Genomic DNA, 72,089 nt, shown 5'->3' with positions numbered 1-72,089 from the left:
TTGTGTTACCATAGCAATTATAGTTACAAGTACAGCATTTGTTATATTACAGTGGTTATTGTGTTACCATAGCAAATATAGAATTACAATGACAGAAATTGTTTATACTATAGTTGTGTTGCCATAGCAGTTAGAGAATTACAGTGACAGCATTTGTTTATATTACTATAGTTGTCATGTTGCCATACCAATTATACAAATACAACAACAGCATTTGTTTATATTACTGTAATTGTGTTACAATAGCAAATATAGATTTACAAGTACAGCATTTGTTTATATTACTATGGTTATTGTGTTACCATAGCAATTATAGAATTACAAGTACAGCATTTGTTTATATTACTATGGTTATTGTGTTACCATAGCAATTATAAAATTACAAGTACAGCATTTGTTTATATTACTATGGTTATTGTGTTACCATAGCAATTATAGAATTACAAGTACAGCATTTGTTTATATTACTATGGTTGTTGTGTTACCATAGCAATTATAGAATTGCAAGTACAGCATTTGTTTATATTAGTATGATTATTGTGTTACCATAGCAATTATAGAAATACAAGGACAGCATTTGTTTATATTACTATGGTTATTGTGTTACCATAGCAATTATAGAATTACAAGTACAGCATTTGTTTATATTACTATGGTTATTGTGTTACCATAGCAATTATAGAATTACAAGGACAGCATTTGTTTATATTACTATGGTTATTGTGTTACCATAGCAATTATAGAATTACAAGTACAGCATTTGTTCATATTACTATAGTCATTTTGTTACCATCGCAATTATAGAATTACAAGGACAGCATTTGTTTATATTACTATGGTTATTGTGTTACCATAGCAATTATAGAATTACAAGGACAGCATTTGTTTATATTACTATGGTTATTGTGTTACCATAGCAATTATAGAATTACAAGTACAGCATTTGTTTATATTACTATGGTTATTGTGTTACCATAGCAATTATAAAATTACAAGTACAGCATTTGTTTATATTACTATGGTTATTGTGTTACCATAGCAATTATAGAATTACAAGTACAGCATTTGTTTATATTACTATGGTTGTTGTGTTACCATAGCAATTATAGAATTGCAAGTACAGCATTTGTTTATATTAGTATGATTATTGTGTTACCATAGCAATTATAGAATTACAAGGACAGCATTTGTTTATATTACTATGGTTATTGTGTTACCATAGCAATTATAGAATTACAAGTACAGCATTTGTTTATATTACTATGGTTATTGTGTTACCATAGCAATTATAGAATTGCAAGTACAGCATTTGTTTATATTAGTATGATTATTGTGTTACCATGATAATTATAGAATTACAAGTACAGCATTTGTTTATATTAGTATGGTTATTTTGTTACCATAGCAATTATAGAATTACAAGTACAGCATTTGTTTATATTACTATGGTTATTTTGTTACCATAGCAATTATAGAATTACAAGGACAGGATTTGTTTATATTACTATAGTTGTTGTGTTACCATAGCAATTATAGAATTACAAGTACAGCATTTGTTTATATTACTATGGTTATTTTGTTACCATAGCAATTATAGAATTACAAGGACAGGATTTGTTTATATTACTATAGTTGTTGTGTTACCATATAACTATTAAAGTTGCTATAGTAACACAAAAACAATATACTGTCCAATACTACTATGTTTCGTTGGTTTCAGTGGTGCCAGTTGTGAAAATCTTGGGCTGCGGACAATGTGAAACATGTATTGACTTTCCCTCATCTGGGAGAGTTGCGTTGTGGAGAAGCCCCAAAGAAGTATAGGGCACAGTTTGTTGCATGCCCAGAGTGAAGCGACAGGATACATTTTTTTATATTACTATAGTTAAAGTAAATAGAAAAGTAGATCTCTAATGTAGTAATTTACTTAGAGAATGCATTTTCATTACATAAAATTAGATTCGTACAAAAAATTCCCTTGAAGTGGCATGTAAATACTGTCGAGCATGAATATGCTAATCATCATTCAGGAAAATGGCAGGCCGATGTGTCAAAGTAACGCGACGCTCACAGTTTCTGATTCATGATTGAGCCTCTGTGCAAACACTGTAACATGTTTTGAATGAAGTAAATGGAAATGCTCTGTCACACAGAACAATGGAGATAATTCATGAAGTGAAGGAGAGGACGTGACCTGAAAAGATGGCTCATTAAGATGCTTGGATGCCGTCTCGGTGGACAGGAGCTCAGAGAGAGAGCTAATGAAGCCCTTGAGAGCCGCAGAACAGATAACAGCACTTTAATATCACACACACCACCAATGCTCTTCAGTTCACCAGGCAGATTTCCTGAAACAAATTCCTTTTGTGAAACTGAAAAGGTGAAGTTTCCTAAATGGTAACAGGGTCTCTTGAGCTTTATAATTGGGTAAAAATAATATTGATATTATTATTATTATACTGCAATATTATTATTATTATTCATGTTTTTATTATGGTTATTAATGTTTTTATTATTATTATAATCATCATCGATTATTGTTTTTATTATTGTTAAGTTGTAATAATGATAATATTAATAGCAATAATAATATTTTTATTATTATTATTATTATTGATGTTATAATTATGGTTATTAAAGTTATTATTATTTAATTGTTTTATTTATGATAATAATAACAATTACACTTATTATTATTATCATTTTAATTATTATTTTAATACTATTGTTATTATTAGGGTTATTATGGTTATTAAATTTATTATTATTATTATTATTATTATTATTATTATTATCATTATTATTGTTTTAATATTAATTTAATAATTATGATTAATATTATTATTGATGTTATTGAAGTTGTTATTATTATTATTATTATTATTAAAGTTAATATTATTGTTTTAACATTATAATTATAATAATAATTATTATTTTGTTATTATTATTATTATTCATTTTATTATAGTTATTATAGTATATTGGATATTTATTTAGAGTAGGGGTACCATGGTACTTTAGGTTTTTAAATGATTTATTTATATAAATGCCAAATGTGAAATGTCAGAAGTCTGTGAGTGTATGTTGCAAATGAAATATTGCAAATGAGATTTGGCTGTATATCAGCACTGGTGGGACGCTAAGCCTCCCACCAGTGCTGATATACAGCCATATCTCACTGCTACTTATGTGATATTGCTCATATATATATATAGTTGAAGTCAGAATAATTAGCCCCCCTGAATTATTTTTTTCCCCAATTTCTGTTTAACAGAGAAGATTTTTTTAATCACAGTTCTAATCATAATAGTTTTAATAACTCATCTCTAATAACTGATTTATTTTATCTTTGCCATGATGACAGTAAATAATATTTGACTAGATGTTTTTCAAGACACTTCTATACAGCTTAAAGTAACCTTAACTAGGTTAATTAGGTTAACTAGGCAGGTTAGGGTTAATTAAAGAGGCTAATAATTTTGACCTTAAAATGGATTTAAAAAAAATTAAAACTGCTTTTATACTAGCCGAAATAAAACAAGTAAGACTTTCTCCAGAAGAAAAAATATTATCAGACATACTGTGAAAATTTCCTTGCTCTGTTAAACATTATTTGGGAAATATTTAAAAAAGAAAAAAAATGTAAAGGGGGCTAATAATTCTGACTATATATATATAGGGGTGTCCAAACTTGCTCCTGGAGGTCTTGTGTCCAGGAGAATTTAGCTTCAACCCTAATCAAACCCCTGAACCAGCTAATCAAGCGCATACTAGATATACTAGAAACTTCTTGGCAGGTGTGATGCAAGTTGGTAATAAACTCTCCAGGACATTGCACATATACATATACATATATATATATATATATATATATATATATATATATATATATATATATATATATATATATATATATGTATATGTATGTATATATATATATATATATATATATATATATATATATATATATATATATATATATATATATATATATATATATATATATATATATATTTAGGTCACACTTATATTTAGGTTTAAGTACAATTCTCACAATTATTGAAGTATTAACTATGACTAGTAGTTGGGTTTAGGTATTGGGATCAGAATGTATTTTAAAATTAAACCAATATAGTCATGAGCAACAAGTTAATAGAAATTGTACCTAAATTGATACTTTTTATACTTTCTATATACTTCTATATTGGGAAAATATACTTTCCCAAGTGTTATATATTTTTCAAAGGTAATTCTAATAATTCTGGAGCTCAATAGACCACACTCATTTCAATGTTATGCAAAAGAGTGACCAGGAAATTATTCAAAAGTGATTTTCTTTTGCTTCACAGGATGTGGGAAATCATGTGGGTTTGTCGCTGTCATTATTTAGTTGAAAAATTACTTTTTTATTAAAATGAATGAGTTTTGGTGAGCTTTCTCTTTAAGATTTATACCGAAACACTCCCCGGAGTCTCTTTAAAAGAGCTCTGTTGTTTTTTTTATAGTAACATTACGCTGCTGTTTACACCAAGCCACAATTTTCCACCCATCCCACTTCTGACAATGCAGAAACACACAGCCGGCTGCTATTTACACAGAACAATCACACACAGTGATTTTAAGCTCAAATTTCGCTTGAAAGCTCGGATTTAACGCTGAATGAAAAATGAGCCTTTCACGGCGACATGCTAAAGGATATGTACAAACACCAATTCAATCACCAGACACTTTGAATGTGTCCGGACGGATAAAGGAAACACTTTCAAACACAGGCCGAGCGACATCTGTGATGGTCAAATGCTGAATGAACAATAACTTCAAATTAACTAACCAGGTCATCCAGCAAAATATGTTGAGTCCTTTGTGAAAATGTGAATATGATGTAATGTGTTTCATAATCGCATAAAGAGATAGTTCACCCAAAAGTGAAGATTTAATCATGCTCAATCTGTGATGTTGTTCTGTTAAACACAAAAGAAGACATTTTAAAGAAAGCTGAAAACCTGTAACCGACCTCTGTTGGAAAAACAGATGCTATAGAAGTCAATGGTTACAGATTTCCGACATTTTTCTAAATATCTTCTTTTTTGTTTAACAGCATAAAGAAACTTATAAAAGTTTTAAAACAAGTAAAAGTTGAGTAAATTGACAGAATTTACATTTTTAAGTGAGCTCTTTCTTTCCTTTTCATTGTTTTTGTTTTTAAAATAAATTGTGAATACATCAGAAATCCTTATTTTTCATCATTAGAGCCATTTGTATTAACGTGAATATGATGTAAAGTGTTTCAACATCCCATTGCTTGCCCTATTATATTTAATACAGTAATAAATAATTTTTAAAGGGATATTTCTCGCAAAACAAGCTTATCATCTTTTGTGCATACACCTATGAACCACTGTGCTTTGACAGTATGTGGAATCCATTAAAAATTCAATCACAGTTCAGGAAAAGCTCACGGCAGTAAAACTGTGACACTTTAAAACAGAGGTAGGGAACCTAAGACATGTGGCTCTTTGACCGAAAATATGTGTCTCTCCAGCTGTCTCCCTTCAATAATATTGTAAAGTTTTAAAAATTAAAAAAACTGTCACTAGAAATCAGTTTCCTATTGAAAATCAGTTACAGTTACCTTTTTATTGTATTTTTCTTACAGCAAAATGGGTAACAACTTTACAATAAAGTAACGTTTCAACCAATGGTCATGTGCAGCGCTGTGGATCCACTTAAATCGCAACAGTATAAAGGTCATGCAACTTACATTTCAATGGTAAACACACACATGTAAATTCAAACAACATTTAAGAGTGGTGATGGCGAAAAGAAAAAAAATCTATAAATTGTAACACATTTTATCTGCTTTTATTCTTATTTATTTTATTTTTATTATTATTATTATTATTTTTTTTTTTACAATTTTTATTATTTGTTTTTATTTCTCTTATACTTGTTTCTTTTATTCCTTATGTAAAGCACTTTGAATTGCCACTGTGTATGAAATGTGCTGTATAAATAAACTTGCCTTGCCTTGCCTTAAATTGTCTTTTCTTCATACATGGACTTGCTCTACATGTGATGCTTCATTTTTGTATTTCTGAGTTGTGCATGGACATAAATAAAGATTTTGTTGAAACCTGTATTGTGTATATATACAGTTGAAGTTAGAATTATTAGCCCCCCTGTTTGTTTTTTTTTTCCTCAATTTCTGTTTCCCCATTTCTAATAACTGATTTATTTTATCTTTGCCATGATGACAGCACATAATATTTTATTAGATATTTTTCAAGACACTTCTAAACAGCTTAAAGTGACATTTAAAGGCTTAACTAGGTTAATTAGGTTAACTAGGCAGGTTAGGGTAATTAGGCAAGTTATTGTATAATGATGGTTTGTTCTGTAGACTATCGAAAAAAAATAGCTTAAAGGGGCTAATAATTTTGTCCTTAAAATGGCTTTTAAAAAATTAAAAACTGCTTTTATTCTAGCCGAAATAAAACATATAAGACTTTCTCCAGAAGAAAAAATATTATCAGACATACTGTGAAAATTTCCTTGCTCTGTTAAACATAATTTGGGAAATATATAAAAAAGAAAAAAAAAATCAAAGGGGGCGAATAATTCTGAAGTCAGAATTATTAGACCCCCTTTTAATTTTTTTTCTTTTCATTTCAGATGGCATTTAGAGGTTTTTGAATATATATATATATATATATATATATATATATATATATATATATATATATATATATAAAATGTACACCTTCAATGGCTCTTTAAAAAAATGCCAAAAAATCAGAAATGGCTCTTTGCTAAAAAAAGGCTCCCGACCCCTGCTCTAAAAACATAAAGACTGAAATAAACACACACTTTAGAGAGCTATACAGGCATCTAGTGGTTACACTTTGACATTACACAGGTTTTTATTTCTTTTTTCAACCAGACGACGCTAATCTGCCTCCTCAAAATTGCATTTGAAGAGTCTCTATTCTAATTAGAAATACTGCTCTATTTAAAAATAAACAAATAAACAAAAATAAATAATTGCACATAATATATATATGGTTAATTTTACAAAATCATATTGTTTTTAATGGTGACAAAAAGGATATTAATTATTGCATGAATATTATTTTTTTAACAAAATCTTCTCAAATTGCGAAATCAAAAGACAAAAATATTATTAAACAAAATAAATAAATAAATATGAACATAAATAATATGTTCATTGCTATTAATAACATTGTTAACTGACTGACGTATATGACTTAAATATTTAATGATTTTACATAAAACAACACAGACAAAACTTGCCCTTATTAAGATATATGTATAGTTACATGTTTTATGTGGTTTTGTGGCTTGTTTCACTGGTATTTGATTAGTTCCAAGATGCTGTAACACAGAGATATTTAGACTTGGGATCAGGAACCTAAATTAGTATGTGATGGGACGCAAGAGGAACACACAACCCTGTCAGTAATCAGATTAGACAGGATTATGTCTGTAGGCTTGAAGACATCAGACGAGCACCTGAAGAGAAACAAACCAACCGATATATTATTGTCCACTAAAGAAGATCAACAAGAGGCTTTGTGCAGCTGCTGATCATATCAACCAGATATTATATCAAGGTATTTACCTGCTTCAGTGTTTTAAGGATTTCTGTTTCTCTGAAAACCACAGAGGCTACTCGACCACTGTAATGCTAATTCTTAAAGGGATAGTACACCCAAAAATGTTATTTTCCCTTACGATTGGTTGTAGTAGGGACAAAAAACACTATTGAAGACACTGTCTGCTTTGTTACTGAGGTAAAATTGGTTTTATATTCGCACGTCATTCGTTCAGGGTTAACTTGTGACATTCTCCCTATATTGTTTCCCATGGTACTTCAGGCCCGCAGCCAGCCTGGTGAAAGGGGTGGTTCTTTTTTCTCAAAAAGTGGACCTTGTTGCAGTTATACGTCCCCCTTTTTCTATTTAATTATGAGAATTAAATACTGCATTTTAGTGATGTTTTAAGCATAATTTTTTAACTGAATTAGCTTGTCGAATGGTCATCATAACCACACTTTTTGATGTACCAAAATATTTCCTTAAGATTTACAATAAAGAAGTTTAAAATATATATTTATTTTTTAAATACAAATGTATTGCTTCATATTTTATTAGAAAAAAGTAATAGGTTAAAGTTTTAAATTAAAAACTGTAGTCGATAGTCATTTATTACACTGTAAAACCCAAAAGTTAAGGTAACTCAAACCATTTGAGGAAACCGATTGCAACAAACCATTTAAGTTCAAAAACTAATCCTAATGAGTACTGTGAACGTAATCCATTTGAGTAAACGAGGCAATTTGAGCACAGTTAAACCCAATAAATGAAGAGAACTCAAACTAACTGAGTACTGTAAAACCCAATAAGTTAAGGCAACTCAAACTCTTTGAGGAAACCGATTGCAACAAACCATTTGAGTTAAAAAACGAATCTATATGAGTACTGTGAACTTACCCCATTTAAGCTGAAATAATGAGGTATTTAATTAACTCATTACCTTTAACACTGAGATCAAAACTCTTTTCAAATGAGTAGAATTAACTTTCAGTCAATTTTGAGTTAACTACACTCATTTTATTTGATAAAGTTGACTGTTGGGTTTTATAGTGCAGGCAAATTACAAACTGGTCAGCATGTTCAATATTCCTAAGTCAGATTTTGGTCATTTGAATAAAAAATATTAAAACATAATAATAATGATGTAGAGCTTCACAATTTTTATAGTCTTTCTTGTAAAAAAGTACATTTGAAAATTCATGGATAACAACAATAGCCCAAATAGTGTTCAAATAAATGTTAAAATGGGCCACTTTTGGTGCTTCACACCTTTTTTTCTGTCATTTTTTTGTTTCAAGAATAAGATTTAAAATAAAATTTACTTATAAAATGTTTTCTCTATTTAAAAACAACACAGTAGTGAAAGACGACTTCTCTTATGTCAGATTCCTATGTTTTCTAGCACAGCTGGATGTTGGACTCATGAAAAATAATTGTTAGGATTGACCAAAACTGATTAGCTGAAGTTAAACGAAGCGACAGCCAAGAGGATTCCGCTTGGTCTCAAAGACTATTTCGATGGCTTATTTTCACTATTTATGATAGACACATTCTGGACCTATGTCAGAAGTGGTGAGTCTTCCAAACCACCTGAATCCCCCCTGGCTACGGGCCTGTACTTTGAGTATTCGGTCTGAAATCACATCCAATTAACTTCAAAACAACATTAGCACTATTTGATTGACTGTGGACACGATGTACTTTGATAGTCATTGGCTGCTAATACTTTTCTGAAATTATATTATTAAGGAGAAGTTCAGAATGTGTGAATATATAAAACCAACTTTACTATTACCGCAGCTTTTTTAGTATATTGTTATTTTGTGATCAGCAGAAGAAAGATACTCAAAGAGGTTTGGAATAAGTGAGAATGAGAAATGGGGAAACTTCTAAAATGTTGATGAAACGCACATGTTTAGATGTTTACTCATATTTTAACATTTTATTTATTACACTTGACATTTTGATGTTCTATATTTAATTATACACATTTACCGGCCACTTTATTAGGTATATCTTACTAGTACCGGGTTTTTTGCATTCAGAACTGCCCTAATCCTTCGTGGCATAGATTCAATAAGATACTAGAAATATTCCTCAGAGATTTTGGTCCATATTGACTTGATAGCATCATGCAGTTGATGCAGATTTGTCGGCTGCACATCCATGATGTGAATCTCCACCACATCCCAAAGGTGCTCTATTGGATTGAGAGATGGTGACTGTGGAGGCCATTCGAGTACATTGAACTCATTGTCATGTTCAAGAAACCAGTCTGAGATGATTCACGCTTTATGACATGGTACGTTATCCTGCTGATTAACCATCAGAAGTTGTGTACACTGTGGTCATAAATGGATGGATGGACATGGTCAGCAACGATACTCAGGTAGGCTGTGGCATTGACATGCCTAAATGCATTGAGTTGCTGCCCTGTGATTGGCTGATTAGAAATTTGCGTTAATGAGCAATTGCACAGGTGTACCTAATAAAGTGGCCAGTGAGTGTATTTCATCTTTGACCATACAGTTTATTTTCCTGTCTATATTTTGCGGACAGCAGAGCACCATGTGAAATTTCTGTAAAATGGCGACGTATGTCCTGTGGTCAGCAGTAGTCTGGACTTTCAAGAGCCTGTTGTTCACATGGAGGTTTTTCTGGGTGATTATTGTCTTCTTCCATTAATGCCAGTGTTAATATATTTAGTACTTTTACACAAACACTCTGCTAATCAACTGAAATGTTATTCATTTGTACTGCAGGTCAGCCCATATTGTGCTTTAAAGTCTGCACCGCAGCAAAGACTTGACACTGACCATAAACCCCAGCCAAAACTGACCACAGGTAAGAGAAAAACAAAACACAATCATCAATCAGTGAAAGCCTCATGAGTGCAAATATAAATGTCAAACACATTGAAGACATACCCCTTTTCACAAGATGTAATTGTGGCATTTTGGTAATTGTCGCTTTAAATTCAAATGCGATTAAGCTCTTTTAGAGGGCGGAGCTATAAATGCATGTGTATCGGCGTAGTGGCAGATTCACAAACAAGACTATCGTCCTATGCTAATGATGAGGAGATGCTCGCTAATGGGCGGGGCTTTCCCCCTCTGATGACACGTACAAAGGGAGAATGTCAATCAAAGTGTTTCTAGACTGCTGCCACACAACTGTGTTTAAACCCCTTATAAAAGTAATTTTTGCACAGTAGGTCCCCTTTAGGTCAAACATCATCAATTTAACATTGCTAATTAGTGGATGTTATACATGGAAAATGCTTATTAAAGGGTCAGTTCACCCCAAAATAAAAATTCTGTAATCATTTACTCTCCTTATACTCACAAGTTTTCTGCTGAACAAAAAAAGAAAATATTTAGAAGCATGTTAAATTGTGTTATGGAAGTCAGTGGTTACCAGTTTAGGAGTTTGGAGTAAACTTTTAATAGGTGACACAGTGGCTAAGTGGATAGCAGTGTCGCCTCACAGCAAGAAGGTCGCTGGTTCGAGTCCCAGCTGGGTCAGTTGACATTTCTGTGTGGAGTTTGCATATTCTCCCCATGTTGGCGTGGGTTTCCTCCGGGTGCTCTGGTTTCCCCCACAGTCCAAATGCATGCGCTATAGGCGAATTGAATAAGCTAAATTGGCCATGATGTATGTGTGTGAATGAGTGTCTATGGATGTTTCCCAGTACTGGGTTGCAGCTGGAAGGGCGTACGCTGTGTAAAACATATGCTGGATAAGTTGGCTCATTCCACTGTGACGACCCAAATGACTAAAGGGACTAAGCTGAAAGAAAATGAATGAATGAATAAACTTTTCATTTGTGGGTGAACTATCCCTTTAATAAATTATTGCTAGAAAAATGTTATGCCTGTACCTGTACAGTAGATGGCAGGCTTGTTTTGCATTATAACTAGAATGACTGTGAAACATTACAGCACTCTTATCTAAAAAATCTAGAAATTTATGAAGGATATTTGTGTTTGTTATTGATTCGAAAGGGAAAGTTTATCCAAAAACACCAGAATCACAGCCTGAAACAATTTTATTAGCCGTCTTGTGAAATTTGAATTCTTTCTCAAATATCTTTAAATAAGTGCTGTTTAACAGATTTGTAAACATTCATTTATTTTCTTTTCGGCTTAGTCTCTTTATTAATCAGGGGTCACCACAGTGGAATGAACCGGCAACCCAACACTGAGAAACACCCATACATTCTTGCATTCATAAAATATAGCCAATTTAGCTTATTCAATTCCCATAGTGCATGTGTTTGGACTGTGGGGGAGACCGGACGAAACCCACACGAACACGAGGAGAACATGCAAACTCCACACATGATGCCTAATTTGTAAACATGATAGATGTAAAAACTCATTTCTATTTTAATATCTAATTTACTTTAGTTCAATTCATCTTTATTTCTATAGCGCTTTTACAATGTAGATTGTGTCAAAGCGGCTTAACATAGAAGATTATAGTAAATTGAATCTGTGTAAGTCCAGTTTTCAGAGTTAAAGTTCAGTTCAGTTCAGTCTGTTTAATTTTTTATAGCTGAAAGTCCAAACACTGAAGAGCAAATCAATCGTTGCACAGCTCCACAAGTCCCAAACCAAACATATAGTGCAAAAACCTAACTAGGTAATTAGGTTACCAAGTTAGGTTGAATAGGAAAGTCATTGGGCAACAATGATTCCTTCACGATACCAGCCACTTTATTAGGAATAACTTACTAGTACCGGGTTGAACGCCCTTTTGCCAAAAAGGTACTGGAAATATTCCTCAGAGATTTTGCTCCATATTGACATGATAGCATCACGCAGTTGCAGCAGATTTGTCGGCTGCACATCCATGATGCAAATCTCCCGTTCCACCACATGCTAAAGGTGCTCTATTGGGTTGAGATATGGTGACTGTGGGGGCCATTTTGAGTACAGTGAACTCATTGTCATGTTCAAGAAACCAGTCTGAGATGTTTCGCGCTTTATTAAATGACAAGATAATTCTGCTGGAAGTGGCCATCGGAAGATGGGTACACTGTGGTCATAAAGGGATGGACATGGTCAGCAACAATACTCAGGTAGGCTGTGGCGATGACACAATGCTCAATTGGTACTAATGGGCCCAAAATTTGCCAAGAAAATATCCCCCACACCATTACACCACCACCACTAGCCTGAACTGTTGATACAAGGCAGGATGGATCCATGCTTTCATGTTGTTGACGCCAAATTCTGATCCTACCATCCAAATGTCGCAACAGAAATCGAGACTCATCAGACCAGGCAACATTTCTCCAATCTTCTATTGTCCAGTTTTGGTGAGCCTGTGTGAATTGTAGCCTCAGTTTCCTGTTCTTCGCTGACAGGAGTGGCATCCGGTGTGGTTTTCTGCTGCTGTAGCCCATCCGCCTCAAGGTTGGACGTGTTGTGCGTTCAGAGATGCTCTTCTGCAGACCTTGGTTTAATGAGTGGTTATTTGAGTTACTGATCCTTTCTATCAGCTGGAACCAGTCTGGCCATTTTCCTTTGACCTCCGGCATCAACAAGGCATTTGCGCCCACAGAACTGCCGCTCACTGGATATTTTTCTTTTTTTCGGACCATTCTCTGTAAATCCTAGAGATGGTTGTGCGTGAAAATCCCAGAAGAGCAGTAGTTTCTATAATATTCAGAACAGCCCGTCTGGCACCAATAATCATGCCACGTTCAAAGTTACTTAAATCTCCTTTCTTCCCCATTCTGATGCTCGGTTTGAACTGAAGCAGTTCGTCTTGACCATGTCTAATCGCAATAAATTGCTGATAAGAAATTTGCGTTAACAAGCAGTTGGACAGGTGTACCTAATAAAGTGGCCGGTGATATATATATATATATATATATATATATATATATATATATATATATATATATATATATATATATATATATATATATATATATATATATTATGATTATTATTATTATTATTATTAAAGAAAAACATTCTTTTTCTGTGTTCCCCAAACCATTGAGGTTTTCAGGTGAACTATCCTGATAAGTGTTTAACTCCATTATTAGTATAATCAGAGTTAGCACAACAGAATGTGCATTTGCCAAAACTTTAAAACCAAATGCTTTTATAAATCCCTAGTAGTTCAAGAGGTCAAGCGTCCCACAGAGACGGATTCGATGAAGGACAAACCTGAAAACTGTGTTCAGCGCGATCGCAAAACCGGCCTGTACAGGAGACTGCTGACGGCTGAAGGGGAGATCCGGGAACTGAAAATAGAGATTGCAAATCAGAGAGCATCATGGGATATGCGGTTCGTGGAACTGCAAAGGAGACAACATGATCTGAGAGACCAGGTATGTACAATCAAACCAAGAATACAGCATTAAATGGACTCTATGCACAGCTAGAGTTTTAAAGCCAATGATAATCTCCCGGTGAAAGCTTAATGGGATTATTTTCAATTTCACAAGGTTTTTTTTACAGCATCGATGCTGTAATGTAATTACAATACATTCAGTTAAATAGACTTCAGCATTCATTTAGTTGTTTAAGTGTAAAACAAGATAAAAGACTGTTGTAACCACTAGCGCAGTCAGTAGCAACAGGCTAGCGCAGAATTTCCATTGAAAATACTGGGGTAAAATACAGGAAAAGGTAAAATGTCATGTTTTAAAGACATGGCGGGGGGAAATGGAATTTAATACAGTGTTTCTTGTCCGATCTGAGACCCATTTCATATCGTATATCTAACAGGCAGTGAAAATCGCTGATTTTTAAAGAAATCAGATCTTAAGCGTGACAATTTTGTAATGGAAAGAAAGTTCACCAGAAGTTGCCTGGCTGAAAATGAAAAGTCCCTTTGCATATAGCCCATTGCTCCTTGTCCCAAGCTTTTTGTGTGTGTGTGTGTGTGTGTGTGTGTGTGTGTGTACAACAATGCTTTTATAACTGTTATGTGATGTGATGTTTTTAGCTGACCTCAGAGATTCTGGTCCGGACGGGAATGCTGTACAGAGACAATGATTCCGAAGAAACAAATGAGGTCTTTGTAGAGTCTGGCCTGGAAAATGGAGTTTATACAGAGGAGTGTATTAGTACGTCTTTTCTTTTTACAGCCTTGAATATTTAAAAATATCTTCAAATGAATGAACTTTCTACATTTAATTTCAGAATAATGGACCCTTTTCACAACCCTTTTATGACACGTTTAATGGTCATCAGCATCTGAATTCCTTGAAAGTTTTTAATGTTTTGATTTTTTTTTAAATGTATGAACATTTATATTATAGGTGGGCATAGGTTAATTTTTTTAATCTAGATTAATCTCACTGTAATCTCGGAGTTAATCTAGATTAAAATGGCTCATTTGAATTCTGCCAAAGGCATTCAGAATATGTGTGCTACCCAAATAATGACTAAAAGTAAGTCTTTAAGAACGGGTTTTTCAAGCCAGGTGGCGCATTAGACCAGGGGCTCATCTCCTGTTTCCAAAATGCATCACAAACTGCTTGAGAAACTGTTCTGCTATGATAATCGGTGATAAAAATAAATGATGTTCAATAAGATGTACTTGTGTTTACTAACTGTTTATTCAGTTAAACATGAATTGTGAACTGTAGGCCTACATAAGCCCCAAACAGCGATTTTTGATGACCTTAATCCGACTGAAGTCATAACTGAACTAAACAGAAATGGAGTTAAGACGTGGAGTATGCATATATTAGTGGAATTACTGAAGTAAACACCCAATCAAACTGTTACCGTCATGTAGGACATATTTTCCGACAAGATCCACACACGCGGTTGTCAGTAAAGGACTGAACACACACACACACACGCACACGCACACGCACACACACACACACCGCAGAATGCGGAAGTTTTTTCTTTCCATTCGGCGTGCGTTATTAAATTCCATAATACTCTCACCAATCCTTACTTATTTGCATCTAATACCCCAGTTTGTCATGGGGGCATGAATGAAATGTTTATGAGTGAAAGTGAAACTGCCAAAATGCAGTTAAAGAAACCCAAAATTACAGGTAACTCCTACTTGAAAGCAGTTCACGTAAACACCTTAATTATATTATTGTCTATTAAGGCAAATAACTAGATTACAGATGTCCATGTAAGTGTAACCTCGCCGGTCCTACACCACCCAACGCGTTCCGAGCTGGTATCGAACCGGCGACCTTCCGCATTGCTCTAACAAGGAGGCTAGAGACCATGGCCTCTAGCATCTGTCACTAGAGCACCTTTAGAGGTCAGAGGAGTGAGGTTTACCTGCACAGCACTTACTAGCTGGCCTTCGTTACATAAGCGTAGTCAGTAGTGTCTTCAAAGTAAGTGAAAGATCCAAAAGGGCATCCTGCTGATTTGATTCAGAAGGGCACTTTTTCTGTCAGACGGCTCACCGGTTTGACTTCCATTCACCGTCATTCATTTTCAAAAGCACCCGCTCCATTTTATTTGTATATGTTTAACTCAAACGCATAAACTCTACGGGTTCCTGACTGTTAGATGTGGAGCTAACATTAATCAGATTCACTCTAGTGAACTGCATCCATGTTAGCACGTCACGTTTGATGTGGTAATTTCACAGTAGGAATACACTTAGGTTCGAAGACTCGCTCTCGCTCCCTACAGTGCAATTCAGCCAGGTATACATCCGCACTGAAATATCAAGGTGAAAGTCATCATAGCTTGCGTAGAATAGACCCAGCTACCTACTCAACTTTGAGAATAGATTAACGGAGATATTTTTTTAATCACCCGATAAGAGTTTCGCATTAACGCCGATAACGACCCACCACTAATTTATATATATTTCCGTATATATTATATCATCTTTACTTTAAATTGCAAAAAACGAATTACCGCTTGTGCAAGGCGTTTCTAATGCAGCTTCTATGTGGCAAGACAGTAAATATGACATTATTCTCTCCTCTGGCTGCCATCATCAGTCTCACACAATTTTTTTTCCTGAAAGTCGTGATAACATCATCGTGGAGTTATTATTTCAGCAAATAAAATTGTAAAAAAATTATTTGTTGTACTCTCCTATTCACTGTGCTCGAAGTTTTCACAACTATGACGACTTCCGCTACTGAGAAACCCGGAAATGTGAAAAGGGTCTATATAGTTTAATTATTGTGTTATTGTGAAACTCAATGGTTACAATCAAACACAATTAAATTAAAATGATTAATAATTAATAATAAGGCCATTAAAAAGTATTAAAGGGACAGTTTACACAAAAATGATAATCTTGTCATCATTTACTCACCATTTATACTTGTTTTTATCTTTTATAAGTTTCTGTTGAACATAAAAAAGTGAAACCTGTAATCATTGATTTCCAAAGAACACTACCTGACAAAAGTCTTGTGGCCTATTCAAGTTTTAGGAACAACAAATAATAACTTGACTTCTAGTTGATCATTTGGTATCAGAAGTGGCTTATATGAAAGGCAAAGGCCTCTAGATTACGAAAATTAATTTGATTTGTAAATATTTAATTAAGACAGTAAGGTCTGACCTCACTTAACAGAAATGATGTCCAGTATAGAATATAAAGTCATGCTGCAGTGGAAACAGAATGAATATTGTGTCTGACTCCATCATGAGCTTGGAGGACTGCATCCATACATCTCTGCAATGACTCAAATCACTTATTAATAAAGTCATCTGGAATGACAAAGAAAGCATTCTAGCAGGACTCCCAGAGTTCATCAAGACTCTTTAGATTCATCTTCAATGCCTTCTCCTTCATCTTACCCCAAACATGCTCAATAATGTTCATGCCTGGTGACTGGGCTGGCCAATCCTAGAGGATCTTGACCCTCTTTGCTTTTAGGAACTTTGATGTGAGGCAGAAGTATGAGAAGCAGCGCTATCCTGCTGAAGAATTTGCCCTCTCCTGTGGTTTGTAATGTAATGGGCAGCACAAATGTCTTGATACCTCAGGCTGTTGATGTTGCCATCCACTCTGCAGATCTTTCACACGCCCCCATACTAAATGTAACCCCAAACCATGATTTTTCCTCAACCAAACTTGACTGATTTCTCTGAGAATCTTAGGTCCATGCGGGTTTCAGTAGGTTTTCTGCAGTATTTGTGATGACTGGGATGATTCACACATGATTCTGAAAAATCTACCTTCTGCCATTTTTCCAAATGATCAACTAGAAGTCAAGTTAATATTTGTTATTTGTTATTCTGACCTGCAGTCAGAAACCCTGTTGAAATGATTGGGAAAAATGAGTCTCTTCTTACCTTCCATAGGTGGTCTCAGACAGACACACCAGCAAAAGAGGCTTGATATGGATCTGTTTAGAGACGGTGTTGAGCAAAAGAGTTTGTATGGAAGTCAAACCTCCTGCCAATCCAGAGCCACTTCTGCCATGTCTAACATCAGGTATTTATGTTCGTTCATGCCCAGCTCCTGTCACTTGAAAACCGCTGTCACAGTCAAGTGTTCCTCAGAACTGTGGAATAAACATGAACAGTTCACTCTGGAATTTCCCAGAGATGGGTTGCAGCTGAAAGGTCATCCGCTGCGTAAAAAACATGCTGGATAAGTTGGCAGTTCATTCCGCTGTGGCGACCCCAGATCAATAAAGGGACTAAGCCGACAAGAAAAGGAATAAATGAGTTCACTCTAGAATGCAGTCAATGACGAATCAGAAACACCAACACAATCTCACGGCAATTCGTAACTTTTTCATTTAGTGGCTAATTTGTATGAAATCGTACGATCTAATTCGTACAATTTAGTACGATTTGCTCATCCCCCAATGACGGTTGGTTCTAGGGGTGGGGTTAGGTGCCACGCCTTCTTTTTAAAATCATACAATTTCGTATGAATGAACTCGTACGAATTCGTACGAATTAGCCACTAAACTGACAAAACATAAAATACTTACGTTTTCTCGTGAGATCAGGCTGGAAGCACATATTCCCATGCATTAGTGACCGCCTATTTATTTAAAGCATATATTTCTGTTCTTATGTCCCCATATAATGTCGTCATTACAAACCAATTATAAGGTGAATCACAACATTATTAACTCTGAATTGAAGAAAAAAATTGATTAAAATATCAGATACAAAGAGGACAAGTATAAATGAAAAATATAAACTATGTTTTAAAGAGCCCCTATTATGGGTTTTTGAAAATGAGCTTCTATGCAGTGTGTAACACAGCTCTGAGTGAATGAAAACGTCCAGCTGAGGTTTAAATCTAAAAGAGCACCATGTTTAAAACTATTGATTATTTAACGAAATAGTCGACTCGATGAATCGAGATGGGTTGAATCTTTTGCTTGAACGCGTTGACGTTGGCTGCGTCCGAAACAACATACTTCCACACTTTATAGTACACTAAAATCAGTATACGAGCCGAGTAGTATGTCTGAACTCATAGAATTCGTAAATCAGTATGTGAGAAGTACCTGGATGACTTACTTCCGGCAAGATTCTAAACGCACATCCCATGCACGCTGCCCTATCCCATGATGCCCCATGAGAGAATTCATGAATGGTAGTGAAGCGACGCAACTAACGCAGGTAGGTCACGTGACCATGACACAATGGTGGATGTAGTACCCCCGAATTCCATTCATATGTCTCACTTTCTTAAGCCCCATTTACACAGGGCTTCAGCGTCAACGCTTTACCGAGGGCGTGTCTAAAGTTGGGGCTGACGCAGTCGTCATAGCAGCGTCAGCCAATAAAATTAGTCAGGAATAGGCCACTGTCTGAGCTGGTGTATTTCCATACAGTGATCTAATTGGCTGACGCTTCTGTCGAAGCTTGAAAGGTTGAGCAAGTACCAACTTCTGCAGCAAGCAATGCCTCTGAAGTGGTGCTGACGCATCCACAATGGGAAGCGTTGAAGTTGACGTCCCGTATGAAGGGGGCGTTACTGTGTAGAACGTATTTTTCTAATGGCTGAGTAGTAAGTTTAAATTCAAATGCAGTACCTACTGAGTAGTAGGTGGTTTCAGACGCAGCCGTTGATATAGTACATCACCAAATATGTACATTTACATTTACATTTAGTCATTTAGCAGACACTTTAATCCAAAGCGACTTACAAATGAGGACAAGGAAGCAATTTACACAACTATAAGAGCAGCAGTGAACAAGTGCTATAGACAAGTTTCAGGTGTGTCCGGTAAAATGTGAACGCGCTTTCCCTTCAGACACCAGTGGAGCGTGGGGGATCATGGGACTGATCATGACGTGAAGATGACGATCACTGACAGATGGAAATTCGGCTGCGGGGAATAAAGGGTTAAAGTTCATTTTCACAACAACACCACAGTATAGTCAACCGTGTGCTGTGTTTGCTCCTGTCATTTCTTCCTATTAAAGGAAGGAGCAGCAGAGATTATGTATGGGACTTTGTCAGACTTTGACAGGGACTGTTACAGTTCATATGGACCAGTTTCTTCTTCCTCCGGGTCATAACATGTAAGTGTCATTAAAATTGTTGCCTGGTTTTGTGTAGATGTGTGAGGTAAATTGTGTGAGGTAAGTTGTAATCGCTCCACGAGGCTTGTAATCACATATCTATTATAGATCAGGTTATCTCTGTTATCTCTCAGGTTAAATGTTTATGGGGCTGTTCACATATTGTGTCCAAAGCCATATTAAAACACAACACGGGCTTCTTCCTTTACCAATTTAAATGCATTTCTGAACTCACGATCCTCTGCCGTGACCTGTTTGTCTTTGCTATAGCCACCATCAGCTGTTCCTACACACACACGGCGCAGCCAATTTTCAAAATAGTTCAACTTTTGCCACTGTGGATTAACACTGAATGTGCGTCCTTATTATTACTTGGGTTAGGGTTAAGAGTAGAGTAATATACTGTTGATTAACTGCATTGCTTCATTGCATTCCTCCATTGGGCTCCCACATACTTTGTGCTACTTCATAGCCATGGTGGACATTTCTCTGTCTCGCGCTGAACGCAGTCGACCAATCACAACAGACTGGGTCATCAGACCAATCAGTGCAGATTAGCTTAATGCTTAAGCTGCGGTCACATTGGGCTTTGTGTGTGCGAAATTCTGTCGTACGGCGCTGCGAAAAGGGGCGGGATTAAACATGATGATTAGACATTTAAAAAAGCCAGTCATCGGTCCATGTTTTAAATTTCTGTCCAGAGAGGTGCTGTTTTGATCCTCGATTGGTCTCACGCAGTCAAGTGGCGAGATTTCGCAGGTCAGAGTTCACCAAGCTTGAACTTTGCACTGCTGCAACCTGCGAAACTCGACGCATGACCCTGCGTTTCCGGTCTGACGCATTCGCGTGCGTATGAATGGAAGTCTATGGAAGGAAAAGTCAAGTGTGACCGCACCTTAAGGAGGGGTTTGGGAACAAATGAATCGCTGAACAAATCGTATAGGAGTCGTCTGGATAACTAGGTAAAAATAAATGCATATTATAAGACAATGAAAGTGTTTTTTGACCTTGCATTCTTATCAGACTGTTGTTGGAAACCCCCAAAACCAAAATATAACCTTTTATAATGCAAAATAGGGGCTCTTTAAAGACGGGTTTATTATCCACAACTAATAACACATTGTTTGCATGGGTCAAAATAGTCAAAACTTAAGCCTTTAAATGTCACTTTAAGCTGAATACTAGATCTTGAAAAATATCTAGTCAAATATTATGTATTGTCATTATGGCCAGGATAAAATAAATCAGTTATTAGAAATGAGTTATTAAAATTATTATGATTAGAAATGTGTTGAAAAAAACACACATATCTACACAGCCAGACGCTCTCTTTTTTTCTCAGTGTAAGGTCTTGGAGGAGTGGAGGTGGACTTCATCGAGTGTTTGTGCCCCATTCCCCCATGGACCTGAAAACTGGACACAGGGTTCGAATTATGTTACCGTCTGGACGGATCTGCACCGGGACCTTACGTTACCTTGGCAACATGCACAACTCCCCTGACCACTATCTCGGTGTAGAACTGGAGATGGCTGATAATGGACTGCATGACGGCACCTATGAAGGGCAGCACTACTTTGACTGGTATGACAATGTATTTCTATACTACACTCAAAAAATGAGTTGTGCTTTTGGTTAAAGCTACTCATTTAAAACGAGTTGAAATAACACAATTCTTGAGATTTATTTGGGACAGCTTAATTGTTTATGTTAAATTTCAGGGTGTCCACAAGCTCTTAAAATGTCTTTCAAAAACTATTTTTTTAGGCCTTAAAAAGTCTTAAATTCACTAAAATATATGTTGTAGGTCTTAAATACTTTTAAACAGGTCTTCCTTTTCCTTTGTCTATGTAAAGCTACCCAATCAGTACAACCAACAATCGTTCAAAAAAAAAAGCTTAACAAAAGTAAAATTGATTTACTCTGTTTTCCAATATGGTTTAATGATCTTACTTACATGCTTACAATAACATTTGTTTAAAAGTTCTCCATCAATTTATGCATAAATGTATGTTGTGCATAAATTTAGTTTATTAGTCTTATAGCATACCTGGCAACATTTGTTTCAGAAATTCCAAGAGACTGGGTGGGATGGGGGTTGTGAGGTTTCGGCGGTGTGTGTTTGTTGAGAATCAGTGGGTTAGTAACTGTACTGTGGTGTTAGTAACTGTACTATGGACAACCATCGTCGTCTGAAATCACTGGGGTTTTCCGGGAGAAATAACAAAACACGAGGGTGGCGGGAGATGGGTCTGAAATACGGGAAACGGCAGGTATGTCTTATAGTCGTTTATAGTCTTTTTTATATACATATATAAAAAAAATACATACAGTGCTCAGCATATATGAGTACACCCCCCACAAATGTCTCATTTAAATGAATATTTTCTATAGGAAGCTTTACAATATTATATTTGTACATATACATTAGTTTAGTCACTATTGTGGCCAAATCTGAAGCTTATCTAACAAAATAACTTACAATAATGGTTTAAAATTTAGTAGGCCAAATTTATGTTAGGGAAAAATGTTAAATAAAATTTCCAAAAATTGCAAGAATCTAGAGAAACAAAAAATATATGCAATTTTGTTGAAATGCTGTAGGTTGTCATTTTTTTTTGCAATATTTTGCTTGAATTTAATTATATTATCTTTCCATTTCTAAAGATGTTCTGTGACTACAATATTATTTTAATAAATATATTTATAAGTTTGTTTTGTTTAAATGCATCAATAATTTTACCTATATTCACTGAGAAATGGATAAAAATAATAATTTTCAAAATGGGGTGTACTCAATTATGCTGAGCACTGTATATATGTATGTAACTAGAGTCTGCTTGTTCCAACACATTATTTAAAATATGCAGCTAAGAAATAACTAAATTTTAATTTTAATGGGGCTTGTTAAATTAAATTTCCACAGGCCATTAAACAAATCCTTAGCGTTTTGTCCTGTATAAGTCTCAAAATTTCATTAATAATAGTCTTAAAAGTCTTAAATTTGACTTGTGGAACCTGCAGAAACTTTGTAGAACAAGATTAAGTTACCTTAACTAATTTTGTGTTAGACAACATGAAGGAATTGTGTGGAACGCAGCATTTTTTACAATCTACTATTCAGATAAAGGAAATCTCTCAATGAAAACTTACTGCAAAAGAAGACCGTGGCAGTCTTTCAAATCCAATAAGCCTTCGATATAACATGCCAGCATTAAAAAAACTGTTTTGGAGAGAGAGCAAACATCAAACACACTGTTGACAGTTGTCACGTGACCATCAATTCTCTTTAGCATTGAATATTCATGATGGGAAACTTTGTTATACTCTGGATTCGCATGGCTATGTGGCTCACTATAGCAACACTTGGTGAAGGTAGTTGAACATTGATCTTTTAACCAGGGTTTTGGGTCTTTAAAATCATAAAATACCTTACTGGAACTCAGCTTTTGAGACTAAACTTTAAATAACCTTTAAAATATTACCTATTATGCCTATTATACCTATTTTATAAGGGGTTTAAACACAGTTGTGTGACTGCAGTGTGTGAAAACCAACCAATAATGATAAAAATAATGAATTCTATTTATTATAATCACACTTGATAAAAACAGTCTGCAGAAACACTTTGATTGACATTCTCCCTTTGTATGTGTTATCAGAGTGAAAAAGCCCTGCCCATTAGTAACGATTTCTCCCTCAATAGCAGAAACAGCCCTGAGTAAGAAGCAGCCTCCACCATTAGAGTTTTAAATCTGCTGATTTAGTGACACATAGGTGTTTAAAGCTCCACCCTGTTTTGAAAAGAGAGCTGGTAACATAATCTCATTTGAATTTAAAGACACAGTCAGCAGATTTGGATCAAAGCCTAAAAGGGGCAGATTCAAGGAGTTGTATAAAAAATTTTTTGGGGTACTTTGACATCACATACACATTATAGGGACATCAGAGATGTATTTTATAATATTAAATTAAGAAATTAAACATAATATGTTCCCTTTAAATTTCTGACAACATAATTACCTTTTTATGTATTTTAGTCCCATTGATATGATACATTTTAAATTAGCTTAAAAATTCCAATTTACTTATTAGAACAAACTTGTGCTCTTATTTAATAAATAAAAAGCTTTTGTTTTAATTCAAACTCAGTTTTAGTTATTTTAGTTTATCAGGGTGAACTACAGTAGTCATTAAAAATGAATTAAACATTTTTTCAAAATGGCCCTTCAAATCTTATCTACTGAGGCAGAAGAGTGGCTCAGTGGTTAGCACTGTCACCTCACAGCAAGAAAGTCGATGGTTCGAGTCCTGGCTGGGCCAGTTGGCATTTCTGTTTTGAATTTGCATGTCCTCCTCGTGTTGGTGTGGGTTTCCTCCGGGAGCTCCGGTTTCCCCCACAGTCCAAACACATGCGCTATAGGTGAATTGAATAAACTAAATTGTCGGTAGTGTATGAGTGTGTGTGTGTGTGTGTGTGTGTGTGTGTGTGAGAATGTAAGAGTGTATGGGTGTTTCCCTGTACTGGGTACTGGGCATCCGCTGCATAAAACATATGCCGGAGGAGTTGGTGGGTCATTCCGCTGTGGTGACCCCTGATAAATAAGAGACTAAGCTGAAGAAAAATTGATGTTGACTAATGTATATGCAAATGAGAGGAATTTGTTATTTTATAAATGCAAGTTAACTACTATAAACCAAAACAAATATTTTTAGTTGTTTATATTATTTTATTTTATTATCTGTTTATTATTAATATTATAATTAATATTAATTAATATTATTAATATTATTCAAATGCAAATGATCAGTAGTTTCATATGGAGCAAAATAAATTCCAAACATTGCTGCTAAACACTATAAAACATTATATATGTAACTTATCACATACAGCAGTCATGAAGCAAACAAGAAGCACTTAATATTATTATTTCATTGGAAAATAAGACATTTTATCAGAAATATCTTGTTTGTTTAGCGATGTCATTTTTGATATTGTGTCTGGATTTGGAGGTTTGGACTACATAGACCTAACAGAAACAAACACTAAAATAAAACTGAATTAAAAAGGCGTTGCCTTCTTGTCTGGACACACTAAAGGCCAGACAATTTCTACTCCATTTACTCACCCTTGACTTAAAGGTTATTGAGTCCAATAACCAAGGAAAAACAAACACTAAGGAATTTGGCAATGGTTACAAATTTCTGGCATTCTTCAAAATATTAACAGAACAAAAAACAAAAACAAACTCAAACCAGTTTGGAACGAGTGAAGGGTGAATAAATGATGACAGACTTTTCATGTTTGGGTGACAGATTGACAGATTGTACAGCTTGTCTACACCAAATACACAAGGCATGACTTGCTGCATCAAAAATCAAATAAAGCTCATTATTTTCAGTCTCGTTGCCAAAAGTAAACAGATGTCCAATTCCATTTCAGACGGATTTGTAATACACACTACCAACTACAAATTATGAAATATTCAGCCCAGGCTCATTGGAAATATATGCATCATGTATGTAAAATAGGTTGCTCCAGGTATTTCATTGCACGTTTTGCATAACAAATCCACTAGAGGGTGCTGTTTACGTTAGCTAATCTGAAATACATTACATAGGACATATTTTGTTGTACATTGTGTATCAAATCCACTAGAGGGCGCTGTCTACGTTAGAAATACGTTATTTAGGGTACATTTTAACAGGTGGGAAAGAAAAGTGCACTACAAACACGTAGTTTTAGCTTGATTTTGAATTGCCTTTTTCTATTTTGTTGAAGCGCGCTTCACCCGGACTCGAATCCAAGCACTCTGCAGCACATGCACAACACCGTACAAAAATAGCAGAAAAGTACACATGAAGATAGATCGGTGACGCAAACGTATTCATAACAAATCATAGACAGTGTTAAATAATTATGTGTGGTTTTTTTGGTGTTGTGCAAAAAGCTGCATGGAAATAATACCTTATTTGTCAATAATAAGGGATTATTAATATCATTAGTGTTAAAAGGAACACTGTTACCATCATACTGCACCCTAGTGTTCATTTTACCTTTAAACTTCAGACAAATGTAAGTTTAAGTAAGTATATTTTGTGGTTTCACAAAAAAAGTAAGCTGAAGCACGTGTTTCCAATCAGCCTGTGTTGGGTTTGGAACATTTTAAAAAATAATACAAGTGGTTTCAGCTCATCTTATTGTAAATAACTCAACTTTAGCAACCTATTACTAAAATGTTGATTTAAAAATGATGTTATATTGAGTGTTCTGCTTTCTCTCCTGATATTTTTTATTTATTTTTCTCTTTCTTTTCAGTGACCCTGGACATGGTGCGTTTGTACCGTTCAGTAAATTGTTAATGGCTTGGGAGTAAACTCTAAACGAAGACTCAACACACGTCATGATTTTGCAGAGTACGATACGATCCTGGATTAAGCTATGTTGATCCTGGAACATATTTTTTTTGGCCTTTTTTGGCTTTTATTAGATAGGACAGCAGTGAGACAGGAAGCAAATTTGGAGAGAGAGAGAGGGGGTAGGGAAATGTCCTCAAGCCAGGATTCGAACTCAGGACGCCCTGACATGCTACTGCACCATATGTCGACATGCTAACAACTAGGCTATTGCGCCGACCTGGAACATAATTTTTGTTCAAAAATGTAATCTATACCTAATCCCTACCCAACCATAACTGTAAATTATTCCCAAAATCAGAGGGGAGTAATAGTTGGATAGCAATTTTAATTTAAACAGATTAACCGTAAACTTAACGGTACACAAATCCCTAATTCTGATTGGCTGATTGGAATGTTGTTCCAGGATCAACGTAGATGCTGTTCCAGGATCATGTCCTACCTGGTGAAATCAGGTTAGGAAAGATGAAGACTCAACAGCACTTTCACAACAGCTGTAAGAATCACAACAACTGCTTCTATTCTCACAGCACTGTACGGCTGCAGTGGTGACTCCCTCAACAAAACCCCAATATTATTTAGGTTAATTGAAGAAAAATAAGCTTCAAGGTTAGAATTCTAACAACTTTTATGCATTATAATAATCTTTAAAAATGAACTTTGACAAATTCTGAAGCCTAATTGCAGTTGGCACAGGAAACAGTGCAATGCCAAGTGCTGCTAGTGGTTTAAAAAGTCGAATGATAGCTTAAAGAATTAGCAGCAGAATCAAACATTCCCTATATCACATTTAAGCATTATTTTACTTTGAAACAATGGATTGTTTACATTCAAAAATAAAGGTACGAGTGCTGTCACTGGAGTGGAACCATTTTAAAAGGTACAGGTTTGTAACTAAAAGTCCTTATTAATATCTGGGTACGTACTAGTACCTTCAAAGTACAAATGTGTACCTCTTGGAAATTTTAGGTACTAATATATACCTTGGTGGCACGGTGGCTCAGTGGTTAGCACTGTCGCCTCACAGCAAGAAAGTCGCTGCTTCGAGTTCTGACTGTGCCAGTCGGTATTTCTGTGTGGAGTTTGCATGTTCTCCCCGTGTTGGTGTGGGTTTCCTTCGGGTGCTTCGGTTTCCCCCACAGTCCAAACACATGCGCTATAGATGAATTGGGTAAACAAAATTGGCCATAGTGTATGAGTGTGTGTGTGAAAGAGTGTGTATGGGTGCTTTCCAGTACTGGGTTGCGTTTGGAAGGGCATCTGCGTAAAACATATGCTGGAATAGTTGGTGGTTCACTCCGCTGTGGCGACCCCTGATAAATAAGGGACTAAGCTGAAGGAAAATGAATGAATTTACACCTTTGAGGTACCAATATGGACCCTTTAAGTACAAATGTATACCTTTTGAAAAGGTACCACCCCAGTGACAGCTCTCATAGCTTTATTTCTGAGAACGTACTGTAAATTATACATGTTTTGTATGCTTTAACAGTTTATGAAAGGAAAATGCTTGCAATGTATGCACAGTTCTAAAACAAGTCACTCGTTTGTATACTGATTACGGTGTGTGTACGATGTATGGTATTTGTATGAAAATGTTCAAGGTTTTAAAGACAGTTAAGCATGAAACCTACAGTAAGGTAAAGTTGGTTTTATATTTGCACATTCGTTCATTTTTGAACAGGCAACATTTGACATGGACTCTATGTTGAAATAGGATCTGAAATAGCATATAAGTTTGACTTCAAAACAACATTCAAACTATTTAATTGACTCTGAACAATGGTGCACTTTGATAGTCACTGGCTGCTAATACGATTTCACAATTTAGAATTTGCAAAGAATACTTCTCTGAAATTATATTAATAAAGTCCGAATGTGGGAATATAAAACCTTACCTCAGTATAACATTCTGTGGACGTGAGGAGATTATATATAAACAAATGAATGAGACTGTACAGAAATGCATATGAATTACCAACTTGTTCTTTGCAATAAAATTGTGTTTTACTCTGCATTATTTTACTGACTGTTCTCTGAAATACCAGAGTTAAGATAAGCACGTTCTTATCAGTTAGTTTTGAAATAAGCCAAATATAGCCAATACACAAGAAGCGGTGTTGAAATTCCATAGAATTTTATACACACACACGCCATGTATTGTATGGCAAGCCAATTTGACATTTAATTTATAAACTGTACTAGTGTCTATTTTCATGGTACTAGTACTTATTTTTTAGGTACTAGTATTTTTTCCATTACATACTTGTTCTCATTCATTACATATTAGTGCTTATTCTTTAAATACTAGTGCTTACTCATTGGACACTAGTTCTTTTTTATTAGATACTAGTACTCATTCATTAGATACTAATACCTATTAAATAGATCCTAGTACTTATGTATTAGATACTAGTACTTATTCATTAGTTACTAGTGCTTATATATTAGACACTAGTTCTTTTTTTTACTAATACTTATTATTTACTACTACCTATTAAATAGATCCTAGTACTTATGTATTAGATACTAGTACTTATGCATTAGGTATTAGTACTTCTTCATTAGATACTAGTATCTATATAACAGGTACTAGTACTTAGGATACTAGTAATTATTCATAAAGTACTAGTACATATTCATTAGATAAAAGTACTCATTCATTAGATACTTGTACCTATTAAAAAGATACTAATAATTATGTATTAGATACTAGTATTTATCCATTAGCTATTAGTACTTCTTCATTAGATACTAGTATCTATATAACAGGTACTAGTACTTATTATTCACTTATTCTATTTAATAGATACTAGTCGTTATTAAATAGATACTGGTCCAAATTAGATACTAGTAACTATTAAAAAGATACTAGTAGTTAGTTATTAGTACTAGTATTTTTTTTAGACACATGTTTGGGCTGCATCCCAAATCGCATACTTCAATACTATATTGTATGCTAAAAATAGTATGTGAACCAAGTTGACCAGCTACTTCTGGTGAGATTCTAACGTACGCATCCAATGGACGCTACGATATCCCATGATGCACTGCGAGAGAATTCATGAATGGGAGTGAAGCTACGCAACTGACGTGGGTATCATGACAAAATGGTGGATGTAGTACGTCCAAGTTTCATTCATACCGCTCACATTCACACTGTACAGAATGAACTAATGGCCGAGTAATGATGCCAAGGTATCCATAATCCTGGACCAGGCCATATCTTGAGCAGACGCTGTCACAGTCATGGAGCAGTGGAGAGCATGAGACTGATTCCTAAAAGACCCCAGTGACAGACGAGTCTTCGCATTGATCCCGTGGGCCAGCCTGATCACCCGATGGTGACCTACTCACACCTGCAGTTCTCCACGATGGACGTTCAGCATTCTCCAGCCTCCGGCGCCTAGACTGCAGCTCTGCACAAGAAGTTTGGCCAGAGGAGAAATGGTCTTGCCCAACTGAGCCTGGTTTCTCTCAAGGTATTTTTTCCTTCACTTCCGTCAATTGGTGAAGTTGTTTGGCTGAGACTTGTGGAGCTACGCATCGATGGATTTGCTCTACAGTGTTTGGACTTTCAGCAGTGAGAATTAAAGCACACTGAACTGATCTAAACTGAACTTCAACTCTGAAAACTGGACTGACACAGTTTCAATTTACTATTTCAATTCAAATGCAGTACCTACTGAGTAGTAGGCAATTTCGGATACAGCCATGATCTTTTAAAGTTACTACTAGTAGCAATGGTAGTAGCAACACCCCACACCCACGCTCTTCACTTTTGTCTGTGAAACCCTTCCCCCCACTCTTCAACTTTCCACCGCGACACCCTCCCCAACCCGCTCTTCACTTTCGTCCACGACACTCCTTCCCCCCACTCGAATGCAGGGTTTGATGTGTTAATTAGGATGATTATAAGGTCCCACACCCACACAGATACTATTAGGGGCCCACCGGACGACAACAACCACCGACCCCCTTCCCCACACAAACATAACCTCCCACCCCCCGCTCTTCCTTTACATCCGCTATCCACTACCCCCCACGCTTTTTGCTTTCGTCCACCACACAAAACCACTTCCTTCGAAATGTTACCATAGGGCCTGTAAACACTGGTATCCAATGAATGACTACTAATATAGAAGTACTAGTATCTATTTAATAGGTACCAGTATCTAACAAGTACTAGTAAAAAAGAACTAGTGTCTAATAAGTAAGCATATTTTAAAAAGCACTAGTACCTAATAAATACGTCAGATTATCTAATGCATAAGTACTAGTATCTATTGAATGATTACTAGTCTCTAATACATAAGTAGCTGTATTTAAAAGGTAATAGCAGGGGCGCAGGGCCCCCAGAGATACTAGATGCTCACCAGTATCCAACGAATCACTACTAGTACTTAATGGAAAAGATAGTAAGTTGGTATCTAAAAAATAAGTACAAGTAACATGAAAATAGATACCAGTATAGGTTATAAATTAAACGTGAAAACGGCTTGCCATATGTATTGCCAATATCCGCTAATGCAAATCATAGAAACGCTCAACTGAACGCAGACAATACTGACGTTCAAACAGTGAGTCACATGAGGAAAATATCAATCTCTTCTAGCGTTTTCCTCTGTCGTGTTCACATTAGCCCATATTTACTGTAAATCATGAGGTTGACTGAGATCAGCAGTTTTCCAATCATTTTCCCAGTATTATCTTTCAGGAAAGATATCATTGATTTCGACTGATAAACGACAGCATTATACCTCAATATGTAAGTTATTTAGCTTATAACGTATTCGTTTGTATGTACATACACAGTATCATGCTTACCTCACAGATTTTCTCCTCACATTACAAAGTGTTTGCGATAGGATTTAACAAGGCATTTGCTTTGGCTTTTGGCCTTTTATTTTTTCGTGCTTAACTTCCTTTTACAAAGAAAGGAAATCACATTCCTTTGGATTAGGACAAGGAAATAAACAATACTCACATGGCTTACCGAGAGCTGATTTGCATTTTCACAACACTTTTTTAGGGCGCGAACTTCCTTCTTCCTCGTAGAGGTAGCCTAGATAAATAAATATATTGTCAAAAATGAAGGAAAGGACACATCATACAGTATGTGACTGACGGAAGACCTCTTTTCAGCTTTCATTATTCAAATGAAATAAACTGTCACTACAGCTTTTTGACATCACACGTTGTTCAGCTTTTAAAGGGATAGCGCATAAGATGGCTACTGTGCATAATAATCTCCGCTAACAACTTTTAATAAGCCAACATTGCAGCAAACGTTTTACAAACGTTTTACAGCAAACGTTTTTTACATAATACACATTTAGCCAATGTTTGAAATATGTGATTATACCCACTGTGGCCACCCTTGCTGAAAAATCCAGCTTAAACCAGCCTAGGCTGGTTGGCTGGTTTCAGCTGGTTAACCAGCCTGGTTTTAGAGGGGTTTTGGCCATTTTCAGGCTGGTTTCCAGCCTTTTCCAGGCTGGTCTAGCTGGTCAGACTGGAAAATGACCAGCTAAAACTATCTAAAACCAGCTTGACCAGCCTGGTTTAAGCTGGACATAGCTGGAAATGGCTGGAAACCAGCCTGGAAATGGCCAAAACCCCTCTAAAACCAGGCTGGTTGACCAGCTAAAACCAGCTAACCAGCCTAGGCTGGTTTAAGCTGTTTTTTTCAGTAGGGACTTTATTCGGTACATCGACTATAGCAGGCATGGGATCAGATTAGGACAAAGAAATAAAAATAAATGAGCTGTAAATGACAAATGGTCTCTAATGTTCGTAATAAAATGTTAAATCAATGTCAAAAGTCAACATTAAGAACTGAAGTCCAACGAGCAACTGCATTTTAAACAATGTAAAATGTTTGAGCTGAGGATGCTAAATAAACTTTCTGTGAGATCTTCTTCAGCTTTTTTTTTTTTTTTTTTTTCAAACATTAGGCTAAATATTTTCTAAACCCTGGTGAAAAAAACTGCTTAAACAGCTTTGGCTGGTTTTAGCTAGTCAACCAGCCTGGTTTTAGATGGGTTTTGGCCATTATGGAGATGGTAGATGACCATTATGGGGGATGACTAGCCAATTAAAATCAGACTAGCCATGTCCAGCTTAAACCAGGCTGGTCAAGCTGGTTTTAGCTGATCATTTTCCAGCCTGAACAGCCAAAACCAGGCTGGAAATGGCTCGAAAATAGCCTGGAAATGGCCAAAACCCCTCTAAAACCAGCCTGGTTTAAGCTCTTTTTTTTCAGCTGGGAAATCAGACATGTTGTTGTTGTTGTTGTTGTGGTTGTTGCTGCAAGCATCTCTAATTAAGAGTGTGTTGAGTGTATTTATAGTGAAACTGCTTGCCAATGAACACTTTAAGTAACTAATTTACTACTGGCTTATTTCCAGCTTTAAGATATGAACTGTTTATTAGCACTTACAAGGTATAATCATATTCTACAACATTAATCCTACTCAATACCTTAACCCAACCACTACCATACGAACTATTAATAAGCAGTTAACTAGTAGATTATTGAGATAAAAGTCTTATAAGATAAAAATGGTTTGTTAATAGAGTGAATTGTACATTAAAAAGAGGTTCCCAAACTTTTCAGCTGCCCAAAAAAAGAAAATTCAGGGCTCAACAATAAGGACTGCCCGAGAAAGAGTTTGTGCTTTGTAGCCTTTAAATACTACATTCTCTGTGAGGTCGTAAACACCATATTGCTTTGATTGAATAATCCTATATCCTATAAAAATATCCTATGATTGGATATTTTGAGCACGTTATGTTTTTCCGTAACGAGGTAACAACGAAGAGACGGCAACATGGCGGAAACATCAAATTATGAGACTAAAAGAAAACATCTGTTTCTAATGCCTTGGAAGCAGACATTTAGGTGGGTACAATACAGGCCCGGATTAAGAATTCAGAGGCCCCTGGGCACATTGTTTTGTATGGCCCCCTACCCAGCTGCACCCCTATATTTGAATTAAAAAAATAAGAATAATATAATTTCTTTAAATAAAATGAATCTATAATGTATTGCCCGCATTTTTAAAATAAGTGATGTAGAGTACTTATATTTATAGTCTTCAGAGTTTACTTAAAGCATTATAGCACACATTGATAAAAACACTAATAAAACTAATAATAGGGAAAATTTATGGTTTTTAGTATACTTGTTCAAGTTCACTGAAGCAATATTTAAAATAAATATTTTAAAGGGTATTCATTGTAAATACAAATTAGTTATATTAAGATGTCGCTAACATTTAACACCAGGTGGGAAGTAACTGTTTATAGAATATTTAAAATAACTATTTAGATGCTGTTTATACACATATAAAATAGGCTAAATCTTACTGAATACCCTTGAGCCACTTGTGACTATCACATTTTCATTATTTTAATTTTTAAACAAAAATATTTCCTGTCTATTAAATATATTAATGTATTTCCAATCTGACATGTCATGGGGAAAAAAAAAAAAGTTCATCTGACGCTGGGTCCGAACTGGTGATTGATCGATCGTGTCAAAACATGTTGCCATGCGCTTTACGAGCTACGCTCAAATAGCTCGAACGAGGTGCGTTATTTGCACTTAGCCTGAATAGACACTCCAAAATCTGCATTTCCCCCCCCCTTGCAGGGGCCCCAAGTGCACATGGGCCCCTGGGCCTGTGCCCAAAATGCCGATTGGTTAATCTGGCCCTGGTATAAAACGACAAAATAAATGAAGTGATGTTTTGCGCAGTTTTCCAACAAGTTTGGCAAGTCAGCCATCTTTTTTTTTTTTTTTTTTTTTAATTTAGAACTATAAAACTGCTTTTTTGTTTGCATAAAACATTGAATTTTGCTCATTACACATTTATTAACATTTTAAATATATTTTGGACACATTATTTAAAGTGCAGCTAAGAAATAACTTTTTTTTGTTGTTGTTGGGGCCAGTGAAAATTTTGGCAGGACAAGTAAAAATCTGAACCACTAACCCAATATCTATTAAAAGATCCTTAGTGTTGAACTCTGCAATTCCAGTGACTCACAATCCCCACTATTTTTGGAGGTGGTTATAAGCACAAACATTGCACACACACACCTGTAGGAACTATATAAACGAGCTAATTGACAACACAAAAAAGTGCAACAGTCTAACAACCATATCATTTTTATAGTCGTTATTCATTTGTTTAGTTTAATATTAACCTGACTTAATAAGAATGGTGGGCACAATTGTTACAGTACAGGACTATTGGAGCCCGCCACTTTGAGATCGTCCTCTGTTCAGCTGTCGCCTTTATTTTTAATGCACGTGAGTGCCGTAAAGGTGTCAAAGTTTAACATTGTGCCGTAAAATAAATCTGCTGCAACTAACACTATTGCATGTCATTAATGTAGCGTAATAACCTCAGAGGTCGCAATCCAATAGAAAAACTATTGAAAGGCTGATTGCTTTTTATCTGCATGTTGTTTTTTTTATGTAACTAATAAATATGATTTTTAGCTTATGCAGGTTCTGTATAAAACACAGTAATTCTAATAGTTTAATAACATGCATAATAACCTTATGGTCTTGTGACCCCCCAGGGGGTCCCAACCTTTACTTTGGGAACCACTGCATTTAAATAAAGTGTGGAAGTCAATGGCTTCCAGCATTCTTCAAAATATCTTCCTTCGCGTTCAACAGAAGAAAGAAAGTTGAACAGGTTTGGAACAAGTAGAGAATGGATTAATAATGGCATATTTTTGGGTGAACTGTCAATTTAAGGATCTAGTAGTATTTGTAAACTTGTGTGAGATGTTGTGCATTAAAAAGCCACAGCTACATTTTAATAGCTTTTTTTTATTATTGCATTTGCCAATAAAACACTGAGAACTCTTTTTCCTGTTCACATTAATGATTATAAGGCACTGGCAGGTTATAAACATTCATGTACATACAGAAGAGTAGATCTATGTAAAGATATATAAAAAAAACACTCATGCAAATGGCACATCTTTGCAAACAGATGCAATAATTAACAAAAATAAAACGTAGGCCGTCTTCTCATAAAAGAAAACAGGAACAAAATGAAAAACCGCTGTCAGTGTCTTTAAATATGAACAACAGACTTTCAAAAACACACGACAGTGTTATAGCAACACAAAAGCCAACTCTATTGAAAATGGATGATAAAATATTAGTGTCGTATCACAAAACGTCAAGCATTATAATAATATCAGCACATTTAAACATCATAATTTATTATAATGATGACAATTTTCATTCTGCTGAACTGTGATCTAAAATTTATTTCATCATTTTATATTAAGACTCTGACGTCTTCTGACACGTAAAAGTAAAGCCTGTATAATTAGTGCAAAGAGTTGAAAAGAAAGTACATTTTGCATAGCAGGAAAGATCTCCTTTATACATTGAAATTGCTAAAATCCACTTGCTCGGAGTTACAAAACAGGACCATGTAACGTTAAAGCACAATTAAAATGTAGTGTCTAGTACTCTGTGACTCATTGCATTTTTTTTTTTATCTTACCGGAGTCAAATAGGTTGACGTAATGTCTGTAATAAAGTAATAAGTATGGTCATAAATCATTTTAGGGGATTTCCATATCTAATAACTGAAACAGAATATGCAAAATGCCTATAGCAGACAAGGAAGCACATCTTTTCCTTTTTAAAATGACTCTAAGGTGGAGATGATTCGAATGAATAATTAGCAGCTAGACTTATTAACTACAAAATAACCCTGAACATTAAAAAAAACAGGACTGGTCGTTATTAATAACTGCAATTACTTACAACTATTTTTAAGTTACACATCAGCTTCGGTTCGAACTAAATCTGTATCCTTTACGTCAAGGTACAGTTTGCTACACATTAGGAGCAACAATTGACGCAATGTGCATCAACCCCTATAAAAAAACAACATCTAGACAAAGATTTGACATTGTAGTCATACATAGTTACCACACGTACTGTGTGATAAGTCATTTAGGTTTGTGAGAGTTCTCAGAAACCTCCAAAACACAGAAAAGAGGAACACGTCAAAAGCTACACTCTCAGAAGTCATGTGCTAAACTTGTATTTGATTATTGGGACAAGATAGTGACATTTCCTTCCTTGATAATGTTCATCAAGTACCAGCTAGTGGATTCCTAATGGCAAGAACTTCCATGTCCACTGTATTATGCAGACTAACTATCTGGCTTGTTTCCACAGACCAAATTGTACAGTAGGGTTTGGTACAGTCCGATTTTAATTTCCGCTTCCGCTTGTCGGAGATACCAAAATAGCTAATTGTACCGTACCACTTATTTGGAACATTTTCGTACGAGTATCTAGCACAGGGGTGTCCAAACTCGGTCCTGGAGGGCCGGTGTCCTGCAGATTTTAGCTCCAACTTGCCTCAACACACCTGCACGGGTGTTTCTGGAAAGACTAGTAAGTGCTTGATTAGCTAGCCCAGGTGTGTCTAATCGGGGTTGGAACTAAACTTTGCAGGACACCGGCCCTCCGGGACCGAGCTTATACATGCCTGATCTCGCACAACAGAGGTTGTACCCAGGGGCGTCACTAGCAATTTTGGGCCCTACAGTATACACAAATATTTGATGGGGGCCCCCTCGAGAAAAGGTGATGACCGAAGGCGGAGGGATAGGTGGCGGTTGACGTTAGCGATCTCGTCAGTACCGGGAGGGAAGGGGGAGGAGACGTTAACGATCTTGTAACTGATAAGCTGGGGGTACATTAACGATGTCATAAGTGAATAGGGGGATGAGGCTGGGTGTTGGAGGGAGCAACCCCATCACTGGGCCCCTAAATTGGGTATTGTAGGGGTGGGTGTTGGGGGGAGCAACCCGTCGCTGGGCTTGTGTGGAAAGCTCATGGCTTACTGCTTCGTCTATCTATTTGCATACACTTGCCATGCAACTACATTTGAAACTTTTGTGAAGTTGAGTGTTATGTGAACGGCCTATGCAGCTTTCTTTTTTGAGTAAGAATTACATCAATTGCAACTTTCTGGCATACACCTTGCCTGCCAAGTAAGGGTAGAGCTGGCAGTGGAAACAAGCCTGATCAGGGTGATCCATACTCTACTACACTGTACTGTACTACTGGGTTGTCTGAAGACCAAACATTACATGATTTCCACAGTGAACTCACTGACTGTTTCGTAATGCAGATGGCCAAAGTATGTTTTAGGCAACTATGAACCCTTTTGAGAATAAAATGCAAGGCTGTTTCTTTAAGGGAATTTCCTCAGGCTCAAGCTGTTATACCCCTTAAGGTAAATATTTTCATGCATTCCTCTAGAGAGTGCGCTCTTTTTAAGAGATCTGCCATGCAGTCTTTTTCCGTGATCCTCAAGTTTCAAACAATCAGAAGAACTCTCCGCTGGATTTGAGTTTGAGAACTTCTGCAGCCAGCTGCTGTGCATCTTTCAGCTGAGGGAACATATCCATAACTTTATTTACATGACGTGGGTTAAAAATGGCATAAAGCTTCTTCCTGACCTCCTCCCTTTCCTCTTGGAAAGCGTTGGACTGTGTCATGGCTGAATGCTGCTGGCTTCTGTAGTCACCGGCGGATCCTTGTGAACGATGACTTGTTAAAGGCTCTGCTAAACCGGTTACCTGTGGTAAGTAGTATGGGTAAGACCAGCCACCACAAGCAGGAAGACTGTAATTCTGGACAGGGTTAGGCAGAGGTAGAGAGTTGTAAGCAGTGTAATTTGGCTGAAGGCTGGAGAAATGACTAATGTTGTTATAATAGTGCTGGCCACCAGCAGGTACCGCAGGATTATCAGGCATTGGGGGATGACAAGATCTAATCCTGTGCAACTCATCAAAACTCTGGGGTTGCTCTGAAAATTGGCTTTCGAAGGATCCAAGCCCAGAGTCGGAACTGAAAATGGATGGGTTTTTTGAATATGGTGCATGCAGACTGGTTCTGTCTTCCAAAGCACTGTGTGGTCCGACCGGTGCTCTATTTGAGGGCTTTTTTATGGACATGATGTCATCCCAGTAGTGGAGCAAGACATCCCTGCTGTTAGAGCTCTCGGGCTCCAAGCTCAGCTTCTTTTCCAGTTCTTGCTCCAGGGAGGGAGAGCAGGATCCAGGGTCGTTTCTTGGGTATACGCCTCTTAGAGATTCGGAAACTCTGCAGTCCTCCTTAGAACCAGACAGTCTGGCATTTTCCCGAAGCTCATCGGCCAGAGAACGTTGGGATTGATTAGTGCGCTCTGGGTGGTAGAACTTGCACTTGATCCCATATGTGCACTTTTTTCCTAAGGAGAAAAAAACAAATGTTTGCTTCAGAGTTCCCACAGAATTTATTGTCAACCCTAATCATAGGTACCTAAGAAAGATAACCAAGGTTTCTAAAAATTACACATATGATTCCCATCCTTAAAGGGATAGATTACCTCAAAATCATTTACTCATCCTCAACTTGTTTCAAACCAGTTTGAGTTTCTTTACTCTGTTGAACACAATGGAAGGTACTCTTATACATAATATTTTTTGTTTTTACTATGGATGTCAACGGCGGTTTTTACCAACACTGAATAAGGTTGTCAAAAGTATCAAGTTCAGTACCAACTGTTACTCATTCATTCATTCATTCATTCATTCATTTTTAACTGATTTTCCGGGGCCGGGTCGAGGGGCAGCAGCCTTAGGAGAGAACTCCAGAATTCCCTCTCCCCAGACACTTCCTCCAGCTTCTCCGGTGGGATCCCGCAGCGTTCCCAGGCCAGCCGAGAGACATAGTCCCTCCAGCGTGTCATGGGTCTTCCCTGAGGTCTCCTCCCGGTGGGACATGCCTGTAACACCTCCCTAGGTAGGCGTCCAGGAGGCATCTGAAACAAGTGCCACCTCAGCTGACTTCTCTCAATGCGGAGGAGCAGCGGCTCTACTCAGAGCTCCTTCCGGGTGACAGAACTCCTCACCCTATCTATAAGGGTGCGCCCTGCCACCCTGCGAGAGAAAACTAATTTCGGCTACTTGTATCAGAGATCTTGTCCTTTGGGTCATGACCCAAAGCTCATGACCATAGGTGAGAGTAGGAACATGGATTGACTGGTAAATCGAGAGCTTTGTCTTTTGGCTCAATCAGTACTAAAATTTTAAAAGCATCCATTTCCCGCTAACATTTAAGCGCTGTTTAGCACTTAAACACTGCTGATTAGCTATTGTATTCACACACTCAACAGAAATGACTGTGATTGGCTGTGAAGGTCATTAGCTTACCACTCTTTACCAAGTGCAAACACAGATACACAGACAAAAGTCTTGTAGATCAGTCGGTCCATCAGCAGATCCTGAGTACGTCATCCCATTGACAGATCAGCTGATCTATGCAGCTTTTCTTTTTCTGTTTTCCAATCAGCAGTATTTAAATAGACACACAAATGTTAGTGCAAAATGGGCGTTTTAAAAAATACCAAAAAGTATCAAACTCGATACTTTTGACAACCCCAGACAGGATATCTTGTATTGGGTTCAACCGAAGAAAATAAATACAGAAAATTTCAAACCACTTGATGTTGAGTAAATGGTGATTTTTTTTTTCTATCCCTTTAATAACAGTCCCAAAGAATGTCGGCAGAAACAGATTCTGTTGTGTAGTTGTCCAAATAAATAATTAGCAGCTGACAGACCAACTACAAAATGACTTTGAATGCTAAAAACAGGGCGAGTACCTAAATGCCTGCAATTACAGTGACAGTGTGAAGATTCTGCAAGACATAGAGGATTTTACTCAAGAAATGGCTTAACAGTTGTAGATCAGGTAACCACACAAATTACCAAAACGTGTTCACAGGCTTTTGGAGGGAGTTATTTGAATAGCTTCAGCTATGTTTTTGTTTTGTTAGTCATGTCACATGTTATTTATTAGCATAATGACAGTCTACTTGTTGCTTTGGCACACCCTCAAAGAACAGTTGAGTAAGTGATTTCGCCATCATGAGAATTTACTGGAAGGGCTTAAAAATAATAGACACGGACACCCTTAAAACCACTATAATTAGCATATATGTAGTAATTTTTACAGCTGCATAAGGTCTTGGTGATTTAATCCACAGCATCTCCATTTAAGTTTTGGTGCAGCATTATCATAGATGGCACGATGGGGCACAGCAGTGTATTAGTGCCGTAATTTAATAACTTAACACTACTTATAATCTATAAAACTCTCAATGGGTAATGGAAACGACACCCATTCCATTCTTTAGATTTGAGTCAAACATGGCCTTTTAGATGTTTTGTAAAATTATACTCGGGCATTATTATAACAAACATAACATTATATAGTTAAAGAATTACTCTGCTTTGAAACATTTCATATTTTAGTATGTTTAACTTTTGTGCAAAGACCCCATATCATATAATTTCCTTATCACTGAATGGTAGCTCATCACTGGCCTACAAGATTGTAAATCTGGCTTAACGGTCTGTGATGGGGAAAACCCATAACATGAAAAAAAAAAAGAAAAAAAGGAAAAAAGTTGGGACTGTACGAAAAAGGCAAATAAAAAAAAAAGTTGTGATTTTTTAAATTTAATTTGACTTGTATTTCATTGCAGATAATATAAACACAAAAAATTTCATGTTATTTACTTCATTTCATTTGTTAATATACACCTTTTCCGGTCATTCAGACCCACTGTTAGTTCCCCTCAACTCTGTCTAGGGGGACACAAGAATGCAACAGAATATTAGTGGAGTTTTGTGTGTGTGTGTCAGCAGTGAGGTCCCATTAGCAACTTCTCAAAGGACTAAACAAAGAAAATGCAACTTGAAAAAAGATGAACAATATTTATTAAAGGAATAAGGGAGGGTTCCAAAAACAAACAAAAAAAACCTTCAAGAGGGGCTTCAAGCCAAAACAACAAACAAACGTTCTTCAACTGAGAAAGGGAAGAACTGAATAATCTATCAAAGAAAATAAAATAAAAATACATCAAAAATACTCCCTTACTCACTCCCTTACTAACTTAAACAGGAGAAAATGGTTACAAAAAGGAAAATGGCACGTCCCCCCCCTACTAACCCAATCCCAGACAGAATAAAGAGTGGACAACAAAGTAGTATTGAAAACAAAAATTAACTTACAATCAAAAAGAGTTTGAGGCAAAAGCTATATCAGATGCTCAACAGCATCAACAGAACTTAAACAAATTAAAGCTCCTAATCAACAAGTAATGCTTAAAGGATCAATCTAAATATGTATATAGATATATAAAGCCTCACAAAAACAAAGCCTCCACACACACACAGAAAAACACACTGTTCTAGTGGAGAACTGCTACTTAAATGCCCACTGCTTTTCTCGTCCTCCAATCACGGAGCGGTTCATAAGTGGCAGCAGGTGACGGTCATTACCTCCAGAGAAAGCAGAGAGAAAAAAAAAAGAAAAAAATACAAAACAGAAACAAATACGTCCTGGGACGCAACACCCACAACACATTACAAAAAAGTTGGGACAGGAGCAATTTAGGGCTAGTAGTCAGGTAAACTGGTTAAAAAAATAATGCAATTTGAAACAGGTGATGATTGTCAACAGGTGTTTGTTATTATGATTTGGTACAAAAGCAGCATCCAAGAAAAGTCTAGTCTTTTAGTAGCAAAGATGGGCCAAAGATCACTATTTTGCCAACAAATATGTGAGAAAATTATTGAAATGTTTATAAACAATGTTCCTCAAAGAAAGAGAGGAAGACATTTGGATATTTCACCTTCAACGGTGCATAACATCATTAAAAGATTCAAGGAATCTGAAGGAATTTCAGGGTGTAAAGCACAATGGAGCAAGCCTAAACTGGAGTATCATGATCTCAGATCCCTCACTACATCATGAATCATCATTCATCTATAAGCGATATCACCACATGGGCTCAGGATCACTTTGGCAAACCCTTGCCAAGTACCACAATACGTAGTTACATCCACAAATGCCAGATAAAACTGTACTGTGCCAAAAGGAGGCCCTATGTTAACAGTGTCCAGAAGCGCCATTGACTTCTCTGAGCTATGAGCCTACTGGGATGGATCATCACACAGTGGAAACAAAGACAACATGACCCACGAATAAAAATCATGAGGAACACATTAAATAATGTTTGATGTATTGTCTGCAGTGAAATACAAGTCAAAGTAAATTGGATTCATAATATCCTTGACTTAAATTAACAACCCTAGAAATTAAGCTTAATAAGTGGTTTATAGTGTATAGTAGAACGTAAGATATATTCCAGAATATACATTTAAAATACTCAATGATAGACGCTGATAAACTAACTGCTTACCATACGGACAGAGTTGCCGCTTGTGGTCAATCAACATTGTTTTTTTCCGAAGAAAATTATCCAAGTTGGGACCATGACGGCCGAGAGGGTCATCAGGTGGCATGAACCTGCACAAGATAAAGTAATTAGGAGTAGATCATACAGTACAATAAGATGATTGATTACTAAAAGCGTCTTGAAGAATAGTAGGGCAGTATGATGATATAAATCATCGTCAACTGCAATAGATTTTTTTATTCCGTGTATACTATGACATGTAAATAAGTGGGTGTGGCTAAATAATGAGCAACAGATGCTAATTCTGAAGTATTTCAGTTTATTTATCATTGATATTGTTACCATCAAATAACATTAATCATACCATGAAATATATGTTTTTAGTCATACCGCCCAGCCCTAGTTTGCTATAATAATGGAAAAAGGATAGTAAGAAAGAGAACAAAATAAAGAACATGAATATAAACTTGAGGGTAAAAAGTTTAAAATACATTAAAATAGTATTTAAATAATGACTAAATTCTTGCAGAAAAGCAGGAAAATATGTTATGGTATTAGTAAATTTATGGATATAGATTTACAACGAAATTAATTAAATTTATAACAAAACAAGCATTTCTTTAAGTAGAGACAGACCATAATAACCAAAGATCAAATCAGTAATGGATATATCTTATTGTATAACTAATAAATGAGCCAATGTGTTTCCATTGAACAACATAATGACAATCCCAAAGCATAATAACCTACTTGTCATTGACAAAGGAGTACATGAGCAGTCTCTCCTCGATGAAACGCTTCCACTCCGGACGCTCACTTTGCAGGTCACGGTATGTGTCATTAGACACGATAATGCCGTCCAGGTCATGAGCGAGCTTGACGATAAAACGGTCATCGTAGCAGACCACACGCTTTCCTCCGACCCGTCGTGAAGGTGTAAACACAAGAAACTTCTTTCTTTCCAGCTCTCCCAAAATATGCTGATCTGGAAGAAAAGACAAATCCTTTTCATCGTCTTGAAAGGACCATCAAAATCATGATTGAAATTGGTTTTATGATCAGTTAAATGCAAGTTATAGCAATATTGTGATTTTTTTTAAACCACAGTGTAAAGGTGAAAGGATTTTATGATCATTCTCAGCTTAAATATTGCAGTAATGTGATTTTTTTAACTACTGTGTAAAGCTGAAATTTATTTTCGTTCTCATTTTATGATCGTTCACGACTTTACAAAACAGTACATGATTACAACATTGTGATTTTTTTAACCACTGTGTAAAGCTGAAATGATTTTATGATTATTCTCAACTTTATAAACAGTTCATTAATTAAAATAGTGTGATTTTTCCACAATGTAAAGCTGAAATGATTTTATGATCGTCAATGTTTTAAACAGTAAAATAATTACAAGATTGCGTTTTTTAACCACTGTGTGAAGCTGAAATGATTTCATGATTAATCTTAACTTTTTAAACAGTAAAATAATTACAATATTGCCTTTTTTAACCACTGTGTAAAGTTGAAATGATTTTATGATTATTCTCAACTTTATAAAAAGTTAAATAATTACAAAATTGTGATTCTTTTTAACAACTTTGTGTAGTTGAAATGATTTTATAACCATTCTAAACTTTATAAACAGCAAAAAAAGGCTATATATATATATATATATATATATATATATATATATATATATATATATATATATATATATATATATATATATATATATATATATAGAGTTTATTTTTTTAAAATTTCAAACTGTAAAATAATTGCAGTAATGTGATTTTTTAATAACCACCGTGTAAAGTTTAAATGATTTTATGATTTATTTTATTTTTTAACCACTGTGTAAAGTTGCAATGATTTTATGATCATTTTCAACTATTTATACAGTAAAATAATTGCAATATTGTGTTTTTTTCCCCACTGTGTAAAGTTCATTGTGTTGTGTTTTTGATATTCTACTTGTGTGGCAACTAAACTGACAACATAAGTGCTGTGTTGGACAAGAGATGTAATAATTCCTGTAATAGGCCTCGGGCCTTATTTATTTTTTAAACTCAGACAATATTGTGAGGCTGTGTTGACATCCACAGATAGCTAATCTCATTCACAATGTCTCTTACATGGAATTTTGGACAAAGACTTAGTTCAGCCAAAAATTAACGTACACACCATTTACTGAGCCTCAAGTGGTTCCAAACGTGTTTAAGTTTCTTTCTTCTGTTATGCACAAAAGATGATATTTCGAAGACTATTGGAAGCTAGCAGTCATCGACATCCATAATAAAAAATAGAAATACACTGTGAAAAATCAATGTGTTCAAGGGCTGCACAGTATTAAAAAAACGTACATTGCGAGATTTCAATTTTCAGCAGATGACTTGAATAGCTCTTTTTGGAAAGAGTGAATTCGTTTATACAGACTATGATAATTTTGAAGAATAGTGCATCATAAAAATGTCCAGTATTCAGGTACAGAAATCAAATAATCAAATGTACAATACAGCTGTATATTCTTAATTTTATATATAAAAAAAATGTATACAATTCATCTTTGTTAAAGCTATAAACAGAACATATGCTTTAAACTCACTTAAAATGCGTACAGCAATACTGTTTTGTACCATCGTTATAGTTGCCATGAGATTGCCGCTTTAAGAAAAAAAATTGAATTTTAATATTAAATGTACATCGACTCGCCAGTAACTGTATTTTAATGTATGTCCCTGTAAGAAAACATCGTAAATAATTGGAAATCCAGTGACTGCAATAAATCAAACCCTTGGGAACAACTGTAGTCCTAAAGTCGCCTTTCCACTGCACATGATATTTGGACACGACCGTCGGAATACGCCCCCTTGTGGCTGTCACACAGAATTTTCAGTTTTGTTGTGCACCATGGGAGAGAAGCTGATTCTCGCAGTGTCCGAAATAAAGGAGTGCAAAAGCAAGAGCCATTATTCTCCGTGTGTTCACTGTGGTTGAATTAAAAAATATTAGAAACAGACCACAAAAACATTAAGGGAATGTGGAGAGCGTAAAAAATAATATTTTTTATTACTCATTTATGATTAGAAATGTTTTTTTTTTAATCTTTTTTCTGATAAAAAAAAAAAATTATGAAAAAAAAACCCTACTATTTTCCATTTTGCACGCACGAACCTGCTTGGAGAACACTGGAGTACATCACATCTGGTCGGCCAGTCGCATACAGTCTAGTTGCAGGAGTTCAAATATTTAAACGGCTCTGCAGCTCAAATCGGATCCGAATTGTCCGCATACGGAGATGATCGGAACTCCACGCAACTCCCAGGATGCTCTCAATTCTAAATGAATGACTTCCAGTCTGTCGTTTGTCGTGTGCAGTGGAAAGGCGGCTTGAGAACCAAAGTTCATAAGACTATATTCTCTGGAATCCTCTCAAGCGGTGGACTTGAACATTTTGATTGGTTGCCGCCGAACCGCGTCATAGCTCATTACCATAAAGTTGACTTGATTTCAACTCTCCTCGACCCACACACTGGTGAAGACGCACTGCACCCCTCCTTGCCGCTTAACGTCGCCATCCTCCATTGAAAATGAATGACTTCCGGCTACTTTGACGCTCTCCCTGCCTTCGGTGTGAACGCACAGTAAAACAGCAGGAATAATGGTGTTACAGTGGTAAACAAAGCAGCGTGACGTCAAATCCAGCAGGAGTTTATCGATTTCAGAAACTACACAGCATCCCGATATTCGCAGATTAAATTCAGGCAAACTTTAGAATACAACTATAGTAAGATTGAATACCTTGTAACTCAGCAGTTAAAACTTTTAAAATAGGGCCTTCAATTTATCTAATTAAATTTACTCTTAAACTTTTAATAATTTAGGACCCTGTAGACACCCTGCCAGATACAAATGCTCCTGAAAACAAGCTCTTATCTGCACTTGAGTGTTATAACACCAGTAAAACTTTACAAAAAGGATGTATTATCATTTACTCATTTTCCTTCAGCCTAGTCCTTTATTTATCAGGGGTCACCACAGCGGAATGAACCACCAACTATTCCGGCATATGTTTTATGCAGCGAATGCCCTTCCAGCTGCAACCCAGAACTGGGAAACAAGGTTGTATTAGTTAATGTTATTTAATGCATTTACTAACATAAACAATGACACATTTATTACAGTATTTGTTCACATTAGTAAATGAAAATACAGTAGTTCATGTTAACTCACGGTGTATTAACTTATGTTAACAAGTATGAATTTGGAAGCTAATAATGCATTAATAAATGTTGAATTATAATTAATGAATGCTGTACAAGTAAAGTTCTTAATTAGCTGATGTTAGGAAATATTTTAACAATTGAAACCTTATTGTAAGGTGTGATTACATTACTGATAAAAGAGAGAAAGGTCATCCCCCCCAGCCATATATTACATAACATGGTAAATGACTTTATTTAGTTAATGAACAGCAGGACATGATTTGCGAAACAGGAAAGGGTCAATGATAATCCTTCACACAGCGCTACTGTAGACTCCATTAAAGATTCACAGCTAATCTGGAGGCGATAAAGCTCTGGAACTTCCTGGTGGGGAATTCCCAGTAAAACCTGCAGGAAACGCAACTCTTCCTTATTAGTCTTGTTTTGGTTTTTGCGCGAATTGATTTGAGGAATCCGAGCAGGGGGCATTCACAAAGAAGACAGACACTCTGGGTAGAAACAAGTAAGATTATCTTCAACACCTCAGGGCCGACAGACTGAACACTGATGTTTATTTCGTCCTAAAAACAAAGGTCCTAATGTTTGTTCTTGTACAAAAATCTCTTGAGGAACAAATAATCTATCTATCTATCTATCTATCTATCTATCTATCTATCTATCTATCTATCTATCTATCTATCTATCTATCTATCTATCTATCTATCTATCTATCTATCTATCTATCTATCTATCTATCTATCTATCTATCTATCTATCTATCTATCTATCTATCTATCTATCTATCTATCTATCTATCTATCTATCTATCTATCTATCTATCTATCTATCTATCTATCTATCTATCTATCTATCTATCCATGGCTGCATTTATTTGATAAACTACTGTAAAACCATAATTATTAAATTCTATTACATTGTTTTACCTGCTACTATTTATTTGGAAGTTTTATTCATTCATATGATGCAAATCTGAATTTCCAGCATCGTTACTCCAGTCTTCAGTGTCACATGACCATTGAGAAACCATTCTAATATGCTGAACTCATGTATACATAATATATAAGGAACTACGATATAAATTTCATTATTAGATGAACAGTTTGATTGAACAGGAACTATTTTATAACACTGTCTTTCCATTAATTAAATGCATCCCTGACAGCATTGGGTGTAAATAGTTAATGCTATTAGACTACTACAGAATTTTGGGTAATTTTATTACAGTTGCTTCTACTTGCTTCAGTAGTTCTGTAAAAATCACGAATCAAATCAAACTATATTTTTCAAATAAAGCAGACTACATTCATCAACACAAGTGTATATTTTTAGGAAAAACAAGTTAGCTAAGATAGAATTATAAAGTATAAATTCAGAGAACCACCATATATTACAGCTGTACAATATATAGTATATATATATATATATATAGTATATATATATATATATATATATATACACACACACACACACACACACATACACACATATACATACACACACACACACACAATTTATGCACAGAAAATAAGTTTTTCTAACTTAGAAATTTTGGCTTGTTTTAGTTCAAATTTTAAAGCAAAACTTAGATTATTTTACTGGCAGATAATTTAGCTTGTTTTAAGGAAAAAACTCTTAATTTTGACATTTCTTATGAAGTTGAAAACAAAACAATATTTTTAATTGATTTAAGACTTTTTAGATATTTGGACTAGAAACGAGACAAAGCAAAGTAAGAAACGTATTTATTGCATTGTGATACCTGAATTTATGTACCTGAACACTGTAGACTCCTAAGAAATTCCAACGGTCTTGTGAAACCCTATTCATATCACAACAACTATAGCAGAAAAATAAATTATTGCAATATTAGATTTTTCCAATATCCTGCAGCCACTATTTCCAATATTCTGTGCACGGGAGTCGGTTGCTCTAAAAGGAGGCTCAAGACCATGGCCTCTAGTGTCTGTTGCTAAAGCACCTTTTGAGGTCCCCCTCTTAAACCTCACTCCCGTCCCGGACGAGCCCCCACATATAATCCAGCATTCCTATTGCACCCAACCCGCGCTGAGCTGGAACTGAACGCAACACAAACAGCATGCAGAAGTATAAATGCATGACTATCCGCAAGGCATGCACCGTGAGTCACGCCGATCACTCAACGTAGCAGTATAAACCAGCCCTAACAAGGAGGCTAAAGATCATGGCCTCTAGCGCCTGTCGCTAGGGCGCCCTTTGATGTCAGAGGAGTAAGGTTTACCTGCAATAGCTAGCTGGCCTAATAAATAAATAAATAAATAAATAAATAAATAAATAAATAAATAAATATTTACATGACATGTTGTTTAATTTAAGTGTTTAAAAACAAAGTAAAATGTTCTGTTTGACTTGAAAATTGAAAGAATTAGAGGAGTTTAATTTCTTTTGTCTATGCAGATTGTTCATGTTTAAGTGCTTAAATTACTTGAGTAACTACATTACTTTTCAGAGTAAGCTATTAGAAAAGTAATTTGAATACAAATTGTATCCATCATTTGATTTAGGATGTATTTAGTAATTAGCAATGAATTACTCTTTTGAAGTACATCTTTCCCAAGACTGATCCCCAACTAATAAAATCCTTCTGAACTGTATATGTGACTACGTGCACGTATGCTCACGTAAAATGTTACAAAAATACCTTTGTTTTGTTTTATTTTTTTTACAGTATTTAAGTCAGAGTAGACAGACGGGCGTTTTCTTCTCTCAGATCTCAGAACCGGTCTCTGATGACTCATTTTTTTTTTTACCAATAGTGTTAAGGGAGTGTCTACCTGAAATAGGTACATCAGGCCGGGGCTGCTCTTTTCTCCAGGAAGGCACAAACACGGTGATACTTCTGTGCCCTCGGTCAAGGAAGTAGCCGACTGCCAGCTCAATCCCTCTGCACGAAAACACTTCCTTGTTTCCATGACTAAAGAACAAGAGGGACAGTAAAAGAGGGTTTACATTAGTGTGGTAAATGTGAATGCTTAAATACTGCTAATCTGTACCGACATGTTGGAGGCCTTTGGTGGTCAAATATTTTTGCTGCTTGTTCAAAACTGCCTATTCAAAATGAGCTGAACCAACCCAAGTTTTTTGTTAAAAGTTTTTAGAAAAAACTTGAGGGTTTGTTAAAACCAAAAGGAGGGTCCATGGCAAAAGTGGAGACCCAGGTGGTTTTATTACAGGATTAAAGATCACGTTTTTTCACCATTCATAGGTTTTACACTAATGTATATTACAATTTTGAATTTAAAACTATTTAATAGTTGCAAAACTATAATAAAAGGAACAAATTATTCAGGGTGTCTGCAGGGTCTTCAGTTTTAAAAGTTGATAAATCAATGTAGAGATAATGAAGGCCCTTAAAAAGTCTTAAATGCTTTTTTACAAGGTATTAAATGTTACATCATTTTTGATAATGCAATGTATGGTTGTATGCTAATGTCGAATCGCAATCACGATTTGAAAGGTTGTGATTAGCTAAATCGCAAAAGGCTGCGATAGGAAATTTACATGCATTATATGATTTCCCCCACCCAGAGCAAATGCTTCACAGCCGTCTGTGTGTGACAGTCTTACTAGCCAATTGAGTGAGCACACTTTCGTTTTGCCCAATCAGAATTGTGCAACCGAACTATGCGGAACACTCACAATAAAAACAGGAAGCAACAGCAAAAGTACAATTTCAGAGTTGTTTGCAGCCATTACACCATATGAAAAAACATCAGTAAGGCACCAGAAGATAACTAAAGCCATAACTCAAATTTGAATAAAAGTTAATATAATATAAAATAAATTAATGTTTTCAGTTTCTGAAACAACAACACTCACTGCTTTTTATAGAATATTGAGCTGAAGCTTGACTACGAATTAAAATCGCAAATCAAATCGAAATCGCAATATCCGTTTAAAAGAAATTTGATATTTTCCCCAAATTGCACAGCCCTAAGCAGAAGTCTAAATCAGCCTTTGAAGACCACTTTGCAGCCGCATCTGATCCCTGGTCCAGAAGGATGATGGACCCATTCTTGAGCCTTACTTTGCACTACATTGACGATGATTGAAAGTTGCGTCAGAGATGTCTTGAGATGGCATATTTTCCATTATATTAAAATTATTATTTACATTAAAATATTTGTTTACAGAAGATGCGAGAAATGCACCGTTTAAAATATTATTTACAGGATATGCAAGAGTTATATTATTTAGAAGAGATGCTGCTTATTTTCTACTTTTAATATGAAAAACGTTGAAAATAATTTATTTTGTTTCCAGAAGCGAAAGTTATTCATTTTCACTTTTTTAGGCAATGTGCGTTTTAATTTCAGTTGTTCAACGTTGATGTTCAATGAATAATCATAAATAGTAGATAATTGAAGGAAACATGCACTCTTAAAATCAAGTAATTCACCCTTCAATTATAAATCTCTCACTTGTAATATGGGAGCATATTTACTGTACAAAACCTGTCAGGGAACTCAGGTAGGGCTGTGCGATTAATCGAAATCGAATTGCAATTGCGATTTGAAATGTTGCGATTAGCTAATTGCAAGTGGCTGCGATATGTAATATATATTATTTAACTTCCCCCACCCCAAACAACTGCACAACTGCTGTCTGTGTGTGACGGTCTTACTAGCAAATTGAGTGAGCACACTTTCGTTCTACCCAATCAGATTTGCGCAACAGGAAAGCGCGAACGAATGGGATGATGGCATCTGCTGCTTAAGAAGCCTTAATAGACTAATTAATATCGAAGAAAAACAGCACGTCGGTAATATGGGAATATCTTGGTTTCAAAGTCACAGACACCAAACGAAACCAGGTCATTTGAAAGAGCTGTTGCAGAATTGTTGCCTTAATAATTGTTGAGATAATACAATGACAGCACCCAAAAAAGCACCACAGGGGCTATATGAGGAGCGTCTTTCTAAAAAGTCAACTAAAAGTATTGCCAGTGACACTCAATCTAGTAACAAGCAACAGCAGAGTACAATTTTAGAGTTGTTTGCTAATATAAGTTATGTATAATATAACTAACACTCACAGTATTTCAGCAGTAGGAAGCTACAATACAGATTGAGCTGAAGCTTGACAACAAAATTAAATCACAAATCAAAATCGCAATATCTGTCCAAAAAATAAATAAAATAAATAAATAAATAAATAAATTAATTAATTAATTATTTAAATTTCGCAATTAGATGTTTTCCCCAAATCGCACAGCCCTACTATGAGGGCAAAAAAATTAAATAAATGTAAATTAATTGTAATCTGGCTAAAACTAATCGAGATTTTGATTTTAGGCCAAGTCGCTCAACCATAATTCTTCATTTGAATAAATGGAATAAACCAAACTTACATTGATGAAACCAACTGATAACCATGTCGATGAAAAGTACTGATAACAGATTCTTAGACCTTTACGAATTCTCTCAAATTAATAATCAAAACTAAACCGTTTAATCCATCAGAGATGTCTAAACATTGTAACTGCTCACAGCAATAACGCTAAAACACGACCTGATTTGCACAATCACAAATTGCGATAACCACAAGACAGCTGGAATGCACACTTCAGCTGCTGAAGGATGCCTGTCAAGAGATTTATGGTACAACAGGTAGAAAAAAAAAACCAAACTGAAAGTTAAGAGCGACAGAAATGAGGAAAGACTTCATCCAAATAAACACGGCAATTTCCATTACACCATTATATGTTGTCGCACATACCAAAACATCAAAAGTCCGTCAAACACAAATGTTGATCTCTGTCCAATATTTGATTGGATCTACTAAAAAAAAAAAAAAGATAAGAAAGTCTTTGGCAGAATTTCCCTGTGTGACCTTTGCAGAAAGAATGCATGACCAAAAATGTTGCTAGGTGTGTTGAGCATTGAGCAACTAGAGGCGTAAGGGTTAAAACACTACATATGATTTGCATACTGGTGAACGGAGACGCATACTGACAAAGGGGGAAGTACAAACCCTTTCAGAAGAAGCAGGTTTACGCATAAAGCCCAAAGGCAATGTGAGCAACTCAATATGGGAAGTGATAACTCATTGATGTCATGCTACTTAGTACTTTCTAAACTGAATTATTTAACAACCGGTGTGTCAAGACATTTGGGACATTCAAATCATCGTTTAGATATTTAATTTTAACATGCTTATTGTTAAAGGCTACAGTATGTGATTTTCATTTTGGGAAAGGTTTGTTTGGTTTCCAGAATTCCTCTTTTGTATCCAAACTTGTTGATACTTGTTAGTCTGACTTGCCATTTCCTAATAATTGGATTCAAAAATAGATTTTCAGGTCTCAGTTTTTATGAGGTGGCCTTAAAGAGACGGTTCACACAATAATGAAAATTCGGTCATCGATAGTTTCTTCATCCTCCATTAGTCCAAAACTATTTTTGACTAGTAGTATAGATTGCTGGCAGTTTAATTTATGCAACTTCCTTTGTTGTGATATTTATAAATGTTTAGAGTAAATGCTGAGGAAAATGTTCATTACTGAGAAAACAGTCCCTTTAAGAAGTAGGTACTAGCATTAAATACAAGACTATATACTTAATGTGTACTACATACTATACTAGAAAATGTGTTAGAGTTTGAGGGATATGGTTCAATGTTAGGGTGAGGGCTCTGCTATGCTTAGGGGTAAAGTTAAGAGTATAACTAGAAATGTTAATTCAGGGTTTCTGCAAGCTTCATCAAGTCAATTTTAATACTTTTTAAGACCCCTTTAAGACCATTATGAATGAGATTTAAGACTTATATGGAGCTAAACACTAAGGATGTTTGTAATGGCCTGGTTGGACCAATGGACTTGGAAAAAACAAATGTAGTTATTTCTTAACCACATATTTTAATGTGTCAAAACAAGAAAACTCTAGTTTTTTTAAACATTACGTCTATTAAAATAAGTATTCATGGTTAAAACTTCATATTGAATCAAAGTGAAAGTCTTTAAATTCAATAAACATATTATCCATCAACACACAGCTCATCTATTCAGCTTTCAAATCCCAATTACAAAAAAAAAACTGGTCATTATGACTGGTTTCATGGTCCAGGGTTGCATTTAATCCATTATATGGATGTCATATTCATGTATAAAAATTCATATTGTCTAACATTGACCAACGTGGGGACCAAAGTAAAAGTCTCTAAATACAATAGTCAAATATTATCATCAATGCAAGCTCATTTATTCAGCTTCAGATGATGTAAAAATCCCAATTACAAATAAACTGATCATTATGAGTGGTTTTGTGGTGTTGGGTTACATTTAATAATGTATTATGATGTCATATTGTTGTTTAAAATTCATATTGTCTGACATGGTCCAACCGGGGATTAAAGTGAAAGTCTTTAAATACAATAGTCAAATATTATCCATCAACACAAAGCTCATTTATTCAGCTTCAGATGATGTATAAATCCCAAATCACAAAAAACCTGATCATTACGACTAGTTTTGTGGCCCAGTGTTGCATTTAATCAATTATTTGGATTCCATATTCATGTTTAAAATTCATATTGTCTGACATGAACCAACAGGGACCAAAGTGAAAGTGAAAGTCTTTAAATTCAACAGTCAAATATTATCCAAAGCTCATTTATTCAACTTTCAGATGCATAAATCCTAATTTCAGAAAACGGACCATTATGACTGGTTTTGTAATGTTGGGCTGCATTTATATGGATGCCATATTTAAGATTAAAACTTAATATTGTCTTTAAATTCAATTGTTTTTTAATTCAATAGGCAAATATTATCCATCAACTTTCAGATACATAAATAACAATTTCAGAAAACTGACCATTATGACTAGTTTTTTGATACAGGGTTGCATTTATTCATTTATTTATTGTCATATTCATGTTTAAAACTTCTTATCGTCTAACATTGTCCAACAGTGGACCAAAGTGAAAGTCTTTACATTCAATTCACAACCAGAGCTTATTGTCCCGAATTTCCCTTTGTAACTTGTTCATACTTGTTAAACCAACAGGCATGATTATGCAAAAACTCTTTCTGAGAATCCTCTTTCTAAGAAAAGGAAGAGAAAAAAAAACAAAACAAACAAAACAAACAGTCCTTACCTCATAGCCACATTGCTGCCATCTATAACTATAGGTTTCAGGTCGCTTTCGGCTTCAGTGGTGTCATCCAGCTTAGATCCCTGTCCTCTAGAGGAGCCCCCTCCCCTATGGGACAATCCTGAGCCCCCATCATCACTATCGGAAACAGAAGAGGGCACAGCCTTCGCCCCTGAACGGACCAGCTCCCCCAGAACCGCATTAGTGTCCGTCCCAAGGCCGAGCTTCCTCAAAGCAGCTTTTACCTCTTGCGGCGAGTACCCCAGCTTTCGGAAGAAGTCCACCTTCATCTGCAGGTTAAGGAGGTCGTGTGGGTCCTGGCCCAGGCCTGTGGGTTGATGAAAACACCTCGACTGCATATTGATGGATGTGTGAAGGTTTAGGGGTTTTCAGTGCATGAGCTTCTGCGTGGTCCATATGCTGCGCTGACATGCTGTTCTCGTCTCTGAAAAAGGCTGAAACACAAACGCATTATTCAAATGTGCACCACATCACAGAATCATTTTCAATCCTGAACTTGGCCTGGTAATATCAGAACTTGTACAGCCTCTTAACTCTTTGTGTGTTACCCTGCACACATAGTGTGACAGCAGGGCTTGACATGAACTTTTTTGACCGCCAGCCACTGTAGCTAGTAGTTTTCCAACATCACTATCCATTGATTTTCACTAGCCACAATTTTGTTGTTGGTAAAATATATATTATATATGCATACAGTGTTTCCTCTAGGATTTTTTCCTGCTGTGGCGGCAGACTATGTTGGGCCTTTTACATAGATCTACCAACTACCTGTGGCATTTTTTAATGACAAATGTTGCGAGCGCAGTATTACAAGTCGAGATCGCATTTACGAAAAACAAGCATGAGAATCACTTAGCTTGCGCGCAGATTTCCTCTGTTCGAGCACAAAACTTCTTGCAAGTCCTCAAATATACGCTGCTCAAGTGCAGGTTTTCTTGTGCGCTCATATAAACGCTGCTGAGGTGCGATTTATTTATTAGGTTTACTATGAATATTTATGAATGCATCTAATAGACCTACCGAGCGGCAATAACAGCGTCCTGAAGTAAAGTGAAACAGCCAAGATAAAGTCATCTATAAATTTTAAAGTATTATCTATAAATAGGCATGTGCCGGTATCACATTTTCATGCTGCGATTAATTGATTGAGCTTTTATCACGGTATACGGTATTATCACGATATTGTAATTTTACTAGAGAAACAGGTAAAAAAAACACAAAAAACTTCAGTTTCGTCAACTTAGTAACTTTAATAACTTTTTAATTAACTAAAAGTACTTTAAACATTTAAATACAAATAAATATAAATAAAACAATACACAATATAAAAGTAAACTTGAGCAATTATATCAAAGTGAATGTGCAAAGAGAAACAGTCTTCGATCAGCAATCCCTCTGCATTTTTTTGGAACCCAAAATATTTCCAAACCTCTGACTTTTTTTTTGAAGGAGGATAAATTGTCGGCAGCGTTCCTCCTTCCGCCATGCTTCTTCTTCGTGTGAGGATTAGAGAGCGGTGGCGGCGGCGGCGTGCCACAGTGCTTCTACATGCGGGGATTGTTTACACCAGAGTGCGCATCAGTTCTGCGCAGCATATACGCAGTGTTTCTTCAAGCGGTTGATGGAAAATAAGCTAAGGCGCGTTCTAAGAATATAAATTTGGATCTATTATTTTTCACGGTATTTTAAAGTGCCCGCGATAACAATATCGTGCATATTCATTACCGTGATTTATCGCATTACCGAATACCGGCACAAGCCTATCTATAAAGTATAATTATGGAAACTGTGTTCATCTCAACTGAAAGCTACGTCATGTTTGCTGGCCTCGCGCATCACACAGCCCTGTTAGTCAGTCAGTCAGCATGTCACCTTAAAGGGTTAAACAAATGACGCACAGCAGTGCTACGATTCCAGAAAAATTTGCGCTGTTATAATTCACTTACTATTTAACACGTTTTGGTGGGATTATAACCCGCAGTTAAAAAAACAAACAAAGACAATGTTTTGAATGAGTAGTAATGCAGCAGTGGCGAGGTGAATTTTGGTGTAGCGCCCTGCCATGGAAGAATGAATGTAGTGGAAACCATGGCATACAATTGAATTTGGCATGCTTAAATAGTTGATTTAGAAGTTATGTCAACATGCCTCCTCATTCATTTAACTTTTTGTGTGTTATGTATGACCTTGCTTAATGAGCAAATGGATTGTGGCTTCATAATGTTGTATTGAAATTAGTTGTCATTTCACTTGACTTTTCAGGGCTCAACTTTTCTCTAGCCACACCAAAATTAAATAAATATTTCTTATAATGGTAGCGTGAAATACATTTTTAGATTTTTTTTTAAATTATCATTTAGCGTAAACGTTCAAGCGTGAGCAATTCCAGCATTATGGATGTGACATTCGCAGTAAAAACTCAAAACATAAATTCACAGATAAAGTGTGTGTTAACATTACATTGAAAAATCGCTTTATATTTTTCAAAACAACTAACCATAGAATTATGGGATCAGAAAATATCAATCTGTAAACATTTTTTAGATTTTAAATGAGGGAAATAAACACGCGTTATGGATGTGACAACAACAACAACAAAAAAAAAAGTCTGTGAGTTTACAGTATACAACATACTTTGTAGAAATTCTGTGTATTAAACTGGACCAACCCAAAAGAAATAATGCTAATCAAAAGGATAAAAGTCGGCTCTTTGTAGAACAAAAATTATTCATTTTATTTTATTTACATTTTTTTGTATTTATGAGGAAAAATCTTCGTTATGGATGTGACATCTCTCTGTTGTGCATGTGACAGATGTGAAATTGGCACTTGTGTGACTTCGGTAAATTAAAAATAATAGTTTGAAAAATACTTGCTAAGGCAAAAAATGTAGAAACGGTTTCACTATTTTGCTGAAAACTAACATTTTTTTTTTCATGGCAAGGTTTTTTCATGGAATTGCTCGCATACTTATTCTGACCTAAGTGATCGCAGAAAAATATGATGCATTAAATCATAAAAAGCTCACTCAAAATGAGTAAATCTGTAGTTTAAAGGACTGTGCCAAATGATAGGCCTTTAAGATCACTTAAATTAAGACTTAAAGTGACAATTCTAAGTGTTTTAGGACTACACAGAGCCTGTTAATATCAGTAATCAATTGCAATTTGTTAAGTATCATTAAAGAATTCCATCAAAATACGCTATGCATTGGTTCTTCTACAAACCATGTTAATCTGCTTTTATTATTATTATTATTTTGCACAAAAGAAAAACCCACATGCAATTAATCAACCAGGACACATTATAAAGTATAGAGAAAAACTAAATCTGCATTACAGATTTAGTCTGAAACACCTGTTGATCTTCGACCCCTATTTATTTTTGACTTTACATAAGTTAATTATCCACTCCACAATTTCATTCATTTATTTTTCTTTTACTTCCTCCAACAACAAGGAACAATTTGAGCAATGACATGCAAGTTTCCTTGTAAACGTCCTTCTGCAACTTGTTTTTATTTAGAATTAATATTAGAATAAAGCCATAAAGCATCTTAAAGACCTCTTCAGAGGTTACATACATAATGAGTGGTTTCCCCTTTGATTTTGATAATGATTTGCAATTTAACCAGAATTGTGAACTGCATATTTAGGAGCGTGTCATGTGTACGCCAGTGAAAATGCTCCAGAAAAATACTCACAGCTTTGACTTTCAAATTTATATTTCATCAAATTAGGTGGTGTGGACTACTACTTACTATCTTAGTGATTAGTAACCGCGACAAGACTTTTTATTTAAAGTGTAACTACATAATCTAGAAATTATCAACATTTATTAATGTGTCTGTGATATAATAATTTTTTACTGAGGTAAAGTTGGTTTTATATTCGCACATTAATTAATTAAATTCCAATATTGTTTACCATGCTAATTTGACTATTGGGTCTGAAATCGCATAGAAGTATGACTTCAAAACAACATTATCACCATTTAATTGACTGAACAGTGTTGTACTTTGATAGTCATTGGCTGATTATATGATTCCCCCATGTAGAATTTGCTAATAATTCTTTATAAATTGTATTATTAAGGATAAAGGCAAAATGTGTGAATATAAAACTAACTTTACGCCAATCTTCTCGGAGTAAATGTAAGTTGTGTGTAAATAGAGGTAAAGTTGATTTTATATTCGGATATTCAGACATTCTCCATAATAATATAATTTCAGAAAAGTATTCTTTGTAAATTCTAAATAGGGAAATCATATTAGCAGCAAATGACTATCAAAGTAAAACAATGTAAACAAAATAATGTATGCTAATTCCAATCGAATATTCAAAGTAATAGATGTAAAGTTGGTTTTATCGTTCATTTATGGTTCATATTCGTTCATTTAGCAGTCTCTATATTGTTAACCATGTTACTTTAAATATTCAATCAGAATTAGTGTGCAAGTATGACTTCTAAACAACATTATTACTATCTAATTTACTGTGGACAATGTTGTACTTTGATAGTCATTGGCTGCTAATATGATTTCCCCATTTAGAATTTGCAAAGAATACTTTTATGAAATTATATTATTAAGGAGAAAGTCTGAATATACAAATATAAAACTAACTTTACCTCTATTTCAAAGTAACATGGTAAACAATATAGAGACTGCCAAATGAATGTGGGAATATTAAACCATCTTTATTTACCTCTATGTATAACACTTACATACTGTACACTTACAAACTCGTCATTTCGATAAAATATCTGATAAATATTTAATTTAAAAAATCTAAACAAAGTTGTCTATGTTTGCACGGGCCTCAGAAACCCGGACTAAACAGGTTAAACACCATTTCGTCAGTTTAGTGAAATACTAGAGGACGTTACAACCATTTGTAATAACTGAGGTAAAATTAATACAGCGTAACGTTGACGTAAATTATGACTAGTTTTTCCAGCTGTTCCATAAAAACGCCGGTTATAAATCAGACCTACCATATTCTCCAAATGATGAGTCCAGCGACTGTGCGGAAAGAAAGCGCTGTACTTGTGTTTTATGACGTGTTTTATGCAACACCTTTACGCCTCGAGCACTTCCTGTTAAAGGTGACGGTGGTCGGAGGAGCCAGCTCCAAGTGGGTGGGACTTCAAAATGAGCTGTGCAAACCTGGAGTTTTCATTTATTTAATATATTGTACATGACACGGAGACTTTTATGAATACCTTCACCTACCACAACCCTAAACCCAACCCCACAATAACCTGTTGTGTTTTATTAAATAAATATATAGAGCAATAATTCACTACGATACACTTTACTGTAGTATGGTTAAAAACACTACAGTAATTACTATGGTAATGTATAGGCTACTACACTGACTGGCCACTTTATTAGGTACACTTATCACTAGTACTGGGTTGGACCCCCTTTTGCCTTCAGAACTGACTTAATCCTTCGTTGCATAGATTCTACAAGGTATTGGAAATATTCCCCAGAGATTTTGGTCCATATTGACATGATAGCATCACGCAGTTGCTGCAAATTTGTCGGCTGCACATCCATGATGTGAATATCCCGTTCCACCACATCCCAAAGGTGCTCTATTGAATTGAGATATGGTGACTGTGGAGACCTTTTGAGTACAGTGAACTCATTGTCATGTTCAAGAAACCAGTCTGAGATGATTCGCGCTTCACGCTGACATGGTGTGTTATCTTGATGAAAGTAGCCATCAGAAGATGAGTACACTGTGGTCATAAATGGATGGACATGGTCAGCAACAATACTCAGGTAGGCTGTGGCGTTGACACGATGCTCAATTAAAATAAAATATCCCCCACAGCATTACACCACCACCGACAGCCTGAACCGTTGATACAAGGCAGGATGGATTCATGCTTTCATGTTGTTGACACCAAATTCTGACCTGACCCTTCGAATGTCGCAGCAGAAATCGAGACTCATCAGACCAGGAAACATTTTTCCAATCTTCTATTATCCAATTTTGGTGAGCCTGTGTGAATTATAGCCTCAGTTTCCTGTTGTTAGCTGACAGGAGTGGCACCCGTTGTGGTCTTCTGCTGCTGTAGCCCATCTGCCTCAAGGTTGGATGTGTTGTGTGTTCAGAGATGCTCTTCTGCAGACCTCGGTTGTAACGAGTGCTTATTTGAGTTACTGTTGCCTTTCTATCAGCTGGAACCAGTCTGGCCATTCTCCTCTGATCTCTGGCATCAACAAGGCATTTGCGCCCACAGAACTGCCGCTCACTGGATATTTTCTCATTATGGATCATTCTCTGTAAACCCTAGAGATGGTTGTGCGTGAAAATCCCATTAGATCAGCAGTTTCTGAAATACTCAGACCAGCCCGTCTGGCACCAACAACCATGCCACGTTCAAAGTGACCTCCCCATTCTGATGCTCGGTTTGAACTGCAGCAGATCGTCTTGACCATGTCTACATGCCTAAATGCCATGTGATTGGCTGATTAGATTATTCATTCATTTTCTTTTCGGCTGAATCCCTTTATTAATCTGGGGTCGCCACAGCAGAATGAACCGCCAACTTATCCAGCAAATGTTTTTTATGCAGCGGATGCCCTTCCATCTGCAACCCATCACTGGGAAACACCCATACACTCTCATTCACACACATACACTACGGACCATTTTAGCTTACCCAATTCACCTGTATTGCATGTCTTTGGACTTGTGGGGGAAACCGGGCACCCAGAGGAAACCCACGCAAACGTGGGGAGAACATGCGAACTCCACATAAAAATGCCAACTGACCCAGCCAAGGCTCAAACCAGCGACCTTCTTGCTGTGAGGCGACAGCACTGCCTACTGCGCCATCGCGTCACCCCTAGATTAGATTATTTTTGGTTAACTAATAAAAAGGTCCCTTTAAGAAAAGGTTCTTTGGGGAACCAAATAAATTACCCTATTGGAACCTTTATGTCTAAGAGCGTACCTTGTTCAAAATAAATATTATGACACAATTAAAAGATGTTGAAAGACCTGTCAATGAATAAAACAGAATAGTTCCTCTTATGTGAATATCATGCTAAACTAAAGAGCCCGTCTATTTAATGAAGAACCTTTTGTGTTTGGATGTTAACAATTCTTCATGGAGTTACTGATGCCAATAAGGAAGTTTTATTTCCATTTTACGACGGACCTGCTGTCATATTTTATGATTAGGGCATAATGCTTTTTATGAAAGCAACTGTAGTCGATATTATGAAACTGAGACGGTGTTACGTGTCAGAATACAGTAAGACTGATTACACGATTATTTCTATTGCATGTGATTTCCCACGGTCCCAGACCAGGAAAAGAAGATTACCTTCATCATACTGTCTCTATTGTCTGTGAGAGTGTAGAGTAATGCTTATTTGCATGTAGTACAGTGTGTATTTATCAGGGTGAACAAGAGTTTGTGTCAATGCCTGTCAAGTAAAACAAACAGGTATGTCTTAAACCAACAAACAAAACAAGAGTTGCAGTAAACTAAACCACACGCATGCGATAAAGAATAAATGTCTAACATCATTTGCTTTGAATATTCAGAGCAATACAGACGGTTAAAATAATCAGCAATTATGACTGAACAGAGCACACTTTTAAAATGAGTACACCTAAGTAAAAGTACAGGTATCTTACGGTGTAAATCAGTCTGCTACATCAATATAATATCTCTAATAAAGTCTTATTGTCACAGTACTTAAAGGCATAGTCTGTAAAAGAATGAACACTTGAGTGTAAGTAAATGTATGTGTTGTGTGTTCATGTTTGTGTGGGTCAGTATGTGTTGTGTGTTCATGTTTGTGTGGGTCAGTATGTGTTGTGTTTATGATTGTGTGGGTCAGTATGTGTTGTTGTGTGTTCACAATTGTTCAGGTTAGTATGTGTTGTGTTCATATTTGTGTGGGTCAGTATGTGTTGTGTGTTCATGTTTGTGTGGGTCAGTATGTGTTGTGTTCATGTTTGTGTGGGTCAGTATGAGTTGTGTGTTCATGTTTGTGTGGGTCAGTATGTGTTGTGTGTTCATGTTTGTGTGGGTCAGTATGTGTTGTGTATTCATGTTTGTGCGGGTGAGTATGTGTTGTGTGTTCATGTTTGTGGGTGTGTTCATGTTTGTGCAGGTTAGTATGTGTTGTTGTGTGTTCACGACTGTTCAGGTTAGTATGTGTTGTGTTCATGTTTGTGTGGGTCAGTATGTGTTGTGTGTTCATGTTTGTGTGGGTCAGTATGTGTTGTGTGTTCATGTTTGTGTGGGTCAGTGTGTGTTGTGTTCATGTTTGTGTGGGTCAGTATGTGTTGTGTGTTCATGTTTGTGTGGGTCAGTATGTGTTGTGTGTTCAGGTTTGTGTGGGTCAGTATGTGTTGTGTGTTCATGTTTGTGCAGGTCAGTATGTGTTGTGTGTTCATGTTTGTGCGGGTCAGTATGTGTTGTGTTCATGTTTGTGTGGGTCAGTATGTGTTGTGTGTTCATGTTTGTGTGGGTCAGTATGTGTTGTGTGTTCATGTTTGTGCAGGTCAGTATGTGTTGTGTTCATGTTTGTGCAGGTCAGTATGTGTTGTGTGTTCATGTTTGTGTTGGTCAGTATGTGTTGTGTTCATGTTTGTGCAGGTCAGTATGTGTTGTGTGTTCATGTTTGTGCGGGTCAGTATGTGTTGTGTTCATGTTTGTGTGGGTCAGTGTGTGTTGTGTGTTCATGTTTGTGCAGGTCAGTATGTGTTGTGTGTTCATGTTTGTGCGGGTCAGTATGTGTTGTGTTCATGTTTGTGTGGGTCAGTATGTGTTGTGTGTTCATGTTTGTGTGGGTCAGTATGTGTTGTGTGTTCATGTTTGTGCAGGTCAGTATGTGTTGTGTTCATGTTTGTGTGGTCAGTATGTGTTGTGTGTTCATGTTTGTGTGGGTCAGTATGTGTTGTGTGTTCATGTTTGTGTGGGTCAGTATGTGTTGTGTGTTCATGTTTGTGCAGGTCAGTATGTGTTGTGTTCATGTTTGTGTGGTCAGTATGTGTTGTGTGTTCATGTTTGTGTGGGTCAGTATGTGTTGTGTGTTCATGTTTGTGTGGGTCAGTATGTGTTGTGTGTTCATGTGTGTGTGGGTCAGTATTTGTTGTGTGTTCATGTTTGTGCGGGTGAGTATGTGTTGTGTGTTCATGTTTGTGGGTGTGTTCATGTTTGTGCAGGTTAGTATGTGTTGTTGTGTGTTCACGACTGTTCAGGTTAGTATGTGTTGTGTTCATGTTTGTGTGGGTCAGTATGTGTTGCGTGTTCATGTTTGTGTGGGTCAGTATGTGCTGTGTTCATGTTTGTGTGGGTCAGTATGTGTTGTGCGTTCAGGTTTGTGTGTGTCAGTATGTGTTGTGTGTTCATGTTTGTGTGGGTCAGTATGTGTTGTGTGTTCATGTTTGTGTGGGTCAGTGTGTGTTGTGTGTTCATGTTTGTGTGGGTCAGTATGTGTTGTGTGTTCATGTTTGTGTGGGTCAGTATGTGTTGTGTTCATGTTTGTGTGGGTTAGTGTGTGTTGTGTGTTCATGTTTGTGTGGGTCAGTATGTGTTGTGTGTTCATGTTTGTGTGGGTCAGTATGTGTTGTGTGTTCATGTTTGTGTGGGTCAGTATGTGTTGTGTGTTCATGTTTGTGCAGGTCAGTATGTGTTGTGTGTTCACGATTGTTCAGGTTAGTATGTGTTGTGTGTTCATGTTTGTGTGTGTCAGTATGTGTTGTGTGTTCATGTTTGTTAGGGTCAGTATGTGTTTTGTGTTCATGTTTGTGTGCGTGAGTATATGTTGTTTGTTTATCATAATATGTTTGAGGTTATAATGTGTGCTTATTATGATGTGTGTGTTATGATGTGTGTGTGTGTTTGTTCCTTCACAAACCGCAGGTTAATGGTGTGTCCTGAGGGCAGTTCCGGACGCTGCAGAAAGCAATCAGTGTGTGTTTGCCAGTCGGCTGCTCTCTCTCAGGTCCTGTGTCAGCGGGCACAGGTGTCTCCTGCACTGATATTACAGCAGGCCAATGAGCTACAGCAAACAGAGATGAGTTTGGCCACTGACCCCCAGCCGGCACACAGACCACCCTGACCAGCGTCTCCCTCTGAGAAAGACAGCTTAACCTGGGACACAAACATTGTGGGACAGGCTCATTGTGGATATGTACCCCCGTATAAATTTCTAGAGAGCACAAATTATGTAGCCAGAGCTAACCACTGAGCCACCGTGTCACCCCAAGTGCAGTATAAATTAATTAATATTCACTGCTGAAAGTCCAAACACTGAAGAGCAAATCGATCAATGCGCCGCTCTACAGGTCCCGAACCATGCAAGCCAGTGCTGACAGCGGCTAGGAAAAAACTTCACCATTTGGCGAAAGTGAAAAATTTAAAAACCTGAGAGAAACTAGGCTCAGTTGGGCACGACCATTTCTCCTATGGCCAAACGACTTGTGCAGAGCTGCAATCTAGGCACCGTAGGCTGGAGAATGCTCTCATGACCACCACAGCAGCTGCTCAGGATACGGCCTGGTCCAGGATTATGGAAACCTTGGGATCATCTTGTTGCTGGTCTTGAATCGAATCAGTGCTTCTGCAAAGTCTCTGGGGGCCTCGGGATGAGTATCTTGAGGTGGAAATAGAGAATAAAGAGTATAATTAGCGTAGCTGCTGTTCATAGTGTATATAAATGAGATGCGAAAACCTGCGTGGAGCACATTCATGTATCATACCGTTATGTGATCCATTGTGTGTATGCTTTACTTAAAAGATAGGTCTTTAATCTAGTTTTGAACTGCGAGACTGTGTCTGAGCCTCGGACATTGTCAGGAAGGCTATTCCAGAGTTTAGGAGCCATAAATGAGAAGGCTCGACCCCCTTTACGTGACTTTGCTGTTCTAGGTACTACCAGAAGCCCTGAGGGTTGAGATCTTAAAGAGTGGGTTGGATTGTAGCGGGACCGAAGGTTGGTTAGATAAACAGGAACTAGATTATTTAAAGCTAAGAAGCAATATTTTAAAATAAAAAATCTGTATTATTCAACTGTATTAACCGCACTGATTTGCTCCTCGGGCTTCTGTAACGCCTGCCTGCTGGCATTTCCTTCAGTTTCTCAAAGACAGTTTTTTTATGGAAACCCAAAATTAATATAATAAACCCACATCTATCAGACAGCCACCCGTATTGCTACATATATTATGTATACATGCTAACTCTTTACTCCCAGAGCCGTTTATATCGAAGTTGATATTTAGCCGCACCATGTTGGTGGTGTTTCGTTTCTTGTTTTTGTGAGGTGGGTTGTTAGCCCAATGCTCAACTCCCAACCTGGAGGACCAGGACATACACACATACACTACAGACAATTTAGCTCACCCAATTCACCTATAGTGCATGTCTTTGGACTGTGGGGAAAACCGGAGCACCAGGAGGAAACCCACGTGCCAACACGGGGAGAATATACAAACTCCACACAGAAATGCCAACCGGTTTCCTGACATTTTATATTAACCGTCAGATTATGCTATCAACACTGTATTTGAATGGTTCTGAGGTTGGGGTTAGGGATTATGTAGGTTAGGGCGATATTACAGCTTTACATCACACTACTCCACATTAAAGTTTACACTGATAGCAAAATCTGATGGGTAGCATAATGCGTCATCAAAATGTGCTACTTTTGAATGGGAGGTAGGACAATCTGACAAGGTAGGACAAATCAACAACACCGGAGCTTGAACCAGTGATCTTCTTGCTGTGAGGCGACAACGCTACCCACTGCTGTCACAGCGTGTACATATGAAAATATATTCAGGATTAAAACTTGAATGTTGCTACTAGAACACACTATTGATCTGGTTACGTGGAATCAATCTAATCAAACAGAATTTAGCAATCGTGGTCAGTTCCACAGCATTTTCAAAGAAGCTAGCTTTAAAAACTAGCACTAGATTCCTGAGGTACTTTAATGTGCCTGCCAGCATGACTTTCATAAGTTCCATGTATTTTTTTTTATCATCATTGCCATGGTATAAACAATTGTTTTCACTATAGTCATTATCTTTATATAATCTTTTATAAGAGGGCTGAACATCAAGCAGTGTGCTTCTCCACAGTGTTGTATGTATCTTTAAATTCCACGAGGCCTTTTTATTTTACTGTGAAACAAGTAAAGATAATATTGTACAATATATTACATTTTTTTCTGATGCATGAAACAATCGTTTTGTTTGTTTTTGGTCCTTCTATAATAGTCTTTTGTGTCACTTCTGTATGAATGAATATTTTTCTGAACACAAGAGGGCAGTAAAAGCACGTGCACGTGACTAATCCACTGTCCACTTAAACAGCTTGTGTTGCGCTTTACACCGATCAGAGCAGATGTGCTCTGAATAACAGACTAAAATACAGCATTTCTGGACAGATGCTGTAAATATGCATTGTCTGTTTGTACAGATTTGCGCAGTGATCGTTTGATGAAAGAGCAGTGCTTCATAGTTCTGCTCCTGCTGATCCGACGCCAACCTGATTTCACCAAGAAGCAAATATTCCTGGATTACCTATTATGTTGATCCTGGAACAACATTCCAGTCAGCCAATCAGAATTAAAGAATTCATTTGCAGTTTATGTTAAGCTTAGGCTTACGGTTAGGTTTATGTACTTCTACATGATTGTTATCCAACTATTACTCCCCTCTGATTTTGGGAATAATTTACAGTTATGGCTGGGTTTAGGGGTAGGGAATAGGTACCCTGCTGAAAAATCCAGCTTAAACCAGCCTAGGCTGGTTGGCTGGTTTTAGAGGGGTTTTGGCCATTTCCAGCCTGGTTTCCTGGTTTTGGCCATTTCCAGCCTGGTTTCCAGCCATTTCCAGCCTGGTCTTAGCTGGTCAGGCTGGAAAATGACCAGCTAAATCCAACTAAAACCAGCTTGACCAGCCTGGTTTAAGCTGGACATAGCTGGTTTTGGCTGGTCAAGCTGGTTTTAGCTGGTCATTTTCCAGCCTGACCAGCTAAGACCAGGCTGGAAATGGCTGGAAACCAGCCTGAAAATGGCCAAAACCCCTCTAAAACCAGGCTGGTCGACCAGCTAAAACCAGACAACCAGCCTAGGCTGGTTTAAGCTGTTTTTTTCAGTAGGGTATGGATTACATTTTCCAACAAAAATGATGTTTCAGGATCAACATAGATGTTAATCCAGGATCGCATCGTACTTGACAAAATCATGACGCGCCTGATCTGATGTATATGTCAGTCTGTAGAAAAAAAATGTGTAATTATAGTAATTTCTGACTATGTTCTACAAAATAACTAATAGCTGACAAATGGGTATCTTGCCAGGCATATTTAAAATTCAAACCATCTGATCACATATTAAAAGACTTATTTAAATAATAGAATAAAATACGAATACCCTAAAATATGAATGATTTAAAAACTAATAATAATAAATAAAAAATCTCAACACTTTAATACATATTATTTACTGTCATCATGGCAAAGATAAAAGAAATCAGTTATTAGAAATGAGTTATTAAAACTATTATGTTTAGAAATGTACTAAATGTTAAACAGAAATTGGGGAAAAAATATTCAGCATGGATAATAATTCTGACTGTATAAACGTGCTTTAGCTTTTAAAAATGGTTTCATCAAAAATGAATTTACACATCAGCAAGTCAGAAAAATGTCCGCACTCAAACGGTCTGATTATTTAAAGCGAAGCTTCAGCAGCTGGAGAGGTTTATGGCAGATTGTGCGAAGTGTGAAAGTGCACGGTGAACAGGTGCAGGGCAGGGGTGTCAGCGCTGATGCCGGCGGTTGCCATGGAAACAGACACCGGAGATGTTGTCGCCGCAGAAATACACACAGGACAGTCACTGCACGGGACTTTTGCAGCGCTCACGGTTGCTGATTTCTGTCCACAAGCTTTGATTGACAGATTGGAATGTGCTTCAACATTCTGCAGACTGTATTATAGTGCACTGCTAGAAAAGCACAGCTGAATTGGGTCATTACGCGTGCGGAAAGCAGCTCTGTCCAGTCTGTGACCTTGAAGAGGGTGGACTGGGCGTCTCTTTCTTTGCACCCATAACACTAGTTTGTTAAGTAAAGTTTATTTATAAACTAATTTCGAGAGGATCACGTGCTTATGATTGCTTGCAGCCGGTCCCGCATTATTTAATTTATGAATTACCAATCAAATGATTCCTAAGCAACTATAAATACCCTAAGTTCCATATGATAGCCATCTTCGTTTTGAAGAATCCCCCCTTCCACCCCTACTCCTCCTCCTTTCCTAGATGGGTGGCACGGTGGCCCAGTCGTTAGCACTGTTGCCTCACAGCAAGAACGTTACTGGTTCTAGTCCTTACCAAGCCAGCTGACGTTTCTGTGTGGAGTTTACACGTTCTCCCCGTGCTCACGTGGGTTTCCCCGGATTCCCCTGTTTCCTTCCACCGTCCAAAAACATGCAACTTAAGTTAATTGACTAATCCAAATAGGGAACCTAGACATGCACCTAGTAAGTAGTTATCTCTTAAGAGCAATCACTTTCTGTTCACCAGCTATTACAGCAGGGGAGTTCTCGAGATCTACCTGAGCTCAAACTCCCCTCTCGCCTTGCAAACGGGAGGGAGCCCCGGACTCGAGGATATTACAATCAACGGACTTTATAATAAATCATCAGCTGAGTGTGAACTCTTAAAAGCGTGAACCAGAATTTGCTGAGACTTTTATCTCAGTTTTAGGGGCAGAGCCAGACATTATAAACATCTGTGGCTTAGCCCGAATGTAGTCGGTCACTACATCGCCCCATCCTCCACCACTACACCTCTGTTTTACGCTTAAAAGCCTGTTCATTTAAGGCATCATGGATTACTATATGGGTGTCACAGTGGTGCAGTGGGTAGCACAATTGCCTCACAGCAAGAAGGACGCTGGTTCAAGCCCCGGCTGGGTCAGTTGGCATTTCGTGTGGGTTTCCTCTGGGTGCTCCGGTTTCCTCTGATTTTTCCCATGAATTATCTGTATCTCAATCATCACAAATACTGCAGAAGACATATAGGAACCCGCATGGACCCAAGATTCTCACAGAAATCAGTCAAGTTTGGTGAAGGAAAAATCATGATTTGGGGTTACATTCAGTATAGGGGCGTGTGAGAGATCTGCAGAGTGGATGACAACATCAACAGCCTGAGGTATCAAGACATTTGTGCTGCCCATTACATTACAAACCACAGGAGAGGGCAAATTCTTCAGCAGGATAGCGCTCCTTCTCATACTTCAGCCTCCACATCAAAGTTTCTGAAAGCAAAGAAAGTCAAGGTGCTCCAGGATTGGCCAGCCCAGTCACCAGGCATGAACATTATTGAGCATGTCTGGGGTAAGATGAAGAAGGAGGCATTAAAGATTAATCCAGAGAATCTTAATGAACTCTGGGATGACTTTATTAATAAGTGATTTAGGTTATTGCAGAGATGGATGGATGCAGTCCTCCAAACTCATGAGTGATATATGGTATTAATTGTTTTTCCACTGCAGCATGACTTTATATTCTATACTGGACATTATTTCTGTTTAGTGACAAAACTTTTGTTTAAGCAAAGTCAGACCTTACTGTCTTAATTAAATCATTAAATCATGGCATGGTCATATTTTATTTTCGTCTAGATTGCGCATATTTACGCGTGATCTAGAGGCCTTTGCCTTTTATATAAGTCACTTCTGATACTAAATGATCAACTAGAAGTCAATATATTATTTTTTTGTTCCTAAAACTTGGATAGGCTACAAGACTTTTGTAAGGTAGTGTATATAACATGAACATATGCTAACAAGTGTGTGCTGTGTGCCGATTTTGGACATTTATTTGCTTTGACTATGACTACATCAGTCTCACAAAAACAGATTTTCCCATGAAATCTTAAAATGACTGCATGACAAAAGAATGAAATCCATTTGAGCAGAGCAGACCTGCCACTGCCTTGGTGATTCATCATTTTCAGCGAAACTTTTGTTGGATTTCACAGAAAATCAGGCAGGATTACTCATGTTACTTCACCATGACTAAGGTCGTTGGACATTTTCTCACATTTATTACATGACAAACTCTTTTTTTTCTGTCTTCTCATTCCTATGTATGTATCAGTTTGTAAGGAAATTATAATTTTATTTTATTTTGTCTGTTTTTCTTCTTTGTTTTGCAATGTACTAAAGTAAAAAGTAAATGCTTTTGATTATATGACTTAAAGGGCACCAATTATGCAAAATCAACTTTTGAAAGTGATTTAGAAGCTCTTACTAATACAGGGTTGAACCTCCTTTTGCCTTCAGAACTGCCTTAATTCTTCATGGCACCAATTCAACAAGGTACTGTAAATATTACTCAGAGATTTTGGTCCATATTGACATAATAGCATCAAGCAGTTGCTGCAAATTTGTTGACTGCACATCAATGATGCAACTCTCCCATTCCACCACATCCCAAATGTGCTCTATTATATTGAGCTCTGGTGACTGTGGAGGCCTTCTGAGTACAGTAAACTCAAAGTTTTCTTTTTAAAATACTCTTATGTTAAAATAGGATCCAAATCCCAGTGATTTTGAGGCCCACCGCAACGGTAGGCCCACCATATTCCCTGTTGAAAAATCCAGCTTAAACCAGCATAGTATGGTTGGCTGGTTTTAGCTGGTTGACCAGCCTGATTTTAGAGGGTTTCCAGCCATTTCCAGCCTTGTCTTAGCTGGTCAGGCTGGAAAATGACCAGCTAAATCCAGCTAAAACCAGCTTGACCAGCCTGGTTTAAGATGGACATAGCTAAGTTTTCTTTTTAAAATACTCTTATGTTAAAATAGGATCCAAATCCCAGTGATTTTGAGGCCCACCG

At 36.4% G+C, this 72,089-nt stretch overlaps 1 protein-coding gene across 1 annotated transcript; it reads right to left on the bottom strand.

Annotated features, from left to right (window-relative positions):
• Window positions 1-35,332: 35,332 nt before the first annotated feature.
• Window positions 35,333-60,270, bottom strand: LOC130243667 (endoribonuclease ZC3H12A). The gene is made up of 6 exons (XM_056475932.1): window positions 60,187-60,270; window positions 55,174-55,625; window positions 49,851-49,990; window positions 43,568-43,802; window positions 42,821-42,927; window positions 35,333-38,797 (listed from the first exon to the last, which is right to left on the bottom strand). Exons 2-6 carry the CDS (start codon window positions 55,527-55,529, stop codon window positions 37,890-37,892), a joined length of 1,746 nt encoding a protein of 581 aa, XP_056331907.1. The 5' UTR covers window positions 55,530-55,625; window positions 60,187-60,270; the 3' UTR covers window positions 35,333-37,889.
• Between the last annotated feature and the right edge of the window lie 11,819 nt (window positions 60,271-72,089).

Source organism: Danio aesculapii, chromosome 16 (genome assembly GCF_903798145.1).
Source record: "Danio aesculapii chromosome 16, fDanAes4.1, whole genome shotgun sequence".
NCBI lineage: Eukaryota > Metazoa > Chordata > Actinopteri > Cypriniformes > Danionidae > Danio > Danio aesculapii.
Note: the sequence above shows the minus strand (reverse complement) of the source record. Positions and strands in the feature narration are given on the sequence as shown.

Excerpts from the sequence above, each read along its gene's own strand:
- LOC130243667 (XM_056475932.1), bottom strand. The coding sequence starts at position 55,529 with ATGCAGTCGAGGTGTTTTCATCAACCCACAGGCCTGGGCCAGGACCCA. Across the intron at positions 49,991-55,173 it reads GGCAGCAATGTGGCTATGAG|TCATGGAAACAAGGAAGTGT; the intron begins GTAAGGACTGTT and ends CTTGTTCTTTAG. Across the intron at positions 43,803-49,850 it reads GCCTGATGTACCTATTTCAG|ATCAGCATATTTTGGGAGAG; the intron begins GTAGACACTCCC and ends CTTTTCTTCCAG.